Raw genomic sequence first — 72,089 nt, forward strand, 5'->3', positions numbered from 1 at the left:
ACACTTGGAGCTGTGAACGTTAGCATGATTAGCTTCTGATAGAAAAACAAATGTAAATATTTACATGCCCCACACGTGTATCACTATGTACCCTACCCCCCTGTCCCCCATGTTGTTGCTATATATCCTTATCCCCCCTGTCACTGTAATCTCAGCCCCTGTCTGTATATGTCTGTGTGTTGCTCTGTTCCCTACCACCCTGTTCAAGTGCCTGGTCCCGGGCGCTTTAAAGATAACCATCACATCACACCACTACGCTTACTCTCTTCTTTACACCATCATTCAACTAGAAGACAGCTTACCCCTAATTAATTCAGACTAGCTGTTCACATATGAATATAACCCCATGAACACCTCATAACCCTGATAAAATGCAGCTAGCCAAGCACATTCTGGCCGAGTTGCTCACATATGCGTCCTTAAGGCCTAACATAGCCAGAACTCAGTCTAGGTGTCGACCCACTAGACTGCACACATACAACTGATATCTCCAGCACCACACCTAACACTAGGATGCAGCTACCCCTGTCAATTACATCAGCTGTACACATATCCGGTGCATCCACGCACCCTGCGACTCTATCTATCTCTACTGAGCAGAAACAGGGTTCCCAAGGGCGTTCAACATACCAGCGCTTTGCGGTCATACCAATGATATATAGAGTGCTACATAAATGCCAAGTAACATGACATAACATAACATATATCTTTGCATGCTATATTAATTGGCTATCCTCATAAATCTTCTAAGCGCAATAGACAGGCTAGCATCATGTGCTGATTCCGAAGTCAAAATGCACACAATCAATGTATTCTGAGCGTTTTAGGCTTTGTTGGTCTATGTTTTTCATTCAGTCACACTCAGCCACTATTTTAATTGAAGAAAGTACATCTACAAAATCTAGCAAAATGCATAGGAATGTGGGCAAATATGAATATTTGACTTAATACTTCAAAGTGAGTGAATTTCCAAAATGTTTAGACATTTACGTGCAATTCTACTTTACAATCCTTGTGTAGAGAAAGGAAGAGGTGTTGAACATCCATTGAAAACTGAATTCATGCTACATCAATTTCACTACTTGTTTTGGACTGCTCTGTCTGCCAGCTCCACCCCTCCGTTTACCTCTTAACCTGCTTTTCAGCTTCTTTTCTTTTGTAGTTGTCCAGCTAGTGCAAGTGGATCAAGGTCATGTGACTTTTGTCCCAGCCACCAGCCCGACCACTGCACTATATTTCTTTCACTTTTTGCCTGCCCCAAACCCTCCATTCTTCTTATTAGCTGCCTTCCAGATAGTCCATCTTTTTCTGCTGGTCATCTGGTAAAAGTGGATCGAAGTCACATGAATTATGCCCCAACCGACAGTCAATCACAAAGACATGGGCCATTACTGTTTGGTCCCATAGCACTGGGAAAGGTTAAGAAATAAAATACTGCTGCATTCAGAAATTCTGATTAAAGCAGAGTAAATACTCAGGAGGTATTGGTATCAAACAACTAGGAACAATCAGCTATACGATTCTCAATGCTTATGCTAAGAACAATACTGTCTTATTGTGTTGATCTATGTTTCAAATAATTCACTACATCAAGGTCCACTGAAATGATCCACTGCCGATATTTATTGGGGAGTTTTTCTCCATTACAAAAAGACCAAATGATAAAAAAAACAAAATAAAGCAATGTTGAAACTTGTACTGTAAAAAAAAGTATTGTCTCTGTAAAAATTGGCTCTGATGAATATCTGACAGCAGTTTGGATTCCAAAAGGAATCACAACATTGCAGACAAACAGCTAAGCCATGGTCTGGGATCCACAGTATTTACTTTTTAAGCAAAAAATGATGCAGACAAGACACTTTGATACAGCATGTTAACAGCACATTTGAAACAACACAAATGAGCTGACAGTATTTTTAAACAATACATGTTAGCATTAAACATGCATGAATTTCTTTTCAAAAACAAAGAAAAACAAAATTAACCCTGAATACAATTTAATAAATAAAATAAAAATAGACGTAAATGTGGCTTCCCAACACATTAATGCCTAGTTCATGTGAACGCATACTAGAAAGGGTAATCAGACAAATTGTGAAAATGGTTAAAACACACTACTTAATTTGGAGATCTACTGCTAGTCAAGCCAAGATTATGCAGTGCCTTCAAAAAGGTTTAACCTTACACAGCTGTTTGGAATATACTCACAGATTATATTTTAACACTATATGCTTATGCTCGAGTGAGCGAAGAAAATACATAGAGATGCATGAACAAAATGCCAACAACATTCAACGACATTCAACAGATGATAAAAAAAACACATAATCACCATAAAAAGACAGTCACAAATGTCCTCAATGAAATCAGAAAAAGGTCTGTAAAAAATCAATGGTACTGGCAACGCAGAGTTAGATAGGCACATATGCCAGTCTATAATTTAATTTAGTCCCAAACATTGTCACTGTTTTAATCTTCATATGCACAAGGTTTCTTTTTATTGTAGAACCTGGAATGGAATGTAACCTTTATACGACACATCTGGGGCAGGCCATAGAACATGTTTCTTACCACACTTGAAAACTGATAATTTATTTGAAATGCATTGCATTCATGAGAGTCAGCCATTTGCACACTGTGTATCGATTCCTACTGTTAAGCTGCTTGTTGTTGAAAGACCTCTTTGGTTTAACACAATATTTGTGACTATGAGTCATATGTTACACATTTCTTTTTATTTGTGTGTGTATGAAAAAAGCCTTATTTGCTGAAAAATCATCTGAGCGTGGACTAAAAACACTTCATATGGATTTTTTGAAATGTTACACTTTTATAATTTAAATTGTTTATATTGTTAAATAAGGACCATACTTGAATCTAAGGGACTAAGTCTCGTAGGAATGCATTTGGGTCACCTGTTGGCAACAACAGGCTGTTTTCTGATTTGATTGTTTCCATTGTGTTCCCTTTGGCCAAGGAACTGTACCCAGTTGCACCTGAAATTGATACAAATGTCATTGAGTATTGTATTTGTGATTCACTTAATTACATGTGATGAATCCTGGTAGTGCACCTTACCTCTTACAGTTCTTCGCGGCACCCCAGCAATCTCATCCACATCACCATAAAACCAACCAACACTGCATCACCTACAAGCACCCAGAATCCGAGGATCATCAGTGCTCAGCAATCTCACATGCAGCCAAAATCATAGACATCACTCTTCATCAGTGAAATTTGTACTACACCAAATTCTACCCGCATCCTGAATGTTCTTAAACACAACCCAGAGGTCAGCCTCACAGGAGCAGTAGAGTATTTGCCATCATCCACAAGTCAGCCTGGCCTGCAGAAGTCTGGAAGTAGCCACCATTAAGTAATCAAAACGATCTTTTGCCACTTCTTCCTCACTATAACAAACGCTGCTACCTTCAAACTCAATGATTAACCATTTAAGTCTAACACGCCATTCTTTCATGACATCACAGACTTGGTCAGCACCATGTGCAACCCACGCACTGACAACATTTTCCTCAGGAACCTTGCAACAAAGGCAATGCTTTAAACACAACAATTATATGATTACTATCCAACCAATATAAAACACCCATATCTCTAAACTATTCAGATCACCTCAGATCCCTTCACCATCCACCATGTGACCCAGATCAGCCTCAACTAGCCTCATCCAATCCAAACCTGTAACACAGAATTCATGATTGTTAAAAGTGTCTCCTTTAGAACTAATCACAGAATATCTGATCAACCTCACCGCTACCAAGCCAATATCCCACAACATTGCTTGCAGCACTCTACTAGAACCATCGAAATATATTCTTAATGTAAAGAAATCAAGCTTCATGCCCTAGAAAAACAACAAACCATCACACTGAGCACACCAGCTCCCAGCAAATGGCAGAAGTCAACATGAAAAAGAGTAATCGAGAAACAGACAAACACTTTGTGCAAGTCCAATATCCTATCTCTCCTGACTCTACTCCTGACTTCCCACAGCCATATGATCAGCAAACTAAAGGTGTCCATGTACCAAAACAACCTATCACAGGCCAACAATGAAAAGAAAGCTCCTTTCAAGGGAGCCACAAACTGCATCAAAACCTCCTTGTACCTACCCCAGCACAGTGTTACAAGAAATCTAGCACATCACAACTTATTTGATGGTAAGATCAGCAATATCTGTCAAATAATTGGCTTCAATGTCAGTTTAGACAACACCCCTCCCTTTCCACCAAACAAAATGACAACATGGACTACCTTCAAAACAATTTCCATTGAAGACCTGGCAACGTCCATAGCATCCCTCAAAGCAAAGCCCTGCTCAGATCACATCTTGCCTGTATTTATCCTCAAGACATCCTCATTAAATCCATCGGGATGACACAAGGACACCTTCCTCAACACCCTAAAAAATGCACAAACCCTTCCCCTGAACGAAAAACCAATGCAGGACCCTAATTATCTCAACAATGGTTGCCCTATCGCACCATTTGTTTCATTTGTCAGATGTTTTAAATTGATGTAGCCTCCAAATTTAAAGCACATCACTAACATATGAATCAGGCTTCAGACCCAGATGGAGCACAGTTGCAGCCACCTTTGAATTGGTAGATTGTGTTTTCCACATTCTCACTCATTCCTCCTGGTAGTCCATGATCTTTTTGTGGCCTTCAACACAGTAGACCATCAAGCCCTTACCAACAAGCTGACAAGTTCATAGGAATCCAAGCGAACATTCTTCATTGGTTCACAACCAATAATTTGACCAGATGATGATCACCACATCCACTCATTAGCAGTGATTGCCACATGTATCTAGACTGACACTTGCGATGTACAAACTCTTAATAGAGCCCCGGGGAACCCTGAACACTAATCACATCACCCACATCCTCCAATATGCAGATTATACACATCTGCAACGGAATATACAATCCATGAAAGGCATCCAACGATTTAAGGTTAGCCCACCCCTAATAAACAAAACTGGGCATTAAACGCCCACCTCAAACTGAACCACACCAAGATTGGATTTCTGATCCTCAGCAATTAAATAAAACACCCTTCAATGTAACATGACTGTCTGCCAGGAACCTTGTGGGCTTCACCCGCTGCTTTCACACCACACTAAGTTTCCACATCGCCTTCAAAATGCACATGGTAAAGACCACTCAGACAGCATGGTTCAAGCGTTTCCTCCTACAGAAAATGAACTCTTTTCTACCAGGCACCAGCTCAGATCCACCGCATAAGGCCATGGTCTTATTTCTCCTAGAACTTGTTCATCAGCCTACCCACTACTAGCCCAGCACCTACATGAAAGATCCTCCACACCACTGCCCATCTCTTCAAAGGTCTCAGCAAATACAACCATAAAATGGCCACACTCATTGAACATCACTGTATAACCCTACAAAACTATCACCTTGCAGTGCACACTCCATCCAACCTGCCAGACCAAGTCACAATATCTGATGGTCTGCAAAACAGAAGAACCAGCAAACAAGCATTATCTATATCTGCCCCAAGTCTGTTAACGACCCATTAATATCGAAAATGCTCCCACACACAAGCAATTCAGAAAAGAAATTCAAGATTCTCCTTTTCAGGCACCGTAAAATACAGGCCCCCAAACTCACCCAGCTCAGTATCACACCAATCTTACGAGAAGGTCCCTAGAATGGCGCTCCTATCCCCCATTCACATGACAGCCCCGAAGAAGGAGAAATCAGAGTTGCCAGTCGCTGTTTGGCCAGCCTGCAGGAGGGCCAGTACATCCTACATATGAGAGCAGATATTCTCTTAAACAACCGTTCAAACCCTATCCAGCTGATGACTTTGCAGATACAGGTGCCACATCACTAGACCAGGTTGACTAATGATACATTTTCGGCTGTGCTGATGTCATTAGCGACACCAAGACACAGTTACCTTAGCCACAAAGCAAACTCGCATCCCTGCACAAAATTATACAGACACGCACGTGCACACACAAAGAACAGGCATACACAGTTCTGTGGATAGAGAACAGATACATGTACATACTGTCAGAAGCCTTTTTTCCTTTCATTAGCCAAATGCAGAAATACAAGAAAGCAAGAGTCACACAAAGCAAACGTGCAGCCGCTTATTGCAACTATTGGAACTTCAGGGACATATACGGAACCTGGGAGAGCAAAATACAACTAACTTGAGAGAAAGCGATACAATATACATATATATAAACCATAGAATGACTGTAGTGAAATTACACAAAGTCACAAGCCGCAGAATAAGGAACAAAGAGATGTTGATTCTGCAGCCCGAAGCAAAAGGCCAATACTCGCAGTGAAGGACAAGGGCGGGTGGAACATTCCTGGCTCCCAGGGCAGGGAGCCAACTGCAAAATAGCAGAATAAATCCTCACTAATTGCAGACCAAAAAGCTCAGTTTTGTGGTCCTCAACCATGTGACTAAGCAAAGCAGCACAATAGCCATTTGCCCATGGTGGGAAGAGGAGCTGTTCCCAGCAAAGCAGAACTGATACAAGCGTTGCCCAACAAACATTGCAACGTGCAGCACTCTCCACGCAAGACTCCAAAACCCACCACAATAAAACAAATGCAGCAGTTTCTAGGACTATGTAATTACTGCAGAGCGTGGCTATTTGACTACAGCACTTGCACTAGGCCCTTGTTAAGTTCTCTGAAAGAAGCACAAAGAGGAGAGGTCACCTTGCAGTGGACAGGAGAAATGACCAATACATTTGAAGGGCTGAAGATAACAATATGAACAGTTCATGTGTTAGGGCTCCCAGACTATCAAGACAAATTATTCTTATTCTCACACTCCAATGGAATAGTGATGACTGCAGTATTGACACAAAAGACAACCATGGGGTACAAACCATTAGCATACTACAGTGGGAAATTAGACCCAGAGATTATCAGACACTATGCTTGCAAGCAGGCACTGGCTGCAGCCGCATTAACAGTGGACAAGTCAGTGCATATTACCATGGGATGCAGCACCACTCTTTTTGTGGAGCATGCTCTCTTCACAATACTGGAAAGGCCCAAAAGTACATTGATAACATAGAGAGCTTCGGGGTATGAGGTGCTTCTCTCAAACCAAGCTCTCAAGATAGTGTGATGCTGACAAGTTAACCCAGCGACATTAATTGCCAAACCCATAGAGGGTGACGACTACGTGCACGACTGCATCCCCAAAAAAGAAAACCATGATGACATCCCACATTACATGTGAACACACTTGAGGGGGGAGATGTATATATTGATAGGTTGTTGACAGTTGACCAGACAACAGGAGATAGACATACTGGGATGGCGGTTGTGAGGTTAAAAGAAGATGGGACGAGTGAGGTAGTAGTGAGCACACTCCTACCGTCACTTTTTCAGTGCAGGCTGTAGAGCTAGTAGCTCTAATATTGGCACTGGAACATAGCAAAAACAAAGAAGTGACAGTGCATTCAGATTCAGCCTAGGTGATATCCACAGTGCATTCTGGGCTGTCACATTGGCTGAGGGGGGGCTTCAGATGGGCAGATGGGTGACCGGTAAAGCATGCACTTCAATTGGGCAGACTAATAGAGGCTCTCCAGTTCCCAATGTGCATGACAGTGGTGAAATGCCAGGCCCACATGAGGGGGAGGATCCCATCTCTAGGGACCATGGGGCAGCAGAAGTGGAAGCAAAATGCGCCGCTTATTTTGGGGACATTTTAGAAATTTAAGCTTTGGCCCCAGTATTTAACTATGCATGAACAATGGTGTTGAAAGAAGGGTATAACACAATACCAGTGACAAAGATTATGGAATTACAGGGAGCAGCACCAAGAGAGGAGAAGGAATTGTGGGTGAAAAGGGGATGCTCAGTATCTCCATCAGATGCCTTATGGCTTCAAAACAACACAGGCAAGGTAGTAATGTCATTGTCATTATTGCACACTGCACTAACACAGTTGCACCATCCTACTCATATGGGGAAGGATGTCCTTGCTGCTCATATTGGAGAAGACTGGTTCTGTCCTAATTTGGCAGAACATGTGGCAGAATTAATGACTAATTCCATTGTGTGTAATAGATTTACAGTAGGCCACACAATAATGGTAGTGATAGGAGCCATACCTCGCCCAATGGGTCCATCCCAACACCTTCATGTCAACTCTGTGGACATGCTCCAAGTATGCCAGGGCTACAGCTACATGATAGTGGTTTTGTGCCCATTTTCATGATGGATCAAAACTGGTCCCTGTTCCCATGCTGATGCCATCAAAGCAGCAACATTCCTGGTTTGGGAAATGTTCCCATGATGGGGCATGTGTGAGTTCCTGCTATCCAACAATGGCCCTCACTTCGCCAATGAGATGTTTCATCTCATCACAACCTTGATAGGGACACAACACAAATACTCTTGTGCTTATCACCTGCAAGCAAACAATGTGTGTGAGTGCCTCAATAGGCTGCCCAAAGAAAGCATAGCTAAAATAAAGAAAAAGAAAACGCTAAATGAAAGTTGATTACATTGTTTATCTTTGGCTTTATTCGCATTGTGCAACAAACCAGGGCCAGACCAGCATTTAACTCCACATGTGGTGGCAACTGAGCTGCGCATGAGACTTCCACTAGCTCCTCCCACTAGCACATTGTTATTCAGGAAATTGGGACAGGAAATACATTGGTACATCGCTTCCTTGATGGCTAGTGCCTCTTTTATTTCTCGCCAACTGCAGGGACAACGAGAGAGGCCCGAAGCAAAAGAATAAAGAGACAAACCAGGAGCAAATGAAGAAAGGCTAAAACCTCCATAACTTCTTTATCCCAGAGACAGTGTGATTTTACCCATAAGCGGGTCAAACCATGCTTTATGGAACCCCATACTGTAGAGAAAATAACAATGCAAGCTGTGAAACTGCAAGATAAAAATGCCTAGAATTATCTTGGTGAAATTAAGCCCTTTCAAGCATTGGCCTCTCCTAGCACTGACAGGGAAAGGGCCAATGTTCCACAAGCAGAAGAACAAGGAGACCATCAGGAACATCACAGCCCATCAGAGACCAGCCTATGATTACTCACTCCAGAGCAAGAGAGATAGGAAAGGACTTCCTACACATCCGGAGTGAGGGCACACTGTCTGTTTATTGTTTTCCTTTCCACACACTGACAGCATTCATTGTGAAAGTGTGACTGTTATTACTGCTTTGTTTCATGCTTTCCCATGAACCCCATCCCGCGACCTTCCAAGGCCAATTTGTTTACTTTGTTAGGAAATCTAACAGTACAAGAAGACACCATCCTAGTGTATTTTTCTGTGTTTTCCTGACCTACTTGTCCCTAACGTATCCACAACTGAATAGAGGAAACCCTTTGGTGCTTGCATTACTTTGTGATCCTAGAATATGCACTGTCTGGGAACAATTATTTCTCCTTGACATGACACAACATCATGTTCGTGAAGCTTGAATTAATAAAGTACTAACAAAATAATACATTTCAAGTGCATTGCAGGTCGTCAATAAACATCTTCAAAGCTACACAAGATTCTAAAGCGGAGTAAGTAATGGGTACCATTATTAAAAGTGTGTTAATTTTGACTTGTGTCTTCTTTTCGTTTTTTATGTCTGCTCTTACCTCTTGGTGAATGTCCTTTGCTATATTGAGTAAAGATTTAACCCCTACTAACACAACCCCAATTTTGGCAGGTGGAACTACCATGTCTGGTGGAGAGGTAAGCACTGCTGAATCAGTAAGAAGAGGTAGACGCAGTGCTGATGTAGATATTGGAGGGGTTGATCTTTATCTCACTGATACTGCTAGAGTATCCAATAACGTGTGGTAAAAGCGCATGACTAAAGTGGGCAAGCAAACCACTGGAGAGAGCTGTTATGTTTGCTCTCGTATCCCCTATGCCATGAGTGCTTTCAGAACATTTGTGGCAAATGAAATACTAGCAGAAAGAGCACAGTGCCTTATCTACCTGTCGATGTGTACTCCCTGAGGGCAATTCCAAGGGAGAACAGCAACTTTGAGATGGATGTCCAAAACAACATTCCCCTATGAAGATAGCAATATAAACACACTTGATATGATGGACAATTATTGGAAAAAAGACCAGGCTCTACAGTATATTACTGATTGCCCACAGAAAGGGGAAACACAATCCATAACACTGAAGGAACTATCATGTCCTAAGAAGGGACCTAAAGAAATAGGAGGGGATCCAGGCTGCTGGGAAAGACCACATATGCTTGGTATTGGCCAAGTATTCACAGCTGAAGGATGGAAAGAAGGTGTAGTGGGAAGCAAAGCGCACACGCTCCTAACGGTTCCAGTAAACCCAGTACAGGAAGAAAATGACAAGTGCCTAAAATAATGGGACGCAAGTCTGACCTGGGTGGAACATGAAGCTGAACCAATGCCCATAATACCACTGAAGAAAGCAGCATTATGTTTACAGAATGATGGCGCAGTAAAAGTTGGAGAAAACAAATACTGCTAACTAGCTGTAAAGGCTCCCGGCATGAAAGATTTTAGGGTAGTATTAATGGATCATTATCCGACTGTGGATATAAGTCATACGAGAAGCTACATCTCAACTGGTCAGGAGTATGCTGGTTGGTGCCCATCAACATGTCGGCACAAGTAGTTCCACAGAAAGACATCAAAATGGACGACTTCCCTAAAATGGACAATGCTAGAAGAAAGAAGAGGTCAGGAGAATTGACTAGGGTGAAAAGGCAGAACTACATATCGCCTGCATCAGACGCTTCTCTAGACGATACACACCTGAACACCGGTTGTTCAGCAGGACAGAGATGTTCTTTGCATCATTAGTTCCAGCAGTACAGACATACAGAACTGCAAAATGGCTCCAGGTTATGAGGTGGGAGCTGATACAGACAATAAATTCAACTGTCAATGGCTTCAACGCCACAAAAAAGGAGCTCAAGCAGTAAGGTTGATGACCCTCCAGAACAGATACATTATGGATCTTCTCATAGCAATGGAACAAGAGTTTGTGCCAAGATCAGGTCTTCTTATTGCACATTTCCACCAGTTAACAATGAAGCAAACACTGACTGAGTTTGTTACCAGATAAATGAAGATCCGTGCCAAAATTGAGGATGAAACAAAAGTTACAGGAAACTATGAAAATTGGCTGTCATACATTTTCATGGATACCCACATGGATGGAGAATGGGCTAAAAGTACTACTAGCAACACTAATACTAGTATTACTGACATTGTGCGTGATCAGGAAATGCATCACACAATGCAGAAAAATGACAGAGGACACGGTAGGGATTAATGTAGTAGTAGATAATAATGGCAGGGAAGACAAGATAGTAGAAGTCCGAAACACAATAAGGATGCAGATAAAAGAGTGTCCATTATTCCCGACTAAGTGATAGTTTTCAATGATCCCAACAACTACAAGAAATATTGGGCAAAATGGCTATGGTGCAACCCGTAGGGTGAATGCTGTTGTAAGACATGGAGTTTAGATGGCCTTGCAAACTACTATGGACATCTGTGAGGAGTAATGAAAATGTGGCTCCCGAGGGAAACAGTGTATAGGTTTGGAGATGTGGTCAACAGGTCAACCAGAGGGAGACTGAAGAGAAGGTCCCTGGAATGGCCCTCCTGTCCCCCGTTCGCATGACAGCCAAAGAATTAGTAATGAGAGATGCCAGTCGCTGTTTGGCCAGCCTGGAGGAGGGCCAGTACATTCTACATATGTGAGCAGATATTGTCTTAGACAACCTTTCAAACCCTATCCAGCTGATGTTGTCACGGATACAGATGCCACATCACTAGACCAGGTTGACTAATGATGAATATTCAGCCATGCTGACATCATTAGTGACTCCACAACATAGTATTGTTAGCCACAAAGCAAACTCACATGCCTGCGTGAGGTTACACAGACACTCACTTGAACATATGAAGAACATGTTTACACAGTTCTGTAGATAGTGGACAGATATATGTACATACTGTCAGAAGCCTTTTTTCCTTTCACTAACCAAACACAGAAATGCAAGAAAGCAAGAGTCACACGAAGCAAGCTTGCAGATGATTATTGCAACTAATCATATGGAACTTCAGGGACGTATAAGGAACCTGGAAGAGCCGAATACTACTAACCTCGAGAGAAAGCAATACAATATTTATATATATAAATACTACTAACCCCGAGAGAAAGCAATACAATATATATATATATATATATATATATATATACATACATACTATAGAACGACTGTAGTGAAATTGCACAAAGCCACAGGCCTTAGAATAATGAACAAATAGATGAAGATTCTGCAGCACAAAGCAAAGGGCCAGTTTTCGCAGCCAAGGACAAGGGCAGGTGGAACATTACTGGCTCCCGTGGCAGGGAGCCACCTACACAATAATAGAATACATCCTCACTAATTGCAGATCGAGAAGCTCAGTTTTGTAGTCCTCACCCATGTGACTAAGCCAAGCAGAACAATAGCCATTTACCTGTGGTGGGAAGAGGAGCTGTTGCCAGCAAAGCAGACAAGTACTGATACATGTGTTGCCCAACGAACATTGCAACCTGCAGGCAATATCCCGGGCCAGGTCGCTATACCAGTGGCAACAATTGAGACACACAATCTTTCTCATTACCTTGATAAGGTAAACTGAGTGCTGGGAAAAGAGCATGGTCCCACGCCTGGGGGGGTATCCACTCCAGCCAATCAGGGAGCCCATATCCTGGGTTGGTGTGTAATGGGCAAGGACCAATGGCCAGCCTGCGACCCTGCAGCAATGTAGTAGATTGTTTTTGGGGAAGTCTCAGGCGAGACCACCTGACATGGAAGGCCCAGTTAGGCCACCCATATAGGCAACCTTCATAGGCACTACCACCCAAACCACCCAACAGAATGGACTCTTAGGTTTGTGACATGGGCTAAGGAGCTATGATTGCTGGGGAATTCTGTTTTTCCTATATGATCCCTGTCCGTTTTGGAAAATAAAGGAACGTTCTAACTTTCCCTTGGCTGAGTCCTCCGTCATTGCCGGGGAAGGGTTCGTTGGACCCTGGGTACTCTGCTGAATGGGGACTTTGTAGAACGAACCCCGGTCTGTTGGCATACCTGTACAAATCCTCTACAGACCCAGAGGCATAGACAGGGTAGGGCCTGAGTGGGCAAGGCCCACCCAAAATCTATAAATACCCACTCAGCAGCACAGTGTGGGAATTTACAGATGTTAATGCCACTTCTGTGGTCACAACTACATTAGATTCAGGCCCCACTTGTTAGACAATCCTGGCTACGCCTCTGTGCAGACCACCGCTTTGCTCCACCCTCTTGCCACCATTCAGGACTTTTAAATGTCCCCCACTAACTTTAATTGTAACTGTTCACTGCAACACAAAATCATAAACTGCTAATTAAAATGATGTTGCATGTACTGTTCCGCCCTGTAACTATCGAATGCAAGGCTGTAACTTCTATACACATACAGAGCTCTGTTGCTTCCCAAAGCTAGGTTTGTGCACAATACATATTCAAAATAAATAAATGACATACTTAAAATAGTTTATTCTGATGTTATATAATATACTCCACCATATTGCTGTTTGCTTTCGAATTATAGTGCATAACCCGAAATATATGAAATGAATATACTCTGATAATAAATATACATCATATAAATAAAACACATGATTATACTAAGCGAAACACACGTTGAAATAGCATCTGGCCATCTCACCAACGGGCAGCATATGCACATATCTTTGTATATGTACTGCAATTTAAAATTCGATGTAGCATCTCTATGTTGCAGTTAAAGAAATGCATATTTTTGCTATTCGGGGTAGTAGGGAAGGTTAATTCCAGCATCCTGTTGTTTCCCTTCTAATTGTGAATTGAGTTTGGGAGGCAGTTAATCTCACAAAGAATCATCAGAATCGAGCAGAGAACGAACCCAGGCCACCTCTCCCTCCTCTCTGCCCCTTTTCCCCTCCCCCTCTCTTGCATTTTAATGTCTTGCCTGTGTGGCCTTGTAACCTCCCTCGCCATGCCCTTTGCCCTTTCTATGGTGGTGTGTCCTTCCTCTATCTCGTCTGTGCTTCCTGCTTTCATGCTCTCGTATGTCTGCTATCATCTGCGTTCATTCCCCTTCTTTTCCTGCTCTCCTCCTACTTCTTTCTCTGCATACTTAGTCCTTTTATTTTACATACTCAGCCTGATTGATGCACTTTTCTGGCTCACCCACTCGTTACCTTGATTATTCTCTCTTACTTCATATCCATTTCTCTTACTCGGTGCTCCTATCCTCTTTTATCTTAATTTCACAGTTTCAAAAAGACTTCCTGCTTTTATGTGCCTTTGCTATGCAGTCCCTGCATTCATCTTCCAGGCTGAACTCCCTCCTTCTCCCTGCTTCCCCCACCCTCTCCCTCGTTCTCTCTCTCTCTCTCTCTGTTAGTCATTTATCAAAGTCTGCTAAGGTCACACGAACTCAATATTGCTTGATATTGACTTTTACTGCACTTTAATCCTAACTCTCCCTCCCTTGGCTTTTATTTTGCCTTTGGCTAGTAAGGTTGTGGACGTTAACAATGTAATCAACTACTGACTTGACTGCAATAGGGGCCTTTTACCCTAGGGTCTGATAAAATATCCTTTATAGTCTTGAATTGTAGCGGTCATGCTCCTGGCTGCCAATGGAAGTGCTCACTTCGGAAAGCTAGGTTTCAATATGAGCCCCAGGTCTGCTAGCCTTCAGTCATCCCCAATTGGTTTATGGTTCCCAATGACTGGCCGGGTTAGAGCAGGGTCAGTCACATGCCAGACAAATGCAGGCTTCTGACCCCGTATGACCTTTATTTAAGAAGCACTCACTAGGCAGAAAATCTTCTGGCTCCACTTCAAGTTAGTCTACGTCTGGGGATACGGATTGTTGGGTGTGATGTTCAGTGATCTCCATAAGCAAACTGACAGTGTGATGATGTGTTGGAGACGGGGATATCCTGTGACCACTTTCATCCTGCAGGGCTTTCCTGTGCTGCCCACCATCCACATCCCAGCACTGCCCACATAGGGTTATGTGATGTATGGGTCACTGCAATGTGTTCTGTTAGCGGCTCAAACAGTTGACCAGTTCCAGCAGTAGCGTCCTTCCTTAATAAAAGTCAGTGGGCCTCATTACACGGTAGGCGGTAAACCATGGCGCTATTAGCGGCATGGTTCATGCCAGTAATTTACCGGTACCGCCTTGGAGGAAAGGGGAATTACTGCCCTATTCCAAGGTTGGGAAGGCGGTAATTCCTCCTTCCTCCATTGCCCTTCCCATTCCCATTTTTGCCCCATAGGGCATAATGGGAATGGGGAAGGTGCTAATTACGGTACCGCAAATTGCCGTACCGTAATTAGCACCCCGGTCCCTTTGCGGGTTCGTTTTTTAACGCCTGCTAAAAGCAGGTGTTAATGTACCAACCCGCAAAGGGACCTCGTAGTAAGGCGGTAAGGGTTTACCGGTACCGGTAAAATACCGGTACCGGTAAACCCTTACCGCCTACCGTGTAATGAGGCCCACTGTCTCACTACTCTTTGTATCTGGTGGCTCAAGAACACCATTGCTTTCTGCTCTCATGCAGCTTTCTCCAATGCCGACTCCTTGCACCGGGCTGCAGTATGCATTGAGGAAGGCTGGCATGGCGGCAGATCAACACTCACCACGGGGCTGTGTATGCTTGAAGTGGTGGCCTTCCGCTAGAGCTCCAGAACCCAGCATAGCCTTGAAGACAGTTGGTCCTGCATAACTCGCTATGTGCAGAGACACACAGATGCAAATAGCATGCCCCCGTGTGATCATCTGGGGTGCTGGCACCCATTCGGATGGGAATCAGAACAGTTGTGTGGTATTGTAGTGTTGAAATTACTCTTCAGCAAAAAAGAAAGAAGCGGAAGCCTCAGCAAGGCTAGAATCAGAGCAGACTAGCAAATTAGCAGGGGAGCAGCCTTTCAGAACATACAAAATGATCTCTAGGATATGACTTGCACTCACGTACAGCTTACAACGGTTAAATGCTGCACATAGCAGCACTCTGGCAAAGGCTGCACAATTTGGGGGTGAGTGCTAGAGCTCATAATCACTACTAATAGAGACAACTAAAGAACACCAAAAGGATGAGGACTAACACAGACTGGATGAGGAAATGTAGGCGAGGCACCATAAGATGTCAATGAGAACAAATACAGAGGCAGCTGTCTCAGCCATGCACACTGCAGCCGAGGTTGCTCTGGACAAAGAAGATGAGAAAATGAGTAGGGAGGAGGTATAATTTCAGGGAAAACTAGTGTTGACTGACTTGACCACACATGTGTTTCCATTCAAAGCTGTCGACCACAGTCCCAGTAGCAGTTCGTAATGCAGAAGCCACTCATATTGCATTGCTTATGGTAGTGCCTCTGATATCGACAAACATGATGACACTACCTCGACTAAGGGACACCTGAATTGTCCAAATAGATTTTGGACATTTTAGGTGTCAGGAGTAGACTGCAATTGAAAGAGCATGCCTGGCCACCCCAAACAATCGTGGGCCAGACGACTGCTGAGATACACCTTCAGGCACACTTTCTTAAGAATGATCCAAATGCCAGAAGACCAGGACATACAGCCTCTGGGCTGGGATTGCCAAGCGATTACAAAAGGGGAAATACCATATGGAAGTAAGACTTGCTTCCACCCCAATGGGTATGGACAGGTGTGGGTCCTGTGCCTGCTGAAACTAGAGACCCACGCTACTCCTCACTAATGAGGCCCAACAAGGCTGACGTGGTCTCGTGCAGAAGGAATGTGACCAGGCTGTTCAGGCTTGACTGCGCCTTTTCAAGTGGGACCAATCCTGATTTGCATATGGTCTTTCCCCTTTTGTAATGGTTTGGCAGGTGAAGAATGATGGTCTAGAGGGTTGCCAAGAGCAATGCCAGAGGTTAGGATTCATTCCAAACCTTCCAGCCATAACCTCTTTTGTTTTGTGTAAAGCACCCTGAGCGGGACCGGTATGCCGAAAAAGTGGGTACTGTGCCTGCTGGACCTAGAGATCCAAGCTACTCCTCACTGATGATGAATGACTGGGGATGTGATCAAGGAGTTTGGTCTTGGCTGTTCCTTTTGGGGTGAGACCAAGCCTGATTTGCATATAGTCTTTCCCCTTGTGTAATGGTTTGGCAGGTGAAGAACAATAAGCTGGAGGCATACAGGCTGAACAAGTTTGGTGTGGAAGGTTGTCCAGAGCTGTGTGGGTGGTCCAGATTTGTTCAAAACCTTCCCACCATTACTTTTTGGTAATAGTTTGTCTCCCTTTGTGAGAGAGGGTGTGTGGGAGCGAGGGGCCATCAGGCCCCTCGCGTCCTTTACTTCTCAGTACAAAACTCGGACCAAGTGCCTCCAGTGATGGGTTCGCCCCTTGCCCTTATGCAATGTCGACTTCGGTTGACATTCGAATAGATGCGACCACTGTGCAGGACACAGGGCATCCATTATTGTACCCCCTTTCGACTCCATCTTGGTGACTAGGCTTCTTTGCGATAGTACAAAAAACACTTGTCTTCCCTTTCTCGCAACAGCCAGACGCACAGGGCACATGGCCCCCACCATCGTTCCCACTCTGACTGGAAAACTCTGCAGCTCCATTCTCACGCTGAAGCCGGAGGTGCTTTCAACAAATAATAAATGTAACACTTCATTCTTCCTCCGAGATCACTGTCCTGCATGTGAACCAGCATGAGCTAAGCACATAGCTCGTCCATCTCCACAAACGTGTCCTTGCCCCCGCACTCTTGCTAGTGGAGACTTACTGCCATTGTGACCCTGTGCCCCTGCAAGGTATTCCTTTCATGTGCCAGATCAATGACCAAGCCATGATGCCCACCCAACAGATCCCCAACTAACATTAGACCCCTACTGCAGTATATCGTTGTCTACCACTAACAAATGTCACATACCAGAGATTCTTATGAATACAGACCTTAACTTCAACCAGTGTTATTATGGTGGTCAAGACCCTTAACCTAAAGCCTTTATAATCCAATGTAATTGATAGTATAGATATACGTGTGACTTTTATAGAGACATGATGAATTATTCAAACACTACAAACGATTGTTATTTAGTGCATGTATTTTGAGAATATATTAAGTTAGCTTAGATAGTGATCACCCTGCTTCACAGCGACCTGACCTTCACCCATTCAGAGCACAGATGCCTAACGTCCACCCTCCCGCTAACCAAGCAGCCAATCCGGAGGAAGAGATGCCACCCACACCTTGGGCACCATATGGACTGTCCAATCCCGGACCAACGTAGTATCTTATGTTAGTTACGTCATTTGCCCTATAAAATGTATTTTGATCAGAGCGCTCTCAGAGGCAACAGAGATCTTTGAATGCCATTTATTTACATAAACCTTGCCTTGAACTCTCGCAGCCTGCTCTCTTTGCCTCATTCCCCGTCAGGGGTGTGTTAGTTTTATTCCTTTGCATGAGAAAGACGGGGAGGGCATAAACATTTGGTGACCCCCTGCAATGTGATTTGTAGAGGTGCCACGAGGCCCGCACCATGCAGTGAGATCCGGGATGCCCCCCAGCAAAACCATCGCCTCTGCGGCCGACCAGCCTGTGCACACTACGAGAAAGGGTCAAGGGTTCATGGCTGACGAATACCCAACTGAAAAAGCTGCTCGCCAAGGTGGGCCACGGCTTGGTTGGGGTGTGGACTTGACTGGGGTCAGACCGTGAACGGTGACCCTCGGATTACCTGACTGAACACGTGAGTGCCAGTTGCGAAGGTTCCTAAGGAAAGGTAAGCAGGAACAGGTGATAGTGGGTAAAAGCCAAGAGTAGGGACTGTGTGAGTGATGCTGAGGCTTTTCTGATCTGTCCTTTATATGGCCATTAGGTTTTTGTGAGAAGTAAGAAGAAGAAGAGAGGAGGTATCCTAGCCCAAATGGGGTAGAAGGCGGTGCCGCGTAGCATTGTCTCGACCAGTGCAGATAAATAAGTGGAGATAAAGAGAAAATAGTGTGAGTCTCGTATATTATATTGAGTAGACTCAGAGTAGTTATTTATAATATTATTTTTCTGTCTAAGCAAGAATTCTTGGGAAAGAGTAAGAGGGTGGAAGAGGTGGGGAGTGAATGAGAAGAGCAGGTAAAGCAGGGAAGGGTAAAAATTGTTCAGTAACGGGAACAAGGGGGAGATAAAAGCGCACAGGTAGTGCATGTGCATGTTCTGTGTTATATGTCTTTTTCTTTTTTGTCCATCATTGTTGCCTATGTCAAAATGTTATAAGTTATTTGTTGGTAAGGGGTTATATATGCAAAAGTGAACTGTTGAACTTGGAAATGCAATGATTACAAAGGTAAAGTTGAATATTGATGCCCAATAACTGCCAATAATTGAAAAACGCTTAATATATTGTTGATCTATACAAGGGGAAGGGTGGTTGAAAGGTGCATTTAGAGGAAGGAACGGGTGCAAGCACACACACATGAGCGAAGGGAGAAACACCATCATGGGGGAAATAACACCATTAGCTCACATTTGCCAACACCTCCCACTCTATATTGACAGGATACAAAAGTACCACGATCAATGGGTGACAGAGATAAAAGGGGACAGTGTGACACCAATCTGGCCAGAGGGAGGGTCATTTGACAAAAGGGTGTTAGATCTAGTGTCCACACACTTGTTGGCAAAATATAAAGGAAAACAGTTGCAGAACAGAAGAGAAGTATTGGATCTGTGGCGAATGTTTGACGAAGTTACCCCTATAGCAGAGGAAGATATAGAAAAAAACAATAGAAAAACAGAAAACACAGGGAGAGGTAAGTGGAACACCAAAGAGTGAATGCACCATGACCACAGTTGAGAACGATATGACTAAAATATACCCCTTAATGACAAGACCGGCAGTAGGATACAGCGAGCCTCTGTATATACTAGCGTACCCCACCCCCACTCCCTCAAATGGAGCGGTAGCCACGGCGCCACCACCATACGACAAAGGAGGTCTTTATGGCCCGACAAGTGCACCCCCTGTAAATTTAGCACGATTAACCAGAGATTTAGACCGCCAGCTAGCACATGCACAAATGGAAATAACACGGCTAAGGGCACTGTGTGACCGAGGCCAAATGCTACCGGGGGGAGGGGAAGTACCACCGTTGTCCGTAGCAGATCTCAAACCCCTGCTAAGTGCATCAGGGGAAGTAGCCCCAGCGACGCCAGAGCCAGCACAGTCCGTATTTTCTCAGGTAACACCCGCATCACAAGGGCGAGAAAAATAATGGCGTTCAGGAGAGTTCCTGTTCCATCTGAATGATAAACCAGTGAGAATTATACGCCCAGCCACCCCAGAAAGCCAGCGCAGAGAAGGAAAAGAGGAGAATGGCGAGCAAGAAGAGGAAATAGAGGAGGTGTGGAGCGATCTAGACGAATACAAGGAAGTAGTGGCAGCTGTAGGATCCCCACTGCCACATCATTTTGATGACATGGATCCACGATCACCCCCATGATGGCAGGGTAGATTAAGGGAGCGAGTAGGGAAAATGCTGGTAAGTAAGACGAAGAGAGGGACAGTCAGTAAAACAGGGAAGAAGCATAAGTTGCAGATGCTGTTAATACATACTGGAGCAGGCAGGCCACACTATATCCCGTGGGCCCAGATGGATAAAAACAACTTGTTGAAACTCCTCCCCCCACTTGCGGGAGGGGCGGGGAAATGGATACATGCATTCGACAAGAACACGGCAGGAGTACCATTAGCGATAGGCGATGTAAAAATTTTGCTAGTGTCCGCCGTTGGTGATCAAGCAGACGCTATGTGGGAAAAGGCGGGATTTCCGGGAGTAACAATGAGCTGTGACCGCCACAATTGATCGCTCTTTAACAATGTTCGAGCACAAGTATGGGACTCATTGCGGCGCACATTTCCAGATATTCGAGATTTACATTTGGTAATGCAATGTACAATGGAGGAGAACGAGGACCCTACGCAATTCATTTTGCGGGTGCAAGACTTGTGGAGAAGCAAAACTGGTACAGCGTGGAACCAATCCACCGCTTTGTTCTATTTTATAATCAAGAAAGGGCTCCTGAAGGAGGTACAGAAGGCCTTGGACAAGATAGCTGGGATAAGGGTTGGCCTGAAATTCAGAGTATAATTGTGCACTGCTGTAGGAGGATCAAAGAGAGAGAAAAGGAGATAGCACAAAAAAGGCTGGCAGATGAAGCAAAACTGGTACAGAATAAATTAGTGAAGGTTGCTGCCATAAACGCCAACGTAGCAACAGATAGGGAGAACAAGGGGGATGAAAGTGCGGGAAACAGACCAGTGGGAATAGCAGTGCTGTAGGCAGCAGGAGAACAAGGACCGTGGAACGGAGAGGAGCAACACAGAGGACCACAGTGGCAAGAAAGTCCGGCAAGAGGAAGAGGTGGGTACCGTGGCCAGAGAGGAGGGTTCGGAGGAATGGGGAATAGAGGATTCGGTGGCAAAGGGATACGAGGTGGACAGCAAGGATCATGTTGGAACTGTGGGAGATATGGACACTATTCAAGGGATTGCAGAATGCGGCCCTCAGGGTATTTCCAAGGGCAACCACCCATGGACAATGAACAGCTATGGGGATGCCCACACCCAGGTAGCCCTATGGATTACCAATGGGAGGGGGAAGACCACAAGACCAATGTTATAACAAACCCCAAATGCAGCAAAGACAACCACCCTCACAACCACATCACAGTGCAGCACAGCCCATGACAAGACAAAACATTGTAGGAAACGCCAGCAGCAACAATTTCGCAACAACTGCACATGGTGCACCTGCACCGTTCCGCGGCGCAACAGTAGTTGGAGATGTTTTCTCAGTGCCCGGACAAGAAAGGTACGCAGACTAGGACAGCCCAGAGGGAGCACTTGGGTGTCCAATCCTATCCACCACCCTACGTGCTGAAGAGGAACCACTCGTGGGGGTGGAGATAGGAAATAGGCAGTTTATCTTTATGGTAGACTCAGGAGCGGAAACATCGGGCCTCATTCCGAGGCTGGCGGTAAGGGTTAACGGTCACCGTTAATGGCAACGGTGACCGTTAACACTTACCACCATATTCCGAGTTCCCTTTTGCGGGTTGGCATTTAACGCCTGCTTTTAGCAGGCGTTAAAAATCCAACCCGCAAAGGGACCTTGGAGTAAATTACGGCACCGTAATTTACGGTGCCGTAATTTACTCCTTCCCCATTCCCATTGAGCCCTATGGGGGCAGGAATGGGGATGGGGAACCGGTATGGTGAATGGGGAATTACCGGTCCCTCCAACCTTGGAATGGACCGGTAATTACTCCATTCACCATGCCGGATTTCCATGGAGTAAATAGCTCCATGGTTGCTTACCATGATGCTCTTTACTCCATGGATAGCGCCAGCCTCGGAATGAGGCCCATCATGTCTTATGGAAGGGCGGTTTCCGCTCTCAGGCAGGAATTTGGAAACGCAGGGGTTCTCTGGGCTATTTTAAAAGTTCCTTACACCAAAGATCTTGATATAACGGTGGGGGGGAAAACAGTGCGCTCACCTTACTGTATCACGAAGACGCGCCAATCAACTTGCTGGGTAGAGATTTGTTAAGTAAATTGAACATGACCATTTCGTTTACCGAGCGGGGAATAGTGTGTTCGACCCCAGGAGTGTGCCCAGTGATAGCAATGTTAATGATCAGTACGATGATGAATGAAGTTGTGGTGCGAGGGATACCTATTGATCTAGACATGTTCATCTATGGCATCAAAGTGTTAGCCCGAGTAGTACCCGAGATAACGAGAAAATAATGGAGGACACCATCAGACTTCATATTCCGCTCAATTGTAAATACGAATGTTGTGCCAGGCATGATAATGTCCATAGACATCGAGGCAGTTCAGGTATCGAGCAAACGTATTGTGGTCATAGGCCTGGACACGCATGGGTGCGAGTGGAGAACTGTGCTATTCATAGATCCAAACTTAATGTTAAGAGACCTAACTGATGAAGAATGATTCACTGACAACGAAGATGATGGAGAGATAATAATGGAAATAAGTATACCATGTGACATCATGATCCAGTACAGAGAGGTACACAACCCACTGATGGCTAGTGTTAATGCCCCACCACCAATATTTGAGGAAGACATGGCAAAAGTAGCATCATAAATTTGGACCACAGGCCCCATGATGTAGGGTTATTACGTAACGCCAATAAAGATAAAACTTAAACCAGGTGCCATACCGCTAAGAGTGAAACAGTACCCAATATCCAGAGAAGCAGAGGAAGGAATTAGAGAGACAATCAATGCACTCCTGAACCAAGGTATCATAGTACCATCAAACTCCCCGTGTAACACAGCCATCTTCCCGATTAAAAAAGCGAAAGGAGGGGCATGGAGGATGAGCCAAGATCTGCGCCCACTTAATGACATCAATCAAAAAAGAGTTCCCGTTAGTGCCTAACCCGGCATCAATACTGTGCAGCATACCCAAAGAATCTACATGTTTTACTGTGGTTGACTTGAAGAATGCCTTCTTCTCCATACCACTTGACCCAGGATCACAGTACCTCACAGCATTCACACTCGGAAATAACAGATATGAACATCGCAGACTGCCACAGTGATATTGTGAAAGCCCAAGTATATTTAACAGCGTGAAGACATTGGAAATATAGACGTAGAGAGCACCATTATACAATACGTAGACGATTTACTTGTCTCTAGCAAAACAGAAGAAAAGTGCAGAGAGGACTCCATAACACTGTTAAATGTGTTAGCCACCAAAGGATTCAAGGTCGATAAAGGGAAGCTACAGTATTGCCTTGCCGAAGTTGTATACCTCGGACAGTTGATATCGAAAGATGGAAAACGAATACTCCCCGATAGGGCAGCTGCTATAAGTAACATAATAATACCTAAGACAGTGAAAGACATGCAAACATTTCTTGGCATATGTAAATATTGCTGTGCATGGATCCTTGATTATGCAGCATACACACGCCCATTATTGCAAGCATTAAAAGAAGCACAAAAAAGTAGAGCCCCAATAAAATGGACACATGACATGATGACTCAGTAATTCAGACTAAAAGACCTTATCGCAGATGCCCCAGTCCTCGCGAACCCAGATTATGAGAGTGAATTTTTCTTGTTCTCGCACTGCAATGGAACACTGATGACGGCATTGCTCACACAAAAAACATCATTAGGCCACAAACCATTGGCCTATTACAGCGGAACACTAGATGCAGTGATGCAAGGTCACTTCGCGAGCGAACAGGTCCTCGCACCCGCGTCTTTTGCGTTTGAAAAAAGTGCCACATTTGTAATGGGATGTTCAGTGACGTTGTATGCAGAACATTCATTATTTGCGATTCATGAGCGGTCAAAATCAACCCTGACAACACAGAGAGCAACCGCATATGCGATAATAATTTCAAGTCCCAATGTGCATGTGGTCAGGTGTAAAACAGTAAACCCAGCAACATTCATTACAGAGCCATGTACAATGGAGGACATGCAGGAAAACGATTGTGCCACCTATGAGGGGGAGGGTGATGATATTCCCAAAGCGAGTGAAAACGCCCTGAAGGAAGGAGAAATATATTTCATAGATGGTTCAGCATCAATCAACCCAGAAACAGGAGAGAAGTATGTAGGGATGGTAGTAGTACGAATGAAGGAAGATGGCTATGAAACAATTGTCCAAAAGTGTCTCCCGTCCCATTACTCTGCACAAGCGGCTGAACTAACCACATTAATTGAGGCATTACATACAGCCAAAGGATGCACAGTGACTATATACTCAGATTCAGCAGATGCAACTACCACTGTCCATTCAGGACTAACACGCTGGCGCAGAAGAGGGTTCAGGCGAGCAGATGGCTCACCAGTACAGCATTCCGCACTATTGAATGAATTAATAGAGGTGTTGACAGAGCCATCGGTAGTGGCAGTGGTAAAATGCCAAGCCCATACCAACAACACAGATGCGATCTCGCCGACGCAGCAGCGAAGGAGGCCTCGTTTTTCAATATAACACCAGCAACCAAATGCATTGTAAAAGCAGCCACCGCAGAGCCACTAGAAGAAGCATATAGTAACACACCCATAGCACAGCTAATAGAGCTACAGAGGAGAGCACCGCCGGAGGAGCAAAAGTTGTGGAGTAAGCGGGCGTGCAATCAATCGGCCACAGAACTCATTTGGAGATAGGAGACAATGGGGAAGGTGGTGATGCCGGTAGAATTACTAGAGCTAGCATTCCAACAGCTGCACTTTCCAGCCCATGTAGGGAAACAACACATCGCCGCAGACATCCAGGAACATTGGTTTGTCCCCAACCTACAGGAACATTTGTCAAAATTTATCATAGATTGTACAACATGTAAAACATACAATTCAGGGATGACATTGAGGACATTGCAAGCACTTTGCCACGACCAGCAGGGCCATTCAGGGAACTTCATATAGACTATGCCGACATGGGAGAGAGATGTAACGGGGCAAGGTATCTAATTGTGGTAATATGTCCTTTTTCAAGGTGGGTGGAGGCGGGTCCATGTCCCCACCCAGACGCCAAGTGCACAGTGAAGTTTCTAGTACAAGAAGTGTTTTCCCGGTGGGGAATATGTGATGTGTTGCGGTCAGACAATGGCACACACTTTGTGAATGACCTCTTCAAGGAAGTGACGTCACTCTTGGGGGTGAAGCACAAACTGTGTTCCATTTATCATCTGATGGCTAATGGAGTGTTGGAAAAGATCAACAGCCTGCTCAAGAGTAAGTTATCGAAATTGTGCAATACATTGAAGAAGAACTGGGTATATTGCCTACCCCAAGCACTGTTCCAACTCAGGACACAACCAGGCAAGGACCACCATTTGAGCCCCCATGAAATTGTGACTGGGAGGTGAATACACACACCACTCTCCCCGATTAGGAGAGCATCAGATGCACACAGGGCTGCCACAGTGTTGGGGGAAGAATTTAAGGAATATTTGACTCAGCTGACACGCGCAGAACGCAGCATAGCGCGTCAAACAGCACTGCCTTTTACTGCAAATGTGGCAATTGATACTACCACGCCAGCCACAGATAGCCCAACTGGGCCTCTGATGCCAGGGGCACAGGTATATGTGAGGATTTTTTCAGGAGATGGAATTCACCACGGTTTCATGGCCCCTATGAAGTGATTTATAGTATGCCCACTGCAGTGAAAGTAAAGGGACTGAAATATTGGGTGCACCTCTCAGATGTGAGGAGGGCAAGCGATAGTACACCCCCTCAGAGCGAACAGGAATGTGCAAGTGGTACTACAAGTGAGGTTGAGCAGCAATGACAAACTGATCAAATAAAAAGAAAGTTGTAAGGAGCAAAGAAACTGATGTGTCCTCTGATTTTCTTTACCCTATCTCTCTATTTTTTCTTCCATTTCCATCCTCTTTTCATCACTATATCTCTCTCTTGTTACAAAAATGCACAATGAAAACGAGGATATAAGTGAAGCGAATTACAGGAAAATGCATAATAATAAGTGCAGCAACTGTGAAAAAAGCAATGAGCAAACAAGAACTGTAAATATATAAATAATGTACATATTCTGGTGACTTAACAAATTTGAATCATCCCTCCAGGTGACAAAATGGCCCAACGAAGCGAACTTGCGGAGAACACGCTAATGTTAGATAGCAATAGGGATGCCATTAGGGCTAATAAGTTTAGCAATGTTGAATGTGTTTTGAAATGCGCTGCTGTTTTGCTTTCTGCAATGTTGTTCTTCATGGCCTGGTACTACACGCTCTTGTCTCTGGTTAATGAAATGCACAAGGGGGGAGCGGGGCTAAGCTGATACGAGAAGATTCAAGCGTAGTATGGACTGGAGTAAAGACAATATGGGGAGAAACATATATCATTAGGATTAACGATACAAATGTGACACAACCTTCAGAACAAGGCCCTGCTGATTCAACAATTGTCTCCTTGTTACATCCTGGCATAAATATGAGTAATGATTATGAATCAAATGAATATGATGGCAACTATTATTGGCCGAGTAACTTAGCCAACACAAGTATGCATGCACAGACAACCCTAGAACCTACCTCATATTATGCTGCTGCTACTAATGAGTATACACATGCCATATTCAACAGCAATGATACTGCCTGGGATGGAATGTTCCCAATACATTACCAAAGAGTGAGAAGCTATAAGGAGGGAGGGAAAAGGAGAGAAAAAAGGGGGGGCGGGAAGGGAGAGATACAACATTTATCATGACCTGGGGTTAGGTGAAATAGAAGACCCCCGCCACACTGATCAATCTAACAAATGGTACTCGGACATGAGTGCCACGGCAAAGAAAGCAACAAATGAAAGCTGCTGTGTCTGTTCACTCATACCACATGCATCAGGGACACCCAAAATGTTGGTACCACAGGAAGTGCCCTTGTCGGAGGCTCAATGTTTGATTCACTTAGTTCTATGTAGGATAAAAAGCACCTTCCAGGCACACAACGTCAGCCTAGAAAGGCTGGAAAGTGAGAGAATATGCACAAGCTGGCATCAAGGAGTAATCTGCCTCAGAGATATATATAAATGGGACGAGGTATGCAGAAAACAAATGGCACAATGAAACTATCGAATGCAAAGCAGAAGCACTCCAGGGACTATCTGAGGACGTGTTCCAATGGATAAAGTGAGTGTGCACCACCTTCTGGTCACAGCACCTCACTAAGATAACATGGATCAAAGCACTGGAAAAGCCTATAAAAATACAAAAAGAAATACAGCACAAACTATGCTTCCATGGGGAAAGAAAAGTGAACATGGGGGAAGAAAGGAGATGCAACAAGACAGTAATAATACCTGACATGAAGAAAGGCACTGCAGCCCTCATGGACATGTACTGGATTTGCGGCAAACAAGCCTACCTGCATCTACCGGCATCCTGGAAACGTACTTGCCCCTTAGCCACCCTCCATACAGCCCTGATGGTAATACCAGAAAGCCATATCCAAGGAGCGGCAGGAGAATCGGCTGGCAGATCGGCAGCAGGAGAATCGGCTGGCAAATCAGCAGCAGGGCAATTGGCTGATCCATCAACAGCGCCCCAACAAGTAAACACAGAACTTCCATCTTATGAACTGTTGTCAGAATACGAGTTGAAAACAAAGTTGTCACGAAGCAAAAGATCATCCAACTATATTTCGTCTGAATCATCAAAACTCCTTGCTGAGATCACACAAAAATACAAGCTCTTCTCATCTGCAGAGATATTTTTCGCATCGCTCCTAGCACCAGGGCTCCAAGCATGAGCAAATGCCAAATGGTTACAAATAGTGCACTGGGAGCTAATCCAACTGGCCAACAACAATGAAGAAGGATTCAACATTATAGAAATAGAGCTCCGTGCCTTGCCCCTAATGACAATGCAAAACCGATATGTTTTAAATCTCCTCACGGCGATAGACGGTGGTGTTTGCCGAAAAATCGGGGGGCCTGTTGCACATTCATGCCATCTGAAGATGCAGATAACGGGACACTCTCACATGTGATAACAGCAGTTCACAATTTAGGAGAGAGGATGAGAACAGAGGGCGGAGCAGAAGAAAGCACATGGTTTGACATTTTGTTCAGCTGGATACCATCATGGGTAAATGTGATGATGAAAATACTCATTCCTATCATCGTCTTTGTGTTACTATTCTTCTGTGTGTGCCAATTAGGACTCCAGTGTTGTGCAAAAATCATCACTACCTCATCTATGATGATGGTAACAATGGGCCGACCGACAACGGTAGCAACTATGATAGATGCACAAATACAAACGGGGGAACATAACACTCCAAAGTACAGGATGACCGCCATCTACAGGCAATATGGGGACAGGGTCGATAATTTATACCACACCACAATCAAGGAACCAACCGTCAAGGACCTGGACGGGGATGGTGGGATATACTTAACATGCACTCCAGATGAATATGCAAGAAGAGGGAATAGCTTGAGAAGTGTATGCAGAGCATGGATGCCAATAAAGGGTACCCCAGCCTGGGAAGAAGCAGTTGCTGAAGCTGAGTACTACCGAAGGGAGAATGAAAGAAATAAAGTGGCATAATTAGTTACTTTAGATGTAACGAAAGGGGGGAATGTGTGGGAGCGAGGGGCCATCAGGCCCCTCACGTCCTTTACTTCTCAGTACAAAACTCGGACCAAGTGCCTCCATTGATGGGTTCGCCCCTCGCCCTTATGCGATGTTGACTTTGGTTAACATTCACGTAGATGGGACCACTGTGCAGGACACAGGGCATCCATTTTTGTACCCCCTTTTGACTCCATCTTGGTGACTAGGCCTCACTGCGATAGTACAAAAAACACTTCTCTTCCCTTTCTCGCAACAGCCACACGCACAGGGCACATGGCACATGGCCCCCACCATCGTTGCCACTCTGACTGGAAAACTCTGTGGCTCCATTCTCACGCTGAAGCCGGAGGTGCTTGCAACAAATAATAAATGTAACACATCACTCTTCCTCTGAGATCACTGTCCTGCATGTGAACCAGCATGAGCTAAGCACATAGCTCGTCCATCTCCACAAACATGTCCTTGCCCCCACACCCTCGCCAGTAGAGACTTACTGCCATTGTGACCCTGTGCCCCTACAAGGTATTCCTTTCATGTGCCAGATCACTGACCAAGCCATGATGTCCACCCAACAGATCCCCAACTAACATTAGACCCCTACTGCAGTATATCGTTGTCTACCACTAACAAATGTCACATACCAGAGATTCTTATGAATACAGACCTTCAACCAGTGTTATTATGGTGGTCAAGACCCTTAACCTAAAACCTTTATAATCCAATGTAATTGATAGTATAGATATATGTGTGACTTTTATAGAGACATGATGAATTATTCAAACACTACAAACGATTGTTATTTAGTGCATGTATTTTGAGAATATATTATGTTAGCTTAGATAGTGATCACCCTGCTTCACAGCAACCTGACATTCACCCATTCGGAGCACAGATGCCTGACGTCCACCCTCCATAACCAAGCAGCCAACCCGGAGGAAGAGATGCCACCCAGACCTTGGGCACCATATGGACTGTCCGATCCGGGACCAATGTAGTATCTTATGTTAGTTGCGTCATTTGCCCTATAAAATGTATTGTAACATTAATTTTGGTCAGAGCGCTCTCAGAGGCAACAGAGATCTTTGAAAGTCATTTATTTACATAAACCTTGCCTTGAACTCTCACAGCCTGCTCTCTTTGCCTCATTCCCCACCAGGGGTGTGTCAGTTTTATTCCTTTGCATGAGAAAGACAGGGAGGACACAAACAAGGGTATGCCCAGACGTGTGACCCTTGCACGAAGCGTCGAAGGGAACCAAGCTGCAGCTCACAGATGAGGCCGAACACAGCTGATATTATTTTGGTGTTGCTTGTGTTTCCATGTAGAGGGGACATACCCAAGCAGTTTAGGCTGGACCGCTTCCATTGGTGAGAGTACTAGACTAATTTCCTTATGGCTGGACCTCTTTTGCAATGGTGCATATGGGCTAGAAAACTTTGGTGTGGAAGGTTTCCCAGAGCAGTGCGGGCAGTTCAGATTTATTCAAAACCTTCCAAACATCACTTTTTGGTAATAGTTTGTCTCCCTGTATGAGAGAGGGTTCGCCCAGAAGTGGGTTCTTTGCTCGCTGAACCACAGGGAACCAAGCTGCAGCTCATGAATTAGGCCCAAAAAGGCCAAAACATGTTTAGGGTTGCTTGTGTTTCTGTGCAGTGGGGACATAGCCTAGAAGTTTGGGCTGGGCTTCTCCCATTGGTGTCAGTACTAGGCTGATTTGCTTATGGCTGGACCCCTTTTGCAATGGTGCAAACAGGCTAACAATGTTGGTGTGGAAGGTTGCCCAGAGGAGTGCTGGTGGTTCAGATATATTCAAAACCTTCCACCCATCACTTTTTGGTAATAGTTTGTCTCCATGTGTGAGAGAGGGTTTGCCCATACGTGGGTCCCTTGCTCGCTGCATCATATGGAACCAAGCTGCACCTCACTGATGAGGCCCAAAAAGGCCCAAACATATTTGGGGTTGCTTGTGTTTCTAGGAGATTGGATATAGCCTAGCAATTTGGGCTGGGCTGCTCCCAATGGTGGCAGTACCTGGATGATTTGCTTATGGCTGTACCCATTTTGCAATGGTGCAGACGGGCTAAAATATGGTGGCTTGGAAAGTTGGCCCGAGCAGTGGCATTGGTTCAGATTTATTCAAAACCTTCCACCCACCACTCTTTGGTAATAGTTTGTCGCCCTGTGTGAGCGAGGGTATGCCCAGATATGGGTCCCTTGCCCTCTGCGCCATAGGGAGTGAAGCTGAACCTCTCTGATGAGGTCCAACAAGGCCAAAACATGCTTGGGTTTGCTTGTGTTTCTGAGCAGAGGGGACATAGCATAGCAGTTTGGGCTGGGCTGCTCTGTTGTCATTGGTGGCAGCACTTGGCTGATTTGCATATGGCTGGACCCCTTTTGCAATGGTGCATAAAGGCTAAAATTCTTTGGTGTGGAAGGTTGCCCAGAGCAGTGCGGGTGGTTCAGATTAATTCAAAACCTTCCAACCATCACTTTTTGGAAATAGTTTGTCTCCCTGTGTGAGAGAGGGCATCCCCAGACGTGGATCTCTTGCTTGCTCCATCATAGGAAACCAAGCTACATCTCAATGATGAGGCTCAACAAGGCCAAAACATATTTGGGTTTGCTTGTGTTCCGTGCAGAGGGGACATAGCCTAGCAGTTCAGGCTGGGCTGCCCCACTGTCGGCAATATCTGACTGATTTCCATATGACCAGAAGCCTTTTGCAATGGCACAGACGGGCTAGAAAACATTGGTGTGAAGGTTACCCAGAGCAGTAACGGTGGAACAAAAATAAATTCAAAACCTTCCTCCCATCAATTTTGTGGTTATAGTTTGTCTCCCTGTGTGAGAGAGGGTATGCCCAGACGTGGGTCCCTTGCTTGCTGCACCATAGAGAACCAAGCTACAACTCAATGATGAGGCCCAATGAGGCTGAAACATGAAAGGGGTTGCTTGTGTTTCCGTGCAGAGTGGACATAGCCTAGCAGTTCGGGCTGGGCTGCTCCTATTGGTGGCAGCACCTGACTGATTTGCATATGGCTGTTGTCCCCTTTTACAATGGTGCAGACGGGCTATAATAGCGTGGTGTGGAAGGTTGCCCGGAGCAATGCTAGTGGTTCAGATTCATTCAAAACCTTCCATCCATCACTTTTTGGAAATAGAAGGGATGTGTCTAAGGAGTTTGGGATTGACTGCCCTTTTTGGGGTGGGACCAAGCCTGTTTGCATATGGTCTTTCCCCTTCTATAATGGCTTGACAGGTGAATAACTGGAGAGTTGCCCAGAGCAATGCGAGATGTTCGGATTAATTCTACACCTTCCAGACATCACTTCTTTTGCCTCTCTTTTGTTTTGTGATGTCTTGAGGATGACATTTTTGGGCCCTCAGTGCAATACTGAAACGTTCAGCACATTTAGAGGGAACACCAGGTTCTGTATCTCAGGGAGAGGAGAGAAAGGTCTGCCCCAATCGTTACCAACTGATGCACATTTCAAGACCGAGAGAGTGTTCTGAATATGTCATGTCTGAAGAGGGCAGTACAAACCACACGTCTTCTTATTCTCTATTAACTGACAAGAAAGAGCATGAAGGCTCCTAAGCAGGTCTGGGCTTTTAAAAGTTCGCTCATTTGCAGAATTTAGGTGCAGTGGTGTAAAGATTACATATAACAGGCCTCTGGATGAAATGACAAATTAGGACCCAGGTGATTGCTCGTCACTGAGAGCACTAAGAGTTTGAAAGAGGAATGGCTCTGCAATACTGATTGAATCTATTGGTACTGCTTCTGAGGCTGATGTGAGTATACATTCCAAGGCATCCAGATACGTAGAGAGGGCCATACCGCTTGCAAATTATGTGACATAGTATAACTTGCAATGTAAAATAAAAAGCGAACAGCACTTTCATGATGAGGGGTGTATGATTTTCTATCATTTCTCTGCCCGACCCCAACCAGATTGTTGCCACACTGTTTGCAATGCTAATGGAAGAAAGATGTAATAGGCTGGCCCCCTCACAGGATTTTTGTCATGACCCGCGTGCAGCTATTGGTAGGACAATGTCTATTGGGAAGTGAAATGATCAGAAGAACATTTGCAACATTGCGTATCTTGGCGACCTTTTACCACACGCTGAAACTGCGGCGCGAGACGCATTCAACGGCAAATGTCTATTCCTGTTACTTTCATCCACGTTGTCGGACAAACTGCACTGACCTGGAGGGTGTGCGAGAGGAGTAGATGGCTATGGCAGAGTGCCAATATCTATGCATTGTCCCATCCAATCAGCCACCTCGGATAACTAAGGGCACATGGGTTGCTGCAGAATGGACCTCGGTTTTTGGACCAAAAACTGCTGACAGATTTGGTGTCCTGTGTGCGTTCAAACTGAATTAGGAAGACGTGTAGACATAATCATAGAAGAGCTGTGATTTGTGTGGGATACTTCGAAGGACTATGTGTGGGTGCTAGTCATCACTACAGTATCTCAGCCCACCACAATGCAGAGAAGGAAAGAGAACACGTGGTGCTATAGCAATAACCCCTCAAAAATCTGCATGCAGAACGGCTAAGGGAGACCAATTAACGTACAAGACAAAACATCAATTAATTACACTAAGAACAGCGATTAAGGAATATTCAAGAGGATGCCTCATAAGTGACCAGTACTGCATGTTAAAGTGACTGAAATTAAGCTATTGGAATGGGGTGAATAGCCTACAGACTTTTAAGCATATTTCTAGATTACTATGTCTCATTATTTTAACAGGAACAATGTGCCAGCATTGAGAAGGATGACCATTTTCTGCACTCAGTGACTTTCAGTGCAGGCTCCTATGGCCACTCTGGCCCTCCATATTTCAACAGAGTAGATTACTCGGGCCATGAGGTCTCTCCTGTGGGAAAAGTGGGATGGCCCTGATGGACTGCCCTTTAAGTAATACTGCAGCTTTATAGAATGTTTGGGCTCTATCTTTAATAAGCCACTTTCAGAGCTGGAATGGGATAGCAGGGATAGTAGGCCACTTGATGTTAGGAAAAACAATAATATTGTGTTCATTCTCAAAAAGGGAAATGATCCATCTATGAACATGTCTTTCCTCCCAGTCATTGCTAAACACTGTTAAACAGATCTTTGGCAAGGCTTTGCCAACTTTTCTTGCAGGGTTTATGCACACTTTTATCAATGGTGATAAGCACGGATCATGCCAGTGAAAATCATAACAGATTATACTAATATAGCTCAGCGGCTTACTGTTGTCTCCATCCAGCAAAGTCTTCCTCTCACTTGTACGTGTCTCAATGCCAAAAAAAAATGTATTCAACACATTTGACTGTGTCTTCCACTGTGGGAGTATTAGGAACTTTTGCATCCGTTTGGCTTTAATTAATAAGGTAACAGTCTGTTATCAGAGGATACTAATATGGGACGTAAAAGTGCCTGCTGATAAACTGGTCCCTGTGTGAGGCAGGGGCCAATGGCACAGGGGGCCTGATGTGCTCAGACCAATCAGCGCGGTCCCTAAGATAAAAAGTCAGTGCATCCAATCACAGATGACCCGCAAAAATGGAAAGTGAAAGCGGTCGCCGTGGTGGTGCAGAACTACTAGGAGCGCTGGGAATGCTGGGACATGTGGTTCCCGGTCTGTGGCAGACAGAATTTGCAAGTCATCTACGTAAAAAACCATGTGATCATTGTATACAATGTGCTACCTTGTAATGGGTGTTCTGGTGGGCATGTGTAGACCACAGGGGTATAAATACCGTGTTAGGACACATCAGGCTTAATTCATAGGTCTCCAAAATACATGTGCTCACATTTGTATTTGAGTGATTACAAAAATGGTAGGCATGGGTCCATACAGTTTAGTGACACTACTTTCTTCAGAACACAAAAAAAATTGCATATGGGTGATACTTCCAAAATAACGGGAATAAATGGGACCCCCTGCATCGTCCCTATACCGCATTGAGTGTATGAGAGACATTATGCATTCAGACAGCCATAAAGAATGTGCCCTCATATGGAAAGTCTGAAAGGATGTCACATGGAAGTAAATTACATAGAAGAATGTTGCCTGCCAAGATGTCACACTGCTTCAATGACTATTCTGGGCAGGTGTTAAAGCAAAATCTGAACAAGACAAATTGATGTCATGAAGAAGATATACAAACCTATGCTGAAAAAATATGAACATACTAACTAACAATGTAACTGAAGCACTAAGAGTAACATGTACTGTAACGCTCACCTTGTTTGTCCACGGGGGCGCCTCTCAAATAGCTGGGATGCTCTCGGGAACCCTTTGCCTGTCCTGGAATCTGGATAATCGAGGAGCAATTCTAGATGATAGGAAGGGGAGATAAGCTTCGGTTCTTTCCTTACAACCCACCTCCCGAGTTCCCCTTGCAGTTCCCCAGAAAATGTCTCTCACCTTGTTTTCTATTAAGGTGTGCTCTCCGTCCTGCCGCGCTGGGCAGGGGCGCATCGAAAGGTGGCACCGTTCCGCCGAGTTTCTTCACTGGCGAGGGCCGGAGTTCAGGCAGGCTGCAACTCCTTCTTTCAGGTAAGTCTTTCAGGCGAAAGCAATGTCTTTTAGATGCAAGCAAAGTCTTTAGTTGAATTTGCAATAATGTCTTTCTCGCTTCTTGTTGCAGGTGGCGAGTGCTGTGGTAGAAGCCGAAGCCTGGTTCGAATAGGTAAGAAGAACGCCAAGTGGTGCTGGGAGCGTCCTAGCAAGAGGCTAACCTGTGGTTTTGTTTTGTTCTGTAGGTCGCGACAACCAGGAGAAGAATGTTCCCCGGGAATCTGACGGGATGAAAGATGTCTTGAAGATTTTGGCTTTCCGGGCGACCAGTGGAGCTGGTAAGGATGGCGATGATTCTTGTCTTGGATGACTTTGAAGCCGATGGATGCTGCTGAGCAGGTAAGGATGGCGATGGTTCTTGCCTTGGATGAGTTCAAAGCCGATGGATGCTGCAGAGCAGGTAAGGGTGGCGATGGTTCTTGCCTTGGATGAGTTTGAAGACGATGGATGCTGCAGAGCAGGTAAGGATGGTGATGGTTCTTGCCTTGGATGAGTTTGAAGCCGATGGATGCTGCAGAGCAGGTAAGGATGGCAGGGCAGGAACTGAAGAGCGTCACGCTGCAAGGCAAAGTAACTCGAAGCGCGTGCCCTTAGTCGGGCGTGGTTTAAATAGCAAGGCGGTATCCCAGGTGTCTTTGGGGCGGGCCCCACCCTGAAGGCTAGACCGCAGAATGCAGTTCCCCAGTATTCCGCATGGGGGCGGCCATGCTTGTCCTCTGTCCATAGAAACCCCGTCCCAGCAAGCATCTCCTATGCCAACAGCGCCAGGACTGGCTCCAAGGCATCCTGTTAGGTGTCATGACCCACGTTTGGACTATTATGCTGCAACATTTGGTGCTTGTGGCTTAGGAAATCCAAAAGGGCGGAAAAGCCCACATTTGCGCCAGAATCCTGGAGGACCGTGCAGTCTTGGCGCACAACAAAATGGTCCCCTAACCTGCCACCCACCAGTGCAAGCGTGATGGACCGGAAATGCCAGGGGTGAAAGGTGGTGCCAAAGGAAAAATAGCAGTGCCTGTTAGATAAAAAGCGCTTTGAAATCACCTTTGTTTCTCTGAAATGCAAGCTAAAAATGCCTATTTTAAACATTGCAAGATATTCAAAAATCTCACTGAACACCAGCAGACATTTGGCAGAATGTATTCTTGTGTGCATACTAAATCTGGAAAGAGAAAGAGCCCAAAACAATGTTTATAACAAAACTGGCTGAGCTGTGGATGTCAGCAGCTGAAGTGTAATTGGACTGAAAGACATTAAAATCTAAATGTTTAAAATAAATGAGTGACCTACTGTTGAGTGTCACATAGTTTGCAACTGTTAAATGTCATAGTTTTGAACTTAGAATCAGTGTTCTAGCTGCATGTGTAAAAAATGCAAGTTTGGTTTGAATGTAGAAAACTGGGAAAAAAAGTGACATTTGGCTGAAGCCTGGCTTGAAGAGAGTGAATTCTGCCCGGCAACTACCCCTGACAGGAGTTGAAACTTGATCTGCAGCTGTGTTCCCAGGCCTGGCTGCATTCTGCTGCCCCTGCCAAAAGGAGATGGCACCTCTCTGATTGAATCAGGGGAGGAGCACCTGGGGACTGCAGGAAACTAAACAAAGCCCTGTCCTTGGCCCAGGCAAATGTTAAATTAGGGGGGTCGTAAATGGCTTCCTCTTGGAAGGAAACGGGGAGGGGCACTGCATCTGTGAGCAAGCTGAGCTTGGGGGAAGTGGATAAACCAGAAATTCAACCATGTGCTTTGGAAAACCACACCCCTTTGGGGCCAGAGCATAATTTTAAAAAGATGGATAATTTATAGTGCAGACTTGTAAAAATTATATAAATAACATCATCATTCTTGAGATTTTTCTGTGCACATTTTAAGAGGTGTTAGGACTCAGTGGTATGTTCTTGGGGATAGTAGCGGAAAAAAGGTTGTTACTCCAAATGTATGCATGTTAAAAATCTGACACTTTATCATCTGAAACCCATATCCCTGGTGCACATTTGTGTAAAATCTCGAAAGGTTTAGAGGTCGTTATCTGGATGAAAAGGGCAGAATTCTGTCATAAGTGGACACAACATCTTACAAAGACAGCGATCGGATGGTTTGGTGCTACAGAAAATATGTTAACTGGACATATAATATTAGAAAAATGGTACATAGATAAATATGTATTTGGATCAGAAATAGAGTTGTGTGCAATTTGACAAGGGGAGGATCCTCTGACCATAAACCTACCTCATCACTCTGACTCACAACCCAGTTCCCCCAATCAAGGGAGAGAGGATGAACTGGCCAATGATAAGTTGAGAGGGTTGGGCATGCAGAATGAGCCGACCCACCCACTTTCTAAACACATAAAAGGAGACTATGCAGGACAGGTAGGGACATTCAATTTCCATTTCCTTGCGGAGCACGCTGACAGACGACTTCACATCCAGAGATCCGGACTGACTCCAGCAAGACAGAGACCAGAACTTAGAAATCTGACTCCAGAACTCAAAGCAAATGCCTAACCCACAAGTTGAGTTCTCTTCAGCAGGCCTCAATACCTAACCAAACTATTCACAGCCGGGCGGGCAGTTTGAATTCTCTGCCAAGAACTTTTGCCAGAACCGGTAGCAGACCCAGAAGGCAGAATTATCCAGAGAGACCAGACCCAGACCAGATCGCTGAGAGCTGAACCAGATCGCTGTGAGCAGAACCAGAGACCAGACCAGAACCAGAGATCCAGAACCAGAGAACCAGTACCCAGTGGCGAGAGAACCGCAGCCAATCCTGACCCGATCCGTGACGAAGTCGCATTCCTCTCCAACATATAGTGTGAGTACTCAGCCAAAACTGTGCAAAACCAATCTCTTAGTTTAAAATAATCTAATTCAAACTATTTTAACCTATTGAGAACTGCATCATAGAAATTGTGTCCCTTCTTTTGATTCAAAGCTGCAAAACTGTCATCTGTCATTTTGAAACTTTAAAATTTCATTTCTGAAAAACTACCTTCCCAAAATCGTCTGTATCTCCGGAACCGTTTAGGAATGAAATGTAACTTTCATCTTAAAGCTAAGATTCTAAGCTTTCCAATGAGCCTAAAACCGTCTTTCTACTCCTTATACTTCCTCCGTAATTGCGCTCCACGCACGCGACTAAATTGCCGCGATTTGACATTTTGCTTCATTCCAGCCACGCGTGAAAACATTTATCTTTTGCTTCCATCACGGAATTCTGTTTTCAACTTGATAACCATCCCTGAATCATTGATAGGGCTGGCCTGAACTGATTTAAAGTATCACTCACTCACCCTGAACCTCTAGAGGGAATTAAAATAATTGTTAGCATATTTTTCCCTTCTTTGCATACCATCTTTAAAGTACTTTGCCTGTGTTTAAAATCATCCCTGTTGATCTAAGCTTGCTAGGGGGGAACTGAATTGGGATTCTACTGTGGTTGTATTCCTGAAGAACTGTGTGTGTCACTTCCACCTGCTTACATTGCATAGAGGGGGCGTGAATTGCCAAAAGGAGAAAAGTGATTATATTATGTTTTGCTGAAATCATATCAAGTTTATTCCTGTGTTGCTTCTTTTCAACCTTGCATTTCCTTGTACCATATAAAGCATTCTCAGCTACCTTATCCTCTATACTACGCCTAAGTAATTACCCAATGTGCTAGTATCACATCATCCATTGTTGATCACTCACTGTCATATGTCTAAATGTGATATCAATTATTAATGTATTATAAAAGTGTGATATATATATATATTGTTTGATTCTCAAATAAACCTTTTAAATTTGCAAAACAAACTTACTTCTTGGCTCAGTGGGGTCAGGGGGATTCTAAGAGAGGGGTGTTATATAAGGGTTGTCATCCAGAGTACACGAACTGGACAGAAAAATATATAAATAGGGGCTTCCCTTGAGCAATCCCAGACAAGGCACTGACTTAGTGGGCACACTTGATTGGAGTCATTAACAATCCGAGGGCACCCGCATAAGGTCCTTAGGGCCCCGTGAGCCCTTGGTGGGGATAAGGTCGTGACATGTACCTACAACTAAAGTAATCATGGATCTAAAGAAGATAAAGTAACTTGCTGACGAATAACTGTAAAGGTAGAAAGACAATGTATAGAAGCTTGCTATATCAGAATATATAACGTAGCAAGGACAGCCATAGCCAAGCTACCTCAGAGACAGGCCGAGGCTGCAAGAATCAGGGGACGCATGAAAACAGCTCTGTGTTCAGAGCCGATGATGAGTCCATGATGGCACGAGTTAACAATGCTTTTTTCAAAGGATAAGCACAGAGCACAAAGGGAGTACATGGTTAAGCTCTGAATGTGGGGCATGCTTCATGGATGGAAGAAGATAAAAACATCTGTGAGAGACAAACTCTTGGTCAATTAAAAGTGTACAACATTCATATTAGATAGAGAAAGAGTGAGCAAGTCTCTACAGGCCAGAGGAGCAACAACCCCCTGCCTAATTCAATCAAATTGCAATGGAAGGCTGAAATTGACACATTCGTGGTCTCTTCACACGTGACTCCGAAGTCGAAAACAAAGGCTATTTATTAGAGTCTAAAGTTAATAAGTTAAGATAGTGGTGTGCTCACACGCCCTTGAATGTTCTAGGACAGTGAACAGGCACAAGGTCAACTGCAAATGGAAAACGTTGGCTGATGGACTACCAATGAGAGATGATGGACTAATTGGGAAATGGGGAGTAGTTTGACGGGATTGAAACACCTAAGTTTTGTTTCACATACATGCTGCTAAAGAGCCAAAAATCCAAGGTTGGGATAGTATGCCAAGCAATCAGTGGGGTTAGGGGACAACCTAACACACAATGTTGAAGAATCCAATCCACTGTTGTTATGTCCGCTATAATCAGTACTATTCGTATTTAGAGGTAATTCAAGGTTAACCCTACAGATAAGGGAAAGCCAATGATGTACTAATTCTTATATGTTCTATAAGTAGATATGTTCCCTTCACCAATCCCTTCCCTTGATAGGTTTTGAATCTTGCCAGGAAGAATGATTTCATAGATGAAGGATATTGGGGTATAATACATTTATGCAATCAAGTTTGTATGTGAGTGTGCATGCATCAGTTTGATGTCTGCCAGTTGACCCTGCTTTATTCAATTGATAATAAAGTAGTATTTTGCCATATTCTTTGAGTCTGTCTGATTATTTGGTCTGAGATCATTATTATAATTCCATCTAGCACAAACGATGCTTGAAGGTGTTAGAGGACATTTTGGTAGCAGTGTGGACAGTTACGGTCTAGTCAACCTAGGCCAGATCCAGATGGCCGCGGGATGCTCCGCTACTCCAGCCATTAGCTAGAAGAGCAGAGATTTTCCTGTGGAGAGCAGCGCAAAGAATTACGTGCAAGAATATATTGTTGGCAGGTCCCCATTTGACAAAATTCCTCTCTGCTCCCAACAGGTTCCCTGTGAATGGAAGGCAAACTGTTCTGTTAAGGGAGAGTCGATGTTAGATGACTCGAACTGAGTCACAGATTTAAGTAGAACAATGAAGGTGGCGAAAATAGGGGAGGGATTGTGTTGTAAATAATACCGTGAAAAAATAATGGGATTCTTTGGGAAGATTATAAAGAGAAATAGCTACCTCGATTCCTGGTTCTAAGGGGACGGAAGGGTATGCACTAAAGTAAAGGCTCTTAGATATTCCTGAGGCAAGGCCCGCAGAAGAGTGCATATCAAACTCCTGAGATAGTAAAGGAAGACGTAAGCGGTTACATTTTTTAAAAGTGCACATGTGGGATTATAAATCTGTTAACATAAACCTTTTGTTGTGTCTAGACTGATGAATATAAAATGATGGTGAAAAATTCAGACCAATAGATTGATGTCAGTCAGGAAGGGAAAAATGTAAGGGGAGTAACATATAAATAAAGAAGAGACTCTTAACATACTAATGATATAAGAATGATATAATACAAATTTATGCCAACTGAAGGAGGAACCAATATATCATGCCATAGATTTTTAAAATAAAGTGAGCAGTTAAAATATATCCTAATGGAGATTATAAACAGTTATCGACGGTGCCTGTGCCAATTGATCAGCATGGTTTGTTTGATAAAATAGAGAATCAAATAAAACAACGGGTAATTATTGACAATCAAAACCAATCTGTCATCATCGGACACACACCCCTTTTACATTAGGACATTGCAGAGATACACAGCAAAAATAAGGAAATATAATTTGGAATTGGTCTCGAGGCATGACTAATAAAACAACCATTCCGTGGACTCTGGAAGGTTTGTTGTCAAAAAATGTATTGCAGCATATGACGAAATATTTACATGCCTCATATAAGTGAAAAAAGGTCCAGAACAGGCTAGCCATTTTAGAGCTGTGCCAAATGTACCAGAGTGAGAAAGAAGATCCAGTTTATACGGACTAGATGCTCAATCAGCAAAAAGGGGACGATAAAACACCTTTGGCTCCCATTTGTCCTCCTGAACAGAAGTGTGCAGATACAGAGGAGAAGGGATTCTACTCTTTAAAGGAATTAAAATCAGTGGCGGGTATGTTAATCCAATGTATGCACCCCCTGCTTATTGTAGCAAGGATAATCTGGAAGAGGGGAATGGCAGAGAATGCAAATATATATTAACACACAATGAAAGTAAACAGCGTTATTAGAGAAAGGACAGCCAAGATAGAAGAGTGGAGATAGAGGAAGAAGCAGAGAAAAAGAAAGAAATTATAAAGCTAACAGAATAGCTATAGTACAGAATGAATGGATGGGAGGACAAATATTGCTTAAACTAGACGATGAGGGCATTGATGGAGTTTGAGAAGGAGAGCAGAGAGAAGGAAGAAGAAAGAGTATAAACAGAAGAGAGGGATTACAAATGCAAGCAAAGGGAACAACAAAGAAAATATGAGGCATGGAAAGAAAAGGAGAGATTGAAAGAGAAGAAACAAGAAGAGATAGAAGCCCAAAGAATGAAAGTACATAGGTTGCCACAAATGCGAGAGGAAGATGAATTGTGGGAGATGAGGAGAAGAGAAGGAGAAATGAACAAGAGTAGGTGAGTAAACGAATATTTATGACATAGGAGAATAGTGCTTATTGATGCGCAAGAATGACTAGAGGAAGAGAGGAGGTCACAACATCCCTGTAGGGAGCTGCAAGGAATGCAGAGATCAGCTTGGCCCATTTCAGAAGATATAACGCAAAGACTGGGGAAGCTATACAGGCAAATGAGGAACAAAGGAAGGTACAAAACCTGAGAGAATGTAGAAGGATCACTGTTATAGGGGACTGAGGGTATATCAGGTGAAGTCATAACAGATGATTTTGGAACATTGACGTTAAACTGGTTAGATCTTGCTGATGCGGAAGGAGACAATAGTTATATGACCTGGGGCATGATGATGTTAGACAAAGAGAGGGAGGAGAATGAGAGGGTGCAAAGAGAGGGAGTATGTGGTTTTTCAAAACAATCGAATGCAGAAAAAGGGGTAAAAGGGTCAGATTTGGAAGACCTTAGAGAGAGGACAACACAATCAGCACATTATGCTGAGCAACCACCAGCACAACAGCATGGTACAAGGAATATAGCCCCACCATATGTAAGCAGGTTAAGACCAATACAATATACTGGAGGGCGGGGCGACCTCTGAACGGGCCCATGATATTCAGAGCTCGCCCTCCGGCACCTTATGTCGATATAGCTGCATCTTGAGGAAGATAGGGTGCAGGATTCTCTTACTCCAACACCACTCAATAAGGACAAGTCAATGGTTTGGCAAAGGGAAGTCCGTTTAATGACAAGTATAAAACGGGGAAACAAATGGAAATCATCAGAGCTGCGATCACCTGTCTCACTTCAACTTCCCAATTCATCATGCAAACAGTAACTTTTATAGCAAATTCTCATCATCATTGATGTCTAAAACTCATAAATTTGACATGCAATTCTATTGGTCGGAAAAGGTAACTTAAGTATAGGTAGTATACCTGTATATGGTAACAGAGTGTGGGGATTGTTTAACTCTTATCGGGTGGGCGTCTATGCCCATCCCTCTACATCACCCATGATAGACGTCACTAAACGTACAACGTCTCATTGGTTCTACTAGCTATAGGACCCTAGATTATTTGGTCCATTGGGATTGGGTGGGTTACACCCCTAGGCATAAATCTTAATTTTAATTAGCAGCATGCATAATGGTTGCCCAGGTGCAGGATGGCCCAGGATTCACCCTGCCTCCCTTCCATCAATCACTACCCTCAGGCCCATGTGTCAATTAGTTGGCTGAGGATGGCCTAGAAACTGTAGCTTCTTATCAGGGAAAGTTATGGCATCCTCCGGTTTTGGGTTACATCAGACGTTGGTACTTTGTCGCGCTTGGCTGGTCACGTGTCAGTACACTGCGAAGCTGCTTCATTTACCATCTATTTGCGTATTTGATTCTTTTTTCAGCCTCGCCACCTGCCTGGGCCTCCTTATCTCGACCTTCACAGGACAGGCCTCTATGCTCTTAGGTTTCAATTCTTCAGAGTTGCTGCTCTCCTCCCTTCCTTGGGTTGACCTCGAATTCCTAGCCATGAGCTGCTTCCTGCTAAGTTTCGATTCCACTCTTTCATCCGACCTTGTGCTGGTACATGAATCCTGGCCTGTTAGGCCCCTACCATCCTGGGCTTAAATCTGCTATCGTAAAATGGGGTCGCACTTTTATAATGTGCTTCTTGAGGTAGACATATAGTTGGCGCTTGCCGTTCTATCCTCCTACTAAGCATTGCAAGCAGTACCGTTTCCTTCGCTTCTTGCGTTCCAAGCCTATGTACAAGCATTTGACCAGTTACACATTTTCATCCTTCTCTCAATGGTTACGTTTCTTTAAAGTTCAGCATTGTTTCTTTTTCTATGTCCATTACATCATGGTTCGCAACATTTTGTCTTTGTTTTATCTCCTTTTTGGTTGTCATTTCTTTCATCTGACCGTCTGTCCGGGCCATTGTGTCGTCACCATTCGCTTCCAATAAGAGCCCTTTGGGTCTCTTCAGGGACAGTTTGTAAGTGGTCTTCATTTCTCGTCAGTTGCTGGTATGGTTGTCTTAATGGGTACCTTGCAGTCCGTGGTTGTCTGGTTATTGGCGCTTCAATAGGCATACAAGACTTTCTTATGGGTACTGCACAGAGCCCTACTGTGGCTCTCTGTTGGTTCATTTGCTCCTTATATGTCACGTATCTTGGCGAGTATGCTTCTGGTATCTCAAAATGGGTGGCTGGAGTGCAGGCCATATTTGGGACCTCCTCTACACACCCCCCTCTGGTCGGTTTATCAACCACTTCTTCTTCCTCCTTTAGATTACTCTTACTTGGTTCTTCTATATCCAATTCTTCATCTTCTGAGTTTTTACAAGATGGTGTGAATGTGTGTTTCTTTGGAGTCCATATTTTTATCACTCCTTCAGGCTTCCTGCTGTTCTTACATGTTTGTTTTTGTTCCAAGTCATAAGCTGACATTATCCATTTGGGCTGCAATAGATCAATTTTCCTTCATAATGTCTACGTCTTCTGGGATGCACAAATTTTGTTCCTTCTGGCTCAAATTCGCTGGCCTTCACAAAGTCTCTTATTTCTTCATCTGTCAGGTCTCTGGGCTTCCATCCTGGTTTGACATCAATCATGATCTTCATCCCAATGGCTTTCTTTGCATTTTTCTGGCAGAAACTTGAATACATCTGCCATCCATTGTGGGACACATGAGAATAGTGTTCCAAACCAGCTGTCATCATCTATCTCATCATTTTCGAAGATCATCTGGTTCTGTAAGTTTGTCAGCATACTGATGGCTTCTGTTAAGGTTCCATTTTCTTCATCATGCGAGTGTATACATATGCAACATGATTCTCTGATTTTTGCACAAACACCTCCATCCATCGCTGTGATCATGTCAAGTACATATCTGTTCTGGAGAGTCATCAATCGGATTGCTCTTAGTTCCTCTTTTATCGCGTTGAATCCTTTTATGGTAGTGTTAATGGTCTGCAATAACTTCCATCTTGTTATCTGCAACCATTTAGTGTTTGCTCCAACCTGGAATCTTGGCATAAGGATTGTTGCGAAAACTGATGAGGTAAGACTAAACAGCCTGTGTTCAAATGGGATTGCATGAAATGCTTCTTCTGATTTGGCAGAAAAGTAATTCTCTCTCTTTATTCGGGATACCAGTTCCACAGATCTCCTTTTCCTCAGATGAGCATCTGCTTTCGGGAAACTGTCGATATTCAGGTCACTCTTCGGGATCACTAGTGCAGGAACATGGACGTTCACTATTGTGCATATGCCTCCCCAGTTTTTCGGCAGTCTTATGTATGCTTTGGATCCACACGCCCAGTAATGATCCACGATTACTGCAGTTCCATGAGTCATTCCTGCAGCTTCAAAGATTCGTCCGCAGTTCTGATTCTCTCCCATCTTCCTTGTGCCATTGTTCCTGAAGCACAATTTCGGGATTTCCAGTGGCACTATCTGCAAGGGTCCTCCTCTGTCTTCGACCCATGTCAGTAATCTTGTGAGTTTCGCCCATAAAGGCTTGCACAACCTCTGTGAGTTCTCTATTGCTTCCTTATAGGCTCCATAAACCATCCATGCTCGGCAGATCACCACTCCTTCTTCCCATCCATTTGGTGAAAGCATTGTTCCCCAAATCTGCATTTGGCCTCTGTTCTTCCAATTTTTTTGTCTCTTCTGGAGTTCTTTCTTGGACATTTAACTTTGAGTTCACTTCCCATCTGATTGCTGTTCCTTTAACTCCAGGCTTCTCGTACCTGATCACATGATTCCTAGTATGGGCTCTGTTTCTTGTCTTAATGTCCTGTATATTATCATCTTCATTGGGGTAATTTGTCTCGGTTGCCCATATCAATGAGGCGTCTATTCCAATGAACTGTCCTCTGGTGTTGCACATTGCTACTTGTGAAAGACAGTGTGCCGTCGGGGCGTCAATTTCTACAGCCACAAAGATCTTGGATTTCCCCATGCTGTATGGTAAAAGTGCATAAACGAAGCATTCTCCTTCTGATTTACTTCTTCCAACTTCTTTCATGTGCTGGTACCAAATGTTGTTTCCTAGATGTGCTGTGCTGTCTAGGTAGTCGTTCAGTTCACTGTTATCTTCATGCAGGCTTCTCTTGATTCTTAGCATCTTCCTGTAGTTTGCTATAACTACATCTCTAAACGCGTCTGTGTGGCTTTTCCATGCTGGGGGATTCTCGGGCATTCTAGTCGATGGAGTAGGTTTCCATCTCTGCATCGATGTCGTAGGTGGAGGTTTTGCAATTCTCTCCTTCTCTTCTTGCATCCTTTTCCTGCCCTCTATAACTGTCACCGGCCACGTGTATAGCTGCATCATGGGCCTGATACTTGTTCCTTGTGTTGGAACTTGTGTGATTGTCAGTACAATCTCTGCAGGTTTATTTTTCAGTTCCTCATGTAGTTTCTTCACTCTAGCTATGAACGGGAATAAATGATCTATCAACATTTGTGTCTTTACAGTGAATCCCCTCATAGCCGCTTCTGTCTTCTAGGGGGCTTTTGCTACGTCTGCATTAGTCGGCCTTCCATTAGATTCCTTTCGGTCTCTCTCCTTGTTTTCTGGGGCTGATTGTTTGGTAGGCAGTCTCGTGTTCTCTGCTGCCTTTGCTTGAGGTTCTGCAGCCATTGACACATGCCCTAGTTCATGTGCCTTCGGTGTATGGGTGTGTGTAGTAGTTAGTGCTATGTTTTCATTAATTCCGTGCTGACCCTGTCTCCAGCTTTTCTCTTCATTCGTTACCTCACGTGTGTGTGTATTACTGCTAATTACATAAAATGTTAGTTCATTTACCTTACCATCAGATTTTCTTAGGACTGGAATGACTAAATAGGGTCTGGGTGTCTTTATGGGACTCATGCGTACATCATCAGGTGGATGCACTGCAATTGGACCATTTCGTGCACCAATACCGAATGCAGTTTTAATTGTTAATGACAGAAAGACAATGATAATCACCATGCATGTACATATAATTGTGCGATATGAAAGGTGGCAGCATTTCCTTCCAGGGAAGCGGGGGCGCCCCTCTGCTGGTGGGATGACCAAGTTACTGTTCTGGGCCTCCATCATCACAAAATGTCAATGTTATTTTTTATTTTTTTATTTTTCCCCAATTCACTTGTTCTCAAACAGTTTGTATTGTAAAGTGTTTGGTGCTTCACAAGTGTCCCCCCTCTTGCGGGTGACAATTGTCTCTTGATACAGGATTCAGTATCCCCACTAGACTATGGAGAATAGGTTGCACTAACACTTAGATAAGTCACTTTTACTTTATATATTCAAAATAGGTAAGTTCCCAGTCCACCCCCTGAATCTGGTTCAGTCCTGAAGACATACTGGACACTGTTCAATGTGAAGAAATGGGAAAAATGGCAAGCAAAACAAATAAAGGTGAAGTTCTTGTCTCTGCTCCCTCAATCTGTCCCTCGTCGGAAAGATAAAGTGCTTTGACTCTGTCTCCTGGATCTGTCCCACGGCGGATGGTTTCACTGGAATCTCCTCATGTAGTCTCTTTGAAAGTTGGACAGCTCCACTTGCAGCATGATTCCGTGGAGGAGCGTTCCCATCTGTACAACATTAGCTGGATCTCTGATGAAAGTGAGGACGTCAACCTCGACAGGTCTCCCCACCATTTCCGGAAAGTCAGTGACTGGGCAAAACATGACATTGTGTGCCAGTCGGCTGTCCTCGAGCGACAGGGACATTTGTCTTGCTTTGTTGGATTCAACATTACAAGTCCTTCTTTTGACGTGCACAGTCCTTACCCTTTCCTGCCGTGTGGATTGCGACCAAGTAGTTCAGGTTAGTCCACAGTTGGTTCAAATGTTCAGTGTTCGTTGGATCTCTGATGAATGTAAGAGTGTCTGTGGTTCTCCCGATAAGAGCTGGGCACTCTTCAATTATGCGAAAGAAAAGTGTATAAGTGAGTTTATCTATAATTGTCCATGGTGGAAGCATTTGTGTCCTTATCACTGTATTCTGGCAACGCAATGAAGGCTTCCGCGATGACAGTGAGTAGTTGCCAAATTACTTTCTTGTTGGCAGGATCTTGAATGAAGTCTGTGACACTGGTGACTCTTCCTACAAGTGATGGATATGTCTCCAGCACTAATTGGAAACAGGACAGCACATCCCTTGTGATATTTCTGCTGGGTGACACCGTAAATGCTACAAGGCGACGTCTTGCTCTTTGATGAGTCAGGATGCTGTGTTTAGCTCCTGGCAGAGTCTTTGATCATGATTTATTAGAGTCTTGTTTTCACCAACGCTTCAGTGTGTTTGATTTACAAGTTCATGTGTTGTGGCTTAGATGCGCAATTGTCTTCTTCGCCCTACAACTGAGATGCATAGAGTGTCTGTTATGTCCTTATCCCCTTTTTTGCTTAGAGGAACTGTCTAGTTAAAGCCACAACTTGCAAAAGAGTTCTTTGTCTTGCCTTTGCTGCTCATGCGTCCTTCTTCCTCGTCATGGATCTCGTCTGCATGTGCTGAGGTTCTTCCCCGTTATCGGTATTGTTTTCGCGGTGGGGTGCAGCTTGAGGGCTTTCTCCGATGCAGGGCTTAATGTCATTGAGAAAAATCCATGCTCTCCTGCCCTTCAATTTTACTGCTGATGGAGTGCAGTCTTCTTACTGCTGATGGAGTGCAGTCTTCTATGATGAAAGGACCATTGAATCTCAGCTCGTCCCACCTTTTCCACGTGTGGTTCTTGATTAGGACTGCATCTCCAGGGGAAATTAGTGGAATACAAGGACCTTGAGCTGGGTCTGTTGCAGTGTCTTCTGCAATGCTTTGTGCTGGGCTGCACCCTTTTCGTTGTCACTGCAGTTGGTCTGAAATTACAGTAAGGCTGGATGTCATGCAGTTCAGGTACTCGTGTAACTCGGTTCCCAGGACCTCTCGGGTTGGCTGGGCATCGCATCTAGCTCTTTTTCGTGGGGTAAGTGAGGTATTCATTCTCCTTCCTGTGCCTATCTCGTGCGTCGTAAGATGATGGTCGGAGCCTGGTTGGTTCTGAAGAGCATACAATGCCAGTGGAAGGCAATGCAACCATCCCCACTTTAGTGTAAGCTTCAACTTGGCTATCCTTTCCTTTAACAAGCCGTTGAGCCTCTCGCAAACACCATTACCTTCCGGATGATTTGCCAAGGAGAACTTGTGCTTTATACCAAGCAACAAGCTGATCTACTCAAAACCCGTTGTCAGACCTCATCACCTCGCATACCCCCCATCTAGGGAACACTTCCCTCACCAAGAATTTGGCCGGACAGGTAGAGTCTGCGTGTGTACATGGTCCTGCTTCTATCCATCTAGAGAATGGACACACCACTACAATTAAGTACCTGTACCCGTTACACACTTGGATCATGTCGACGTAGTCGATATGTAAGTGCTGAAAAGGCCCATTTGGCCGGGGCAGGACTCCTCTCACTACTTTTAATGTGTGGCCAGCGGTGAATTGCTGGCAGATTATGCAGTTCACCATAAAGAATGCAACATGTTCTGCTAATTTCGGTATAAACCAGTCTTTCGCAAGCGTTACTGCTAAGTTTTCATTTGTCATGTGTATGGGGTAATGTAATTGCTCCAATGCTATTTTTAGTAGGGCTACATGCATGACTGGTTTACCAGTTCTGTCTTGCCGCCACAATCCGTCAGAGGGGTTTAAAGAACACCCTCGATGTTTCCAAAGGTTCTTTTCATCTTGAGGTGCCTCCCCTTGAAGTTCCATTAGTTGCGTCTGCCCCATATTACTATAGGCTTCTTGTGTGGTTCGTGCTACCATCATCCTTTCATGGGTGCACGCCACTTCCACTTCCATGATTGTCTCATTTTTGGATGCCATAAGCTTGGCTTCCGTGTCTGCTGCATGATTTCTGCACAACAAAAAATGTGGCCCGTGGGTATGGGCAGCGCATTTCACGACCGATATGCCCACTGGGAGCTGTAGTTCCTTAATCAGCCTGTCCAATAAGGCTGCGCTGCACGGTGTGCCGTCCGCTCGGAGGTAGCCCCTCCTTTTCCAGCGCGCTAGGCCTGCGTGCAAAGTGGATGTCACATAGGCAGACTCACTGTACACTGTTGCTTCTGGTCTGCGTGATTCTCGATGGTGAGTATCAACGCCAATAACTCTGCAGCCTGTGCTGAGTAATGAGATGGTATTTGTGATGAGTACTTGGAATTCTCTGTTTGCTATGTGTTTCATCACGGCTACGCCTGTGTATCTTTATCAGTCTTCTTGGTAGATTCTCAAAGAACCATCAATGAAAATGATCTCTCCTCCTGCTAGGGCATTTTCTTTCACCCTGGGGATTTCATCATAGAATTCCTTATAGTTTGCATAGTCATGTATTGGTTCTACTTCAGTGACTGGCTCGGCTATGAACGTAGCTGGGTTTACTGTTTTACATCGAACTATTTTAATTGATGGATTAGATATAATCACCTCATAGGCCAAAGCTCTTTGAGATGTCAACGTACTCTTTGGTTTCTCTAAGATGGCAAATAATGAGTGCTAGACGTATAACGTCATGGGACAGCCCATTACAATGGTTGTCGCCTTCTCTATGGCGAATGCTGCAGCAACTAAGCTTTGTTCGCATGGGAACTGGCCTCTCATTACTGGGTCCAGATTGCCACTGTAATACGCCAGGGGCTTGTACCCCATCGAGGTTCTCTGAGTGCGAGAACAGGTAGAATTCCTCTGCATAATTAGGAATTCCGAGAACTGGAGCCGTACAAATCACTCTCTTAAGTTCTGTAAACCCCTTTTCCATTGTCTCAGTACATTCAATCTTTTCCTTTGTCACCCGGGCCTTCTTCAGGGCCTGGAGCAATGGCATGGTATATGAGCTGTAATTGAAGACCCATGCTCTAAGAAAATTGCACAGGCCTAAAAAGCTCTGCATTTGCTTTACCGTGAGTGGCTTTGCCGTGTTCAAGATAGCTTCAGCCCTTTCTGGGGTTACCTTTTTCCCCTCATGCGAAATTAGCTGGCCTATGTACAGCACCTCTTGTTGACAATATTGCCGTTTTTCCTTGTCAATCTTATAACCTTTCTCAGCCAGTTTAGTTAGTAGCTGAATTGAATCACACCTTGTGCTTTTCAGATGCATTTGTCTGAATGTGAATGACGTTAGATCTTGTGAATCACAGTGCAACGGGATTGAGAAAAAGGCATTTTTCAAGTCAATCACCATGAAATACTTTGACTCGACTGGTATATTACATACAATTGCAGATGGATTAGGGACTAGAGGGAACTCGGCTTCAACAATATCTTTTAATGCTCTTAAATCTTGGATTAGATGCCAAGACCCTCCCTTTCATTTCTTGACAGGATAAATCACTGTATTACATGGTGACTCTGACGTCACTAGGATGCCCTGTTCCATCATGGCAGAAATGGTCTTCGCGATCCCTTCATCCTCCTGCCTGGACATGGGATATTGTCTTGCTCTTGGTAAAATTGCTCATGGTTTCAGCTTAATTTTCACTTCTCCCATTCCCTTCAGGAGGCCTACATCGTAAGGTCCTGTAGTCCATACTGAGACAGGCACTGGGGCCATGTCATCATCAAAGTATTTAGGACGTACCAGTGCCAACATCATTCTCTGAGGCACTTCTCTTTTAATCACTTTTACCCAAAATACGAGACTCACTTCCACCCTTGTCTCCTATGAGTCTGATTGTTCTTCAAACAGATCATCATTGGTGATGTCAGTCACTCGATACCCTTCTTCAATGGCGATAATCGCACACCATTGTCTGCTTTCATCATCGTAGCCTTCAACTAATGCTATCCTACCTCGCACTGCTGCAGCAAGTATCATCAAGGGAAATATTTGTACCTCCTCTTCATGCATTGGTATTCTCGGCCTGAATAGAAATTCGTCAGGGGTTCTCCTGGCCTTGTCTGCAAGGCCTGGTAATCCTGCCATAAGTATACGTATGCCATATGTGAAAACCTCAGGTTCCAGCGGTATAGCTCTCATGGCTCTGTGCCCTGAATAGGCCCTGATCATATCGCACACGTTCGAATAATGCATTCCCGGAGTAGAGCATACTATGCCCTCCTCTGTAAACGAGATGGTCATATTCAATTTTGCCATCAAATCTCGACCCAGAATGTGTACTGGGGTCTGGCGCGAATACAACAAAGGTACATTCATTTCGCATTCCCCTATGGAGACTGGGAGTGCGTCTTTAAAGGGAACTCGACTGTGAGCTCCTGTAAAACTCTGAGTATCTATAGCATCGCCGGACAAGGAAAACCTGCACGAGCGTGTTTCCCCCGTGTCAACTAAAAAGGAATATTCTTTACCCCCTATGGCGACATTTACCCTAGGTTCCCTATTAGGGTCAGGTGTCACTGTTAGGATAGAGCACAACAGTGTTCCCAGTGAGGTGTCCTGGTTCATATATAAGTTTGGTCCACTGTACACTTGTGGATTCTCTCCATTTCCAGGGTTGCCTACCTTTCCGGAGTTTGTGCCCTGAGACATTTGCGGTGGTGCCTGTTGGAATTGCCCTTGCAGCAAGTTCCCCATACTCTGGGGTTGAACCCCCTGCTGCGCACCCTGCTGGATGCCTGGTGCTTGCTGCTGCACTGTGTGATTCTGAGCACCACCCTGTTGGGAGATTGCAGGCAGATTCACTGTGCCTGCTCCCATTCCTTGGCTATTTTGCCACGCGCCTAGGTTTCTGAACGAGCGCGCCAGATGCCCCGTCATTCAACACAGCCAACACACCAGCAGTAGTCGGGCTATTTGTCCATTCGCCATATCTGTGTTGCCCATTTGCACGTTTTGAAAACCTCCTTGATTCCCTTGGAAACCGCCCTGTAGTTAGCTGTATTTCAGCCCAAGGTTTGGCCTCAACTCCTACCAATTTCTTGAGTTGTTTCTCCACTGGTTCTGGCAATCCTTGGCATAAAATGTGGTAAAACACAGGTATGGATTTTGTCCAAGATTCATGTGTTTCGAGCACCCACGCGTCTTGGAAAGTCTAGATATAAATGAACGGATCTTCTGACTCCTTCATTTTGTGAGTCATTATAGCTCCCATATCGGAAGTGTCTGGGTAAAGCACTTGTAGCGCTTTCCATACTGCTCCTCTAGAATTGTTAAATGGTGCTCCGTCGTGAGCAGTGTTAATTATGGTAACACCAGGGTACCCAGCCTGTGCCCATACATCGTCTGCTCTCTCACCGAGTATGGCAATCAGGAGACCTTTAATGTCCCCTATAGGTAACGTGACACCCCTGTCATCTTGTCTAACTCTTGTATCCTCTTCCCAGCTCCCGATGTCAGCATTGGAAGCTTATTCTTCAGGTTTTCTCGATCCATGTGTGGCCATGGAATATATTGCGGCCTTGCTCCCCCCTTTTCTAGCAGTGGAAATTGGAATGCGCAGCCTTCTTTCTCCTTCCCCATAGTTCTTCTATCAATGGGGTAACATTCCCGTATCGCCATCTGCCTGGCAACATCCTCAACCTGTCCACATAGGCGGGTGCCGGCAACCCCCTCTGACCATGGGGTGTTCCTTCGTGTTGGTCAGAATGTGATGTAGATTCAGATGCCCTTGGTGCAGACTCGCTAGCTTCTGACCATCTTACCCCTTTGTCCCTTGGGAGCCGCTTTTCACGTTGCCTCCCTTCTTCATTTGTCTCGCACTCCGTCTCCTCTCCGGAGTCAGACAGTGATTGTTCCCATTTCACACAACTCCTTGCGTCATCATCGTTCTTACTGATTTCTAGCCTATCCAGGGACAGTCTCCTGCTCCCACTACTTTGGGTGATATCCTCAGTGTCATAAAGCTGAGTGCTTTCCAAGCGCTCGTCTTCCGCTTGGGATACTGGTTTTAACCCCATTTCATCATATATTTTATCTATCGTTTCCCCGATGCTTCTGGTGTCAAAGTCATCCTCAATATTCGTCCCACTATTGCCTGGTACTGAATCATACACAGGGAAAAATTCTTCAATGTCTTCCCATTCTACAACAGGATTGGGTTTTTTAACTTCCAACTCCAGATATTCGAGATTGCGTGCCCTCTGTCTACCCTTACGTTCAATATCATCATCAAATTCTTTGCGCTTCCTCCGTTCTTCTCTGACCTTATCTTCTTCCCTTCTCCTTTCATTTCTACGTTCACTTGCCCTTCTAACTTCCTCATCCTTTCGCCTCTTTATCCTTTTTTCACGTGCTCTTTGCTCTTCTTCCAGTTTTTCCAGGTTCTGCCTGTACTCGTCATAGGCTGCGCTCTGTTTGCGACTGAGCTGCTTTCCTTGCTCTTCACGATATAGCTGTTCTCTCCGTAGCCTATCTTTCCTTCTTATTCTTTCGTCCCTTATTTCCCTTTCCTTCTCCTTCTCCCTTCTCTGTGTCTCATCAGACTTTTTTCTCAGTCTCACATCGTCACTTCCTTTACCATCGACTTTCAACAGTATCTGTCCTCCCATCCATCCATTCGTATTTCGCGAATGCTATCTCATCAGTTCTGTCTTCGCTTCCTTTCCATTTCGTTCCCTCTCTTTCCTTATCGAGAGGTGTACTTATCCGTGCCTGATCCTTCCTCTCATCATCGCGTCTCTCCTTCGGGACTGCAAAGGTGAGATTCTTATCCATGAGATTCTTATCCTGATCCTTCGTAGGTGACTCATATGCGGGTTGCTGTACCCTGCAGCTGGCTTGAGCTCTCTTAATGGGTAGAGTCCCTCTGACTTACTTCCCTCGGTTTCTGTTTCAGGCAGGGCAGGTGGCGCGGTAGGCATCTGACTCCCCTCCTTGCATACATTTAATATCCAGTCTGGCGTTGGCTCTTCATCCTTCAACTGTTCGAACAGTTTCCAAAGTTCTAGAACCGCAAGGCATTTCTCTAGTTTCTTGCCTGTATACGTGGCATCCAAATAGTCATCATATGTTGCAAGACGGCTTTAGATAAGGACCCGTTCTGTGGCCAATGCATGAACATCTTGTGGGCAGTTTCATGCAACTTCACCACACCCAACAATATGAGCGAGCACCAAATATAGCAAGCTCCAATCCAATCTTTTCCTGCCAAATTTTATATCACCAATTTACTCAAGAACATCAATTCATGTGCGATTCCATCTCAACTATAGAATCGCGTAAAATCCCTTGATCAATTTCAAACAACAAGGAGACACATTTTCTTACATGTGACACATCAACAGAACGTGTATGACAAACGTTAAACAGACTAGACAGACACCAGCTGGACACAGATATCTCTGACTTCTTATCAATACCCCAACATGGAGTTGAAACAAACTCCTTTTTTACTACGTCTTTAATCATCGTAGTAGCCTAATCTTTCCCTATTATATGAGACTATGAGTTCACGTTTCTTCTGAACGCTATATTAAAGTGCAGGAACAAGGCGTATCCTTTACCTCGGGTGTCCTCCTCGGTATCCTCTCTCTTTATCTTGGGTATCCTCCCCGGTATCCTCTCTCTTTATCTCGGGTGTCCTCTTCGGTATCCTCCCCGGTATCCTCTCTCTTTATTTATTCAGTTATTCTTGAGTCATTATCCCCCATATATATACAGTCTTCTCTACTTCGGATTATTTTGTTTTCTCCACCTCCCTCCATTATCTTACCCCTTAATTGCTCTATTGCTTAAGGACATTTGCCAAAGCATCAATTTTCATTTCACTCACTGCTCGCATCATTCCTCTCTGTGTCTTCGGGATCACCGCCTTCTTTACCGCCTTCTTTTGGTCTTTCGTCTGATTCACTGCCCGTAGGAATGGAAGGGTTTATGTTTTTAAAATGGGTGCCTTCAACCCACTGCAGTTTTTTGGACAGTATTACGCTATCATTGTCCATGGGAAGCTTCACAGTCTACTCGGCCTAAATGGCGAAGGACTTGTGATATTGCCGAAGACTTAGAGTTACTTCGTGTTGACTGTCAATCGGTGTCTTATCAATAATCACAATTCAATAGTTGATGGTCAAAACCATCCTCTCCGCTGCCAAGTGTATTGGAGGGCAGAGCGACCTCTGAACGGGGCCATGAGATTCAGAGCTCACCCTCCGGCACCTTAAGTCGAGATAGCTGCACCTTGAGGAGGATGGGGTGCAGGATTCTCTTACTCCAACACCACTCAATAAGGACAAGTCAATGGTTTGGCAAATTGAAGTCTGTTTAATGACAAGTACAAAAAACTGGGGAAAAAAATGGAAATCATCAGAGCTGCGATCGCCTGTCTCCCTTCAACTTCCCAATTCTTCATGCAAACAGTAACTTTTATAGCAAATTCTCATCATCGTTGACGAGTAAAACTCATAAGTTTGACATGCAATTCTATTGGTCGGAAAAGGTAACTTAAGTATAGGTACTATATCTGTATATGGTAACAGAGTGTGGGGATTGGATAACTCTTATCCGGTAGGCGTCTATGCCCATCCCTCAACATCACTTGTGATAGACGTCACTAAAGGTACGATGTCTCATTGGTTCTACTAGCTATAGGACCCTAGATTATTTGGTCCATTGTGATTGGGTGGGATACACCCCTAGGCATAAATCTTCATTTTAATTAGCAGCATGCAGAATGGTTGCCCAGGTGTGGGATGGCCCAAGATGCACCCTGCCTCCCTTCCATCAATCACTACCCTCAGGCCCATGTGTCAATTAGTTGGCTGAGGATGGCCTCAATAATGTAGCTTCTTATCGGGGAAAGTTATGGCATCCTCCGGTTTTGGGTGACATCAGACGTTGGTTCCTCTTCGCGCTTGGCTGGTCACATGTCAGTGCACTGCAAAACTGCTTCATTTTCCATCTATTTGCGTATTTGATTCTTTGTTCGGCCTCATCACCTGGCTGGGCCTCCTTATCTCGACCATCACAGGGCAGGCTTCTATGCTCTTAGGTTTCAATTCTTCGGAGTTGCTGCTCTCCTCCCTTCCTTCAGTTGACCTCGAATTCCTAGCCAAGAGCTGCTTCCTGCTAAGTTTCGATTCCGCTCTTTCGTCCGACCTTGTGCTGGTACATGAATCCAGGCCTGTTAGGCCCCTACCACCCTGGGCTTAATTCTGCTTTCGTAAAATGCAGTTGCACTTGTATAATGTGCTTCGTGAGGTAGACATATACAGGGTAATTCATAGAAATTCGCACAAAAGTGGTGCACGCGGCTGGCGCACAGCGTGCCCGTGCGAATGTCTGCGCCAGCCGCGTGCGCTAAAATCGATTTCCGCGCACAGCGTATTCATGGATTTTCGCATCCAAAACCAGCCGTGGCGCAGTGTGGCACAGCGACCCTGCAGCAGCGCCAGTTACGCCCCCAAGAACGCCCTCACGCAAGGAAAAGCCTTCAAAATCCCCAAATAATCGCAAAGGGCTGCGCTAACCCTGGACCAGTTCACAGGGCTGGCAAACAGCAAACACCAAGCGGGGAACGTGTATTTCAGTGGTTCGCGGGAAGTTCCACACGCGATTGTCCTGTGTACGTGTGCATCAGGGGTGCGTGGGAAGTAACACACGCAAAAGCAGCAGGGTAGGTGTATTTCAGGGGTGCGCGGGAAGTATCACACGCGAAAGCAGCAGGGTACGTGTATCTCAGGGGTGCGCGGGAAGTATCACACACGATTCCATCAGGGTACGTGTATTCCAGGGGTGCGCGGGAAGTATCACACGCAAAAACAGCAGGGTACGTGTATTCCAGGGGTGCACGGGAAGTATCACACGCAAAAGCAGCACGGTACGTGTATTTCAGGGGTGCGCGGGAAGTATCACACGCAAAATCAACAGGGTACGTGTATTTCAGGGGTGCGAGGGAAGTATCACAGGCGATTCCATCAGGGTACGTGTATTACAGGGGTGCGCGGGGAGCACCACACGTAAATTGCACGTGTGGGTCCTCCCAGGTGTTCCCTCTACACCCTACACGGCCCCTGCAGGTGGCCCACACCACAGGGGCCTACCCTGCACATGTCCTGCAGGCACCCCATCCACCATGGCCATGCCCCCCAGTCAACCCACATGTCACCTTGCACTACTGCCCACCAACGGATGTACCCCTGCACCCCCAGCCACCAGGGGCAGCCTCCACCAGGCCCCCATCCATGTCTCCGATCACAACCACACCCCAGCCACCAGGGGCAACCTCCACCAGGCCCCCACTCATGTCCCCTATCACCCCAACCCCCCAGCAGTGCAGGGGCAGCCCCCACCAGGCCCCCACCCATGTCTACCACCACCCCCACCCCCAGCAGTGCAGGGGCAGCCTCCACCAGGCCCCCACTCATGTCCCCTATCACCCCCACCCCCCAGCCACCAGGGGCAGCCTCCACCAGGCCCCCACTCATGTCTCCCATCACCCCCACCCCCCGGCCACCAGGGGCAGCCTCCACCAGGCCCCCACTCATGTCCAACTCATGTCTCCCTGCACCCCCATGCCCCAGCAGTGCAGGGGCAGCCTCCACCAGGCCCCCATTCATGTCTCCCTGCACCGCCACCCCCCAGCCACCAGGGGCAGCCTCCACCAGGCCCCCACCCATGTCTACCACCACCCCCACCCCCCAGCAGTGCAGGGGCAGCCTCCACCAGGCCCCCACCCATGTCTACCACCACCCCCACACCCCAGCAGTGCAGGGGCAGCCTCCACCAGGCCCCCACTCATGTCTACCACTGCCCCCACCCCCCAGCAGTGCAGGGGCAGCCTCCACCAGGCCCCCACACATGTCCCCTATCACCCCCACCCCCCAGCAGTGCAGGGGCAGCCTCCACCAGGCCCCCACCCATGTCTACCACCACCCCCACCCCCCAGCCACCAGGGGCAGCCTCCACCAGGCCCCCACTCATGTCCAACTCATGTCTCCCTGCACCCCCACCCCCCAGCAGTGCCGGGTCAACCTCCACCAGGCCCCCACTCATGTCTACCACCACCCACACCGCCCAGCAGTGCAGGGGCAGCCTCCACCAGGCCCCCACTGATGTCCCCTATCACCCCCACCCCCCAGCAGTGCAGCGGTAGCCTCCACCAGGCCCCCACTCATGTCCCCCATCACCCCCACCCCCCAGCCACCAGGGGCAGCCTCCACCAGGCCCCCACCCATGTCTACCACCACCCCCACCCCCCAGCAGTGCAGGGGCAGCCTCCACCAGGCCCCCACTCATGTCTCCCTGCACCCCCACCCCCCAGCCACCAGGGGCAGCCTCCACCAGATTCCCACTCATGTCCCCTATCACCCCCACCCCCCAGCCACCAGGGGCAGCCTCCACCAGGCCCCCACTCATGTCCAACTCATGTCTCCCTGCACCCCCACCCCCCAGCAGTGCAGGGGCAGCCTCCACCAGGCCCCCACTCATGTCTACCACCACCCCCACCCCCCAGCAGTACAGGGGCAGCCTCCACCAGGCCCCCACTCATGTCCCCCACCCCCCAGCAGTGCAGCGGCAGCCTCCACCAGGCCCCCACTCATGTCCCCTATCACCCCCACCCCCCAGCCACCAGGGGCAGCCTCCACCAGGCCCCCACTCATGTTTCCCATCACCCCCACCCCCCAGCCACCAGGGGCAGCCTCCACCAGGCCCCCACCCATGTCTACCACCACCCCCACCCCCCCAGCAGTGCAGGGGCAGCCTCCACCAGACCCCAACTCATGTCTCCCACCACCCCCACCCCCCAGCAGTGCAGGGGCACCCTCCACCATGCCCCCACTCATGTCTACCACCACCCCCACCCCCCAGCAGTGCAGGGGCAGCCTCCACCAGGCCCCCACTCATGTCTCCCACCACCCCCACCCCCCAGCCACCAGGGGCAGCCTCCACCAGGCCCCCACTCATGTCTCCCTGCACCCCCACCCCCAGCCACCAGGGGCAGCCTCCACCAGGCCCCCACTCATGTCCCCTATCACCCCCACCCCCCAGCCACCAGGGGCAGCCTCCACCAGGCCCCAACCCATGTCTACCACCACCCCCACCCCCCAGCAGTGCAGGGGCAGCCTCCACCAGGCCCCCACTCATGTCTCCAGCCAACATGTCACCACAATGCAGATCCCTGGCCCTTATGGTCAGCCTCCAAATGGCAAACACCCACCCTAGTATTGCATCCACCCACTTAGAAATGGCAACAACATGATAGAAGCCCAATTGCAAGTTTGGAAATGAACACATGTCCCTCACATACACCCAATGGGTGTCAGTGAATGTCAAAACCCATATCATGATATGCATGAAACCAATGAGATGATACTACACATTGAACTTTGAAGAAAAAATATGTATTAAAAGCAACATAAATTGAATCAAAAATAAACAAACAATAATAGAAATAAAAAAAATAAAAAAACAGCAGGTCCGTGAAATAATGCAAAACCACAAATCATAATGCAAAGAAAAGGTGTCCAAAGTCACAGTCCACAAAAGTAAATCCAATGGAAAATTAAAATCGAAAAGCATTGCTCCATGGCGAAATCATAATAAAAATTGAAAATCCAAAAGTCAACTATGTACAGATAAACAATCCAGGGTCCATGATCCCAACCGAAGAAATGAAACCTATCTAATAACACTACCTAAAAAAAATAACTATATACAAAAATGTGGCCCATTGTCCAAAAGGTCCAAAAAAAATGCTAAACCAAAGGAAACCTAACACTTACTATATAACTATTGACAAGGGCAGCGGGCTAGTCCGACGGCTCACTTTGGGATGTTCCGGGCCAGGGCATCATCGAACTCCTGCCCAATGTCCCGGAGGCGCTCCTCCTCCATGGCCCTGAGGGTCCGCAGGGCCATCCACATGTTCCCCCCAAACTCCCTGCGGATTGCCTCGAGGCACTCGGCACGACTCAGGGCCCTCCGCATGGAGTTCTCCGCCCTGACCATCGTGAGCCGTGCCTCTTCTGCCCGCTGCCGCTCCGCATCTATGGTGTGGCCCAACCGCTGCCACGCGGAAGACACTTCCCGTCCTGGGTCCTCCTGCCCTCTGGCCGATGCCTGCCCCTCCGATGTGGAAGGCCCCGAGCCATAATGGCTCCCATCACGTTGCTGCTGCTGTGCCTCTGCCCGTGCACTGCCTCCTGCTGCCTGCACATCCTCCGCTGGCTGGGGTGCAGTCGTTGATGTGGCCACCCCTGCTGGACGTCTGACTCCCGACTGTGGCAGGGATGCCTCCTCCACCAGCCTGGCCGCACCGTCAGAGGCAGCTCCACAGGGCACCCAGGTGACTGATGGGTGGGAAGATGGCACGGAGGACAACTGGCGCATAGGGGGTTCAGTTGAGGAGGGGCTCGTAGCAAGCCCCATCAAACGGAGGAATCCGGCCTGAGTGACCTGTCCCAGTAGGCCGACGCGGTCAACGAGCCATTCGAGATGACGTGCAGTCTCCTCATGAAAAGACTGCAGGTCGCCTCGCATGGCCCGTTGACGCAACGCCATACCAGTCAGGACAGGCTCAAACTGGACCCGGATAGCCACGTCCGCAGGCAGAGGAAGGCCAGTTGTCGTGAGCTCATCCCCTGCCTGAAAACGGGTCTGGACGTAGGCATCCCTGCTGGTGCAAGATGATGCAGTGACAGGATCAGGGACAGGATTGCACACAGGCACCTCCGCGGCGACCTTTGCTGCCTCCTGTCCCTGGTCCTGCACTGCACCACTAGCACCAGTGGAATCCCCACCTCCAGACCCCGTCTCTGTTGCTTGCACGGCCTCCTCTTCCACCAAACCCCCCACCAACCTGGATGACTCCGTGCTATCTTCCCCCGTTGGGCCCTGTGGGGTCCCAGCTGCCCCTTCTGCTGCTGAGGAGTCCAACTCCGACCTCCGCCTCTTGGACCTCCCCCCGGCAGCTGTGGCCTGGGACGCGGCACCGGACTACTCACTCCCCGACGAGATCATAACCTGGGAGGGGAGCAGGGCCTTGCGTCTCCGGCTGGCGGTGTGATCCATGCCGCTGTGCTCCACAGCACCTTCTCCGCCCTCTTCATCAGTTGACGCTGCAGACAGGGAGAAATAAAACACAGGCATCAGGGCACTGTACAATGGACACATACACACATGACAGTTGCACATGAGTAGCATTGGCAAACCTCAGACATGGCAAGACAATCGGCAACACACATGTCATTTCAACTTGCACACATGAGCCATACCACAGCCACATCGCAACTGCCAGCACCATCCATACACATACAACAGCATGAGCAGGCAAAGGTGAGTTAGACATCACATGCAACACAGGGAGTGCATGCACGCACACCACCACACTTGCATGCATGTGTACACCTCAGCCAACTGTCGCAGTGTTCCGATGGGCATCCATGTCACATCTGCCAATCAGGCTTCCACATCCTGCTGTCACATGCATCCATGTTGCCTCATTGTTGCACCCTTGTCAAATACACACACATGCACATATACACAGTGCTAATACATGCAACTGAAAACAACATACATGCGTGACATCACGAACATGCCCACTTACATACACATTCATCCACACAACTGCATTTGGCATGCAAGCCTACACACACAAGCACCATCCATGTCTCACACATGACAGCCCTCGCATGTGTTAGCCTCACGGTCCTGTACACCCCCACCCATACTCAGCCCCATACAAACAGATGTGCAACCGGCACACTACTGGCACATCACCACACGCACAGCTTACAATCATGATGCATGTACACTTACCGCTCGACTCCAGACGGGTCTGCCTCTCAAGGACCTGGACGTGGAGCGCTGGGGATATGCGTTCCAGGACCCTCATCTGATCTTCCGACAAGGGTCCTGGACCTGAAGTCCTCCCAGCGCTTCTTGACATGTTGGAAGTCGCGGACTGCCACCCCCTCCGCGTTGATGGCAGTCACGATGTCCGTCCAGATCCGAGTCCATCCTTCCTTGTCGGCGCGCACACTTCCGTAGAGGGCATCATACTGCCCCAGGACTTGCTCCACCAGGACACCAACTTCCCTGGCACTGAAGCTGGTGCCCCTCTGCCTGTCTGGCCGGGGGTTGTCAGTGGTGCCAGATGTTGCAGTGCCTGACATGACAACCCCAGAGGCAGGAGTGGGTGGGCAACTGGGTCGTGGGGCTGGGCTGTGGAGCGATGGAATCCCAGTCGGGAGTCTTCGGTTCCAGCAGGGGTGGTCACAGCAACAGCACCCCTGGCTGATGTGCAGGCAGTAAATGGCAGGGCACGTGGGCAGCAGGCAGTCAGGCAGCAGCAGATGGCAGGTGGGAGCGTGCTCGGGGCTCTGGGGGGCAGTAATTCGGCCTTGTGAGCAGGAGCGTGGTCTTTCATGTGCTTACGCGTGGCCAGCTTGATACGGAGTGATTTGGCACGTGAAACTCCTGCACGTCTGCGTGTAAATCGAGGAAAGGCCCTTAGCGCGTATGCACGTCAGCACGCATATGCGATTTCATTGGACCAAAGGCCCTTAGCGCGTAAGCGCGTCTGTGACGTGACGCGCATGGGTGTTTCCCTCATTACACGTGATGACAGAGCACACGTGGATTTCCACCAATCGCGCGTGAAACTCCCTACGCACCCCAGAAATACACGTACCCAGGCCAATCGCGTGTACGCTCACTTCCCTCCGATTACACGCGATGACACTCGGACATGCAGTTTTACCACGTGTGCTCGCATATGCGATTTCATTGGCTCAAAGGCCACCATGCGCAGCTGTGACGTCACGCGCATGGCCATAGAGAATGGCGCGTGTAAAAATAAAGAGATACACGTCCGAGTGTCAAAGCGCGTAATTGGTGGAAATGGCCTCATCGCGTATGCGCGTCTGTGACGTGTGTATAAAAGGTACGTGTAGAACGCCATTTCCTTGTACGTGCTTTTCGTGGAGAGCGAGTGGGTGAAATCTGTACTTCTTGTCGGTTCACACGCGATTTACTTCACAGCGTTTCCAGTTCCTACTCCCTGTTACCTCTGACAGCTTTTTCTCTTTTCCTCTTTTTCCTGGGCCTGTTTCCTCAAACAGCGTTCCCTTCTACTGTTGTCCTGTCTCCTCAGACAGCGTACAATTCTTCTTTTGGCGGGGGTGTTGCCAATGCGCACACGCGCATATTTTTCACACTTTTGTTCCTGGCAGACGGTGAGTCGCGCACATATTTAACATCTGTGCTTGCCCCGTGTGTCGCGTACCCCTTCAGAGGTCATTCTAGGCTGCGTTTGACACGCATACGTTCATTCTTGTGTTTCTGGGTGCCACAGCGTAGTGCAGGTTTATTTTTCCACGCACGTGGTCTAGGAGGGGTTGCGTGCACCTTACGTCCCTTTTTTGGGGTGCCTGTGCGTTGCGTGACCTGTCATCTTTCCCCAGGGGTGACATACAGCCTTGCTAGAGCACTAGGGTACGATTACCATCTGGTACCCAACCCCTTTGACACCCAATTGTCCAGGACAATAGTTCACATTGACTCCCATACGCACAATAACATCAGTGCCATGGCTGGGAGGCGACCAAGAAGTAAGGGTGGCAAAGGTGGCCGAGCCCCAAGTGGTGGCCGTGGTGGATCCAGTAGGGGACGTGGCCGTGACTTGCAGGGTGCCCCTAGCCCCCCATGTGTGGAGGAGCAGTCAGGGACACCCATGCCCCCCCCCTGGTTGAGGTTAACGTGGCTGACACCATCCATGCTCAGCCCTTGTTGGACCAGCCCACTGTGGAACCAGACCTGGCACAGGGTGACTCCATGGCTGACTTCCAGGTCAGCAGGTCTAGGCCACGTGCGCCGGTGAACGTTGGTGTCATCAGGCCACGTGGATCAGGGGCAGCTAGGTCATCTGCTGCCCCGCGTAGGCAGGCTGGGGAGGCTGCAGGAACAGCTGCGGCTCCATCCACCCCACCTCTCACCCACCCAGCCAGGACAGTGTCGGTCCAAGTACATCATGCTGACATTCCCCCTGACACCATCACACTTGAGCTAATGCCTGCACCAGCTCCCATGCTGAGTGTGCAATCCCACGCTCCTGCCCCTAGTGTCCAGAGTGGCGTAGGACACTCAGGATCCCCACCACCTTTCAAGCGGAAGAGGAAGAGTGCTCGTCCAGTAGAGGCTGATGCCCCAGACACGGCTACACAGTCCGGCCCGTCAAGGAAGCCCAGCTTCAATGAGGCCGAACTGAATGCACTTGTAGAGTATGTGTCAGCACATGACCGTGAAATGGTGATTGTTGCAGGATCCAAGACCACACCTGCACAACGTCAGGCACACTGGCAGACCACTGCGGACATCATAAGTGCCCTTGGAATCGTGAGGCGCACAGCTAATGAATGCTACAAGCGCTGGAATGACCTGAAGCGCAGGGCAAAGAATAAGCTGGCCTCAAGTCATGCCGCAACTCTAGTGACTGGAGGTGGGTCTCCAGCAGACAACATAGAACTCACTCCACATGAGCAGTTTGCTGGGACCTACGTCACGGAGGAACAGATCCAAGGCGTGGGAGAACTGGCAGATTATGAGGCATTGTCCGGTGAGTGCACATGCATGTGTGTGTCATCCATGTGCATGGTGTGTGTGGGAGGGCTTCTGTTTGGGTGCCAGGTGAGGGTGTGTGTGTCTGAGTGGTTCGGGAAACCCATGTGCCTCTTCCTATACATTCTTGGCACCAGCATTTGGGTATAGCAGCATCCCTTCTGCCAACATTAGACATCCAGCCCAACACCACGCCAGTTGCCCTTGGAGCGTCATCTTGCCACAACATTGTTGCTTATTTACCTCTGTTTATTCAGGCAGATTGTTTGCATACCACCACTTTTACTCGGGATTTCTCAGTCTTATTGTCACATGTCTGACATGGCTATGGTACAGTGGACTGGCTCAGTTTTGTGGACATGATTAGTTTAGACATGTCCCTGTGAGGACCATTTTGGACTGGCAGCTGCAGGTTAAACATTTGAACCATTTCAATGAAAAAATCAATTATATGAACAAACTGGACTGAATGAACAATTGGTGACCTCCTCTCCCTCTTCACTTCATGGCTAGGGTACATGCCATCTGTGTGATGGCATGTGTATTTGACCTGCCAATCACTGGCCAATGTGTGATGCCACTGCTAGGCAGCATGCAGCAAATGTGTTCATCTTCCATCTTGGTGTCATCAATGTGTGCCATCTGCCTCCCCATCACACGCAGTGACGGTGCATGCATGGGAGGGTTTTAGTCATGTGGGATATGTGTCAATCAAGTACTGTTTCTGTAGCCTCTCAGCCCTAAGTGTGTGCCATAGTGCTAATGCCTGTTTCCATTTTTTTTCTTTTATGTCTTTGCAGGGGATGACACACTTGATACTGCTGGGGTTGTGGAGATGGTGCAGACCCAACAGGGGTGTGAGGGCCGACCGACCACCAGTGAGGGACGTGGTGTGGTGGTGGGTGAGAACCCACAACTGCTGCAGGTCGTGCTCTCAAGGGGTGTCTCTGGCTGCACCTCCCCCGAGCTGTATTCAGGTGTCGATTCGAATGATGAGACCTATGTGCCGTCGCAGGTGAGTGTTCCTGAGAGGGATTCTGTTCTGTCCGACCCACCTGCACCACGGTTAGAAGCTCAATGGGGATGTCAGTGTTGGCAGGTACGCCTTTGGTGGTTATGGATGCAGGGTCACACTCCGCGACATCTGATCCTGTTCCTGGGCCAGCAGATCAGAGGGGGAATGCAGTCCTGCAGCCTCAGGTAGTGCCGGCACAGCAAGGCGCAGTTCGCCTTGCCCCAGACAGGTGTGGTGCCCGCCGACATGGTGGCCGTCAGCCACCTGTCAATACCGCATGGGAGCAATCCATATACGGTATGGCAACCCAACAGGCAGCATCATCAGAGATGATGGCTCAGGCCATGGATAGGGTGGCAACTTCCATTGTCCCCCCGAAAGGCTGATGGAGCGACTACAGCAGGCAACCGACTCCATCTGCCAGTCACACAGGGAGGACATGTTGGCGTCCGACAGGGACAGGCAGGCAGAACTGGCGATTCTGCATGAAGCCATTTCCATAGAGTCCCAGGGCAACAGGGAAGCCCTGAGGGTGGAACTCCTTCACCTCAGGACGACTCTTGTTGAGCTTGAGGCTTCAACAAACGGAAGGACAGAACAGCAGCTGGAGCGTCTCACACGTACGCTCTCAGCTGAGATGCAGGCAACTAGGGTGGAGGTCCGGGCATCCCGTGAGTTGTTGCATGGGGACCTCCGCACACTTATCCTCCAGAACGAGACCTACCACACCCGCAGCCATGGAGGAACAGACTAGGTCTTTGCGTGGGCTGCCTCCCATAGTGCCACCACCTCCTGATGCAGCTGCAGAGGGTGAGGAGAGCGACAGCAGTGATACTCCCACAATAGGGTAGCCGTGTAGGCTATGAGCCCATGGAGGTGTTTTTTTTTTCGTAAGATCCACACAGGTGGGTTTTGGTGTGCACCCTGTCCTCGGACCTCCTGGGTGGCCTCCCCACCCCCCCGGGCACATTAATGACCATTTTTTTTATTTTTTTGGGACAGTGTGTTGCCTTGTGTGGCTCCCGTGGGCATACGCTGCATTGTGGCTGGGCACATGCAGGCTTGTCATGAATTTGGTTCAGATGCTTGGGTTTTTGTGACACACACCCCTTCTGCTTCCTGTTTCCATGGGCTTGCAAAGGGTGTGCCCAAGTGACATCGACGTACATGGTGACATTGGACTCCCATGAGCTGTGTGGGCAGTCTGTAGTCAATACTGTGTATACATTCATAGTGCATATTGTTGTTGTATTGTACACTGCATGGTGTATTGATATGTGCCTCTGCATCCATGTTACCCTCCTAATTTGCAGGTCCATTCCTCATGTCTTCACAATGCAGTCCACCTTGGAACTGGAGTCCATGTTGTAAGCAGTGCACCTACACTCTTGCGTGGCGCTCACACTGTATACTTGGAAGTGTTCGGAGGGCTGGCATCATCAGGTAGTGAGGCTAGCACATTTTTAATTCTGTAATGTCATGTTTAAGGTAGGTTGGAGATTGTGTAGGTGATTGGTATTCTTGGTAAGTATTTGGTAATGTGTGTTGTAGGTCCTGCATTACTGTGAGCATTTCATGTGTGGTCATGTTTCCATTAGGGACACTGTAGCTGGTGACACTTGGGGCATGTTGTGGGGATTAATTTCTTTCCTCTCACATTGCATGACATGCCATGGTGTGTTGTGTGGCCGTGCCGGGGAGGGGTTGGGTGACATGGAACTGTTTTCATGTAGTATTTTGCGAGTGGGTATTCATTTCTGCAGCGTTTGTGTAGGTAGGGATGCACACATTGTGACACTTCCACATGAACAATCTCAGGCTGCTATGGTTCTGACAGTTGACTGTTCCTTTGTTCGTCTTAATTGTCAGGTCGAGTCATCATTGCTTATCAGATGGTATGTGCCAGGCCTGTGTGCACTCCACTGGGGTGTGATTTCTATGTGAAGTAATTAGCCACCAGCTGCGTACGGGCTGCCTCACCCCGTGCCCTCTCCCCTCCCATGCGCAGTGGGCGTGCATGTGGTTGGGGATGTGGGGGCACCACCATGTCCACAGCCAGGCCCCGGCGTGTTGCAACATTGTGCAGGACACATGCTGCCACTATGATCCTGTACACTACTGGGGGCGCATATAACAGCTGCCCGCCAGAACGGTCAAGGGAGCGAAAGCGTGACTTGAGCACTCCGAATGTGCGCTCCACTATGCCCCGGGTTGCAATATGGGCTGTGTTGTATCTTACCTCTGGAGGCGTGATGGGGTTCTGAATTGGCGTCATCATGTGGGTGCTCAGAGGGTAGGCACTGTCCCCTGGTGAGGAGGTGATGGGTATCATTAGTGGGGTAGTGACATAACTCTGCATCTGACATGCATGCATGTGCAGTGGCATTCAAACTCACCAAGCAGCCATGTATCGCCATGCCGCCCAGCTTCTAGGTCCCGGCTTAGGGTAGACATTCGGTAAATGAAGCTGTCGTGGGTGGACCCTGGATAGTTGGCATATACTGAGGTGATGATTCCCTTAGCATTACATACTACCTGCACGTTGATGGAATGCCAGTGCTTGCGGTTCCTATAGATGTGCTCAGATGCCCTGGGGGGACGTGGTGCCACATGGGTGCAGTCAATGGCACCTAGCACTTTTGATAATTGTGCCACACCGTAGAAATCGAGGGTGGCAGCCTGCCTTTCTGCAGGTGTCCTGGGCAGGTATATGTGCCTACGGACTGATGGGGGTGCAGTGATGATGTTCAAGACCTGGTGTAGGCAGCATGACTGCGTGGCCTGTGACACCCCACCCACTATGGCACTTGTCCGCTGAAATGATCCTGTGGCCAAGAAGTGCAGTACATTGAGCACCTTCTCTAGAGGGCTGAGTGCTTGGGAGCACAGGGTGGGTGATGTGAGGTCATCCTCCCACTCACTGACCAGGTCCAGTATTATGTGTGGTGGAAACCTGTACCTCCCAAAAACCTGGTCATCTGGCATCCCAAAAAGGCTGGTTCTGGGAGTGAAAATTCTGGCCCTCACTATCCTCCTCCTCCTCCTTTGGTAACCCACGGCCACTGCTGCTAGGAACGGTATATTCATCCTGGCGTATGAGCTTGTTTGTTGTTTGCGCGCTTTTTATGCTGCGCGGGTCGACGTACGCCTGCTTCATGCTGGCGTACGTGTTTCAGGATTGGACCATTTATTTTTCGGCACGTCGTAGACGAACGTGTGAATCTTCCCGTCCACCCCAGGAATACATTTAGCACGCTCTCCCAGGCCCAGTCGCGAGTAAATATTCCCGCCCACCCCTGGAATACATGTACCCCACTCTCACAGGCCCAGTCGCGTGTGGAAGTTCATGCGCACCCCGAAGTACACGTACCGAGGCCAATCGCGTGTGGAACTTCCCGCGCACCCCTAAGTACACGTACCCAGGCCAATCGTGTGTGGAACCTCCCACGCACCCCGTAGTACACATACCCAGGCCAATCGCGTGTGGAACTTCCCACGCACCCCGAAGTACACGTACCTAGGCCAATCACGTGGGGAACTTCCCGCGCACCCCGTAGTACACGTACCCAGGCCAATCGCGTGTGGAACTTCCCGTGCACCCTGAAGTACACGTACCCAGGCAAATCGCATGGCTGGGGGGTGGGGGTGATGGGAGACATGAGTGGGGGCCTGGTGGAGGCTGCCCCTGCACTGCTGGGGGGTGGGGGTGATGGGAGACATGAGTGGGGGCCTGGTGGAGGCTGCCCCTGGTGGCTGGGGGGTGGGGGTGGTGGTAGACATGGGTGGGGGCCTGGTGGAGGCTGCCCCTGCACTGCTGGGGGGTGGGGGTGATGGGAGACATGAGTGGGGGCCTGGTGGAGGCTGCCCCTGCACTGCTGGGGGGTGGGAGTGATGGGAGATATGAGTGGGGGCCTAGTGGAGGCTGCCCCTGGTGGCTGGGGGGTGGGGGTGGTGGTAGACATGGGTGGGGGCCTGGTGGAGGCTGCCCCTGCACTGCTGGGGGGTGGGGGTGGTGGTAGACATGGGTGGGGGCCTGGTGGAGGTTGCCCCTGGTTGCTGGGAGGTGGGGGTGGTGGTAGACATGGGTGGGGGCCTGGTGGAGGCTGCCCCTGGTGGCTGGGGGGTGGGGGTGATGGGAGACATGAGTGGCGCCTGGTGGAGGCAGCCCCTGCACTGCTGGGGGGTGGGGGTGATGGGAGACATGAGTGGGGGCCTGGTGGAGGCTACCCCTGCACCTCTGGGGGGTGGGGGTGATGGGAGATATGAGTGGGGGCCTGGTGGAGGCTGCCCCTGTTGGCTGGGGGGGTGGGGGTGATGGGAGACATGAGTGGGGGCCTGGTGGAGGCTGCCCCTGCACTGCTGGGGGGCGGGGGTGATGGGAGACATGAGTGGGGGCCTGGTGGAGGCTGCCCCTGGTGGCTGGGGGTAGGGGTGCAGGGGGACATGTGTGGGAGCCTGGTGGAGGCTGCCCATGGTGGCTGGGGGGTGGGGGTGATGGGAGACATGAGTGGGGGCCTGGTGGAGGCTGCCCCTGCACTGCTGGGGGGTGGGGGTGATGGGAGATATGAGTGGGGGCCTGGTGGAGGCTGCCCCTGGTGGCTGGGGGGTGGGGGTGGTGGCAGACATGGGTGGGGGCCTGGTGGAGGCTGCCCCTGCACTGCTGGGGGGTGGGGGTGATGGGAGACATGAGTGGGGGCCTGGTG

The sequence above is a fragment of the Ambystoma mexicanum genome, chromosome 10 (genome assembly GCF_040938575.1).
Source record: "Ambystoma mexicanum isolate Mex_15411 chromosome 10, UKY_AmexF1_1, whole genome shotgun sequence".
Lineage (NCBI taxonomy): Eukaryota > Metazoa > Chordata > Amphibia > Caudata > Ambystomatidae > Ambystoma > Ambystoma mexicanum.